A 53,951-nucleotide genomic window follows, 5' to 3' on the forward strand; every position below is an offset into this window, starting at 1 on the left:
CCATTGAAGTTCAGTACCTTTCAATTTCAGCTTTACAAATAACACCTTTTGATTTTCTGTCATGGGTTTTCATTCAAAGTAATTTTCCAAACTATCTTCACAATCCAAATATTCCTCCACATGAAATTTCTCATGAAAATCAGTTACTTTGATCTTGATTCCTCCACCATTTAAATCAAGAGCATGTAATAATTGGATTACCAATCCAACTCATGCTGCTTGATTTGCGGGTCTATCTTCATGAAAGGTGTTCTCGTTCTCAAATTCATCATCATCCTCAAGATCTTGAATCTCAAGGGGGTTGTGGTCACCTTTCGGATTCTCCATTCGGGCTTCCACTGGTTCCTGACGTTGCTAAGCTTGCACAACCCGAGTCAAGTCATTAATCATTCTCCACATCTCTGCGAACTCAGCTTGTTGGGGTTGATTGCTTCTAATTCGTCCTCTGCCTCGGCCAACCATAGTTTCCTAGCTAAGAAAATAGTAGGTTCGTTTGCTCTGATACCACTTAATGTAGTTAAAGGGTTTAGGGCAATTAGAACTCAACAATTAAGGCTAGAATAGGGTTGATTGTGTTGGAACAATAGAAAGATAATTGGGGTTTTAAAAGAAACCTCTTGAATAAATATTCAAAATAACAAAAGATGATAACAATAATCCTATATCCAGGATCACCTATTTATAGTAGCTAAGATAAATCCTAATCAAATAGTAATGCTAAGATAAATCTTAATAAAATAGTAATCCTAATCCTAAATAAAGACTTAAAGTACTAAAATTCTAATAAAGATAAAAAAAATCTCAAACTAAATAAAATAAAATAAAATCCTAAGCTAATAAAAATACTGAAAAAATAAATTTTCATATGCGCTTGCATCATCAAAGCAGTGTCAGCAACCATTGCTTCATCGGCAATTATCCATGCTATCTCCTTTTTTATTCCTTTTTATTTTTGAATTCTGGTGTAAATCCTCATTCCAAGCCCTGTCTAGATTACAAAATATATTATTTTTATTTTTTACTGTACTTAACAGCGATGGATATGTATTCTAGCATATCGGAGGCCTGTGCATGTCCAACAAGGTTACAACGCTAACATACACTGGGTTTTAGAATGTTTATGTTTCTTTTCTGCTGACGAAAAATTTTTTATTTTATTATAAGTCTCTAAAAATTTTTAATTTTACCTCATTAATGAAGTTACACATTTTGGTGGCTTGACAATGGATAGAAATTATACACTATCAGCTAATCGATATACATCTCAAAGCAATATATGTTTCTTATAGGTTGAGGTTAAGTTTCTGAAATACTACTGCATTAATCCATGTGCAATCTGATTTTCTAAGCCCCTTCTGCATAATGAGGAACTTTTGAAAATCTACATCGGTAAAATATGAGTCGGTTGTCTGTAACATCTCCCATAACTTCAGCTTCCTCTGTTAATTGTGGCAAAGGTGCAGCTTTTGTAGAGGTTGTTATGCCCTCCATACCTCCATGATAAGCATTAAGACTTCCACGTCAAAGTAGGGATAATCTCTTGATCTTGTGGCATCTCCAAAGCATAGGCTTTTGAATTGAGTCTCTTTAAAATTTTGCAAGGGCGGACTTCAAGGATATATATCCTTTTAATAAGAAATCTCTTGTCAAATATAGACCATAAACATTTAACCTTCTTGAAATCAGATCTCTTTTTGTAGATTTCATTGCTAACAATAATCTTTTGACAAACGTCATCATGAAGTTCCCGAACGTATAGAGCAAAATTATTCAGCTTTAGTGCTGGTCCTTGCGTTAGTGGGAAGCAAAATGAGATCACTAGGATTGCGTGGTTGAATTCCATTAGCAACTGTAGATCGATTGACTTAATGTTGTTATAGGCAAATCTGCAGCAGGTAGTATCAAATCCCGTTAAGAAAAATATTTACTAGCCAAACAACATAATAGATCACCTGGAGTTTCATTGACGACTTCACTCTTGCACTATCTGTTGGAGACTGGAAAGCCAAGGAATATGCCTTATTGGAACTGTAGATTCACAGAACTGGGGGCAAATTGAAGTGCTGGGAAATTTTATTGCCACATTTTAACCTGCAAATGCTGATTTTTCAAAAGCCAGTCAGAATTCCTAAGAATTTTCATGGGAAACTCTACAATGAACACCCCCTAAGAATAGGGATCTTTTATAGTGCTTGATTCTTAACATGTACACTTAGGCATTGTAATATTTTCAGGGCAAGGTTGGATGGCAATGCCAGACTGCTGGATTTTACTGAGAAACTGGAAGCGGCCTGTGTTGGAACAGTTGAATCAGGGAAGATGACTAAAGATCTTGCACTCCTTATTCATGGACCTAGGTGAGTGCTAGTAAATTTAAAAATTAATTTCATGTAACTGTAGGTAATAAATTTCATGTTTTGTGCAGGGTTGCTAGATCTCAGTATCTAAATACTGAAGAATTTATTGACGCTGTAGCGAAGGAGTTGAGTAAAAGACTCCATGTCAAAGCAAATTTATAAAACATGTGGCTTCTCACTCAGCTTTATAGTTGGCAATAATGTCTATACCTGCAGTTTGATTCAACTCGCATATGGTTTTGAATTTTAGTTACCTGGATAGTTTATTTATGAATGTTCTATCTTCATATATGTACTGCAAGGATGCTCCCACCAGCTATGCTGCTGAAGTGAGCAAGGAGTTGAATAAAAACTAAGCTCAATGCACTCTGCACTCTGCACTCTGCTTGCTACTTACATTAGGATATAATCAAATCAAAGATCTTTCGGATTGCAAAGAGGAATGACAAAACTTCTTTACATCACATAGCAACAAAAGTACAAAGAGAATCAAGGAGCGACCCTAGCCTAAAGCAATTGGATTGCCTATCTCACTCTATCAAAGATTTTTCGCCTATTTTAATATGAAGAATTTTAATTTTTTACTTTAACAATAACAATAACAATTATTATTTAAGATAAAAGTTAAGGACCTATTATAGCAAAATTATAGATCAAGAACAAAAGGTATCTTATAAGCCATTCAAACATGTCCTCTTCGAAGAGATCCATATTTTTTTTTTTCACATTTTAAAACTTTTTGCTAAATAATTTTGATGACTAATTAAGTAGCAATCTTTGTCTATATATATAGGATATATACTAAAACCCAAAAGAAAAATATGCTCTGGATTCTTTGTAATCTCTATAAATTTTTCTGAAAAAGACATAATCTCTACATAGTTGTGGGCCCAATTCATATCATCTAATAATTAAAATTTTACTTGGATTTCTTTAATTTGATATTATAATTTTATTCTCTTAAATTAATTAAGAAACTTTGTTCGCCCATTAATTATAATAATATCCATTAAGAGAAAACAATTATCAATGAGATTTTTTTCATTATAATATTTATTCGTCACTTTTTTTCACCATTCAAATTCATGTTCTTCATGGGTTTTATGGATAAATAATTGATCATGATCATATCCAACCCATATGATACTAATTCATAATTTTCATTTTTACAGGAGTTTGAAAAATATTTTATTCAAAAATATTTACATATATAATATTAATATAAGTAATATAATTCTAAAATAATTTTAGAAAATACATCTCTTAGATTTTTTGAGTCCACCAGTCTTATGAAAATCACTTGAAAATCTTGTTCTCAATAGAGGATAGTGAGCATCCAATATAATGTATTTAGAACTCAACATATCATTATATAATCTTTAAATTCACCATCACAAGTTGACAACATCAAAGTCATATAAATACCAAATAAAATATATTGACTTCTCAATTGTAAGAATAAATTAATAAATTTCAATAAATTTTAGTTATTGATAGTGATAAGTGTATATGGTTCTCTTTAATTTATCATGTTCAATGTATGTATATCATACACTATACCCAGTTGTTTGCTTTAAGGTTACTATCTCAAATAAAGTTAAAACATTTTATTTTTGACATCAAACAATGTCGTGACTACATAAATATTAAAAAAGTCAAAAAGGTTTAACTTAACTTTTCAATACTCAGTCTATCAAGGTAATTCAATCCCCTATTATCCAATATCCTCGATAAGATATTGAGTATGATGTAGTATCTACTTTATATCTATCTTTATCATTTTAAATTTTCAATCTTCTTAACTCATAATGAAATTCGAAATTGAGTTTTTGAATCTACATTCAACGTTGGTCAAGATTTGATTGAGCTAAGTCTTGCCAAGAATCAATGAGATATCTGTCCTGAGTTATTTAGGATAATGTATCTTTTATCAATCATTCATCTTTATGTGACTCATGCTATACCCAACATATACCTTATTGTCCATCTTTTGCTAGGACTACCCAAGTTAATATCAAAATAAGCAATCCTTATATAAGATAGCGTCATGATCTCAAATTTGAGTATCAGTTACACGATTAATACATGCGAATATTTTCATAAATACTTGAGTAGTAGACTAAATGAACTTTTCATAGTGGGTCATGTTTATGAATTTGTTCTTGTAAGAAATATACAATATGCTAGTCTCTCGACTTATATTAATGGCTTGTATTGATGAAGTATTGACTAGAAACTATTTAGAAGTAATACTTTGATACATTGAGGATTTCATTATTAAAAGGCATATTTATTGTAAGAAATTTATCTCGTAACTAGTAAACATATAAAATCATGTAAACTCATAGATAAAAGAACCTTATTAATACAATGCATTAAATCAATAACAATGTTTTCTACAAAACATGTCAATTGATTTGCAAGGCACATATTGACTCTATCAAAAGCTTAAGTCTACGGATCACTTACACAACTACTAAAGAATATTTTCATAAAACTTTTGAGTGAATTACCAAATAAAATTCTCATTATGGTTCAAGATCATTTCAGTTGTTCTTGTAACAGGCGTCCATGTCTTAGTTTCAAGTATCTGCATATTTATCAATGAAACCAATTGCTTACATCATAAGTAAGAAACATAACATGTGCTAATCTCTTAGCTTTTATCAATGTCCTATTTTGATAAAACATCGACTATAAACTATTTAGAAATGATACTTTGATGTAATAAGGATTTCATTATTAATCTTTTTATAATTCCTTTGACAAGACAAATCATAAAATGTATAAACTCACATATAAAGAAGATCTTTTATTAATTGCAAAATATAAAGTCAATTTTAATGTTTTTACAAAACATGTCAATTGGCTTGTAAGGCACACTTCAACTCCATCAATTTATACACAAGAGGGTTAAGCAAAATGCTATTTTGCATCTAAGAGAAGAAAATTGAAAAGCCCTTAGCTAGCACTAAAAACTACATTAAACTCTCCCCTCTCTCATAGAGATTTTCTCATTAATCACTTGTGTGGATTTCCAATAAAAGTTGGACACTCAAAAAGTTTGTGATTTGAAACAATCCTTGGTATTTGGTGCTCTATGGATTCAGCTTCGCATGGATTTAAGGTATAAATCTCCTTTCCTCTAGTTAGGGCAATTGACATTAAGTATTGAAACTTGATCTAGGTTTTGGAAGAAAATTTTAAATCACACTACATGTTGCTTGCTTGTTTTGCATGATTTCCCAAAAACAACGTTGGCAAAATTCACCTCACCATGCCTTGTCATGCAAGTTAATGGTGGATAACACTGTTATCAATTACTCTTAAATCGACTTTCAATGAAAGTGTAGATATTAAAATCATTGCAAATGGAATAAAGGGACTAAAACAATCAAATTGAGATAATGGTGCAATGCCTACTCTTATTGACCTCCACATTTGTTCTTGCAATTAGATCGTTAGTTTTATGGAGACTTATGAAACTCATTTCATAATCTCCTAATTACCTTGGTTAAGGATTTGATTAAGCTAATGTCAATCAAAAACTAATGAGATGTTTCCTCTTGAATCACTTGGATAGATAATTCTTATCTTGACCACTCATTTGCCATCATATGTTTCATATTATACCTAAAAATATCTTGTTTTGGCATTTTTGGTTAGGCATCCGTAGGGTTGAAATCAAAATATAGTACTTCACATACAAGACAATATGGTGTCTTAAGTTTAGGGAGTAGTTACACAACTAATACATGAGAAATATTGCATAGACACTTGAGTGAAGTGCAAATGCACTTTTCATGGTGGGTCATATTCAATGAACTTGCTGTCCCATGGCAAGCACCCATATGTTAGTTTCAAGTATCTCTATACTTCAACCTATGAGAGTGATTGCTTACTTCACAAGCAAGGAACATAACATGTGCCGATCTTTAAGCATTATTGATGCCCATCTCAATAATACAATAATCAAAAACTTTTAGGAACAATGCTTTGATGCATAAAGATCTCATAATTGTATCTCAATACAATTCTTTTGCAATGCATATATAGTTCCATGAGCTTTATCTATATAAGTACAAAAGGTAATTAAATCACAAACTTATAGATAAAAGAACTACCTCCTAATTATCATAAATTAATAAAATGTCATGCATGAATAACTCAAAATATAATTCTCATATGATCAAAGATTGGCTTGCAGGGATCATACTAATAACACACTCATAAGTTGATTATCAAGTCTAACTCCTTTAATGTTGTCATGTGGGTCAATAACCTTTCTTTTGTTCCTTAGCAAATGAGAAATACCATGAACTTTATTAACAACATGAAGAAAAAATCTTGAAATTGGTTTATTGTTTACATTCCAAGATTTGCCAATAATCTTGTTGATCGGTTAGCTACGACAAGTGTTAACCATTTAAATGATCTTCTTCGTGTCTACTGCTAATCTGTGCTTTATTGTTTGATCTCATTTACATATTCAAGGATTATGTCTCTCGGCATGTTGCGCATGCTTTTGTTCTGGTTCTATTGTCATCTAATTTCTAAATTCTTTTGCTTCTGTTTTGCTAATGCTATGTTGACCTGTTGATGGTGCATTTACTAGTCTATTTTGCTTCTGTATTTTTTTAGCCTAACTTTGTGTGTTTTTGCTATTGACTTTTTTTTTTGGTGGGAATCTATTGTGGTTCTCTTCTTGTTTTCTATGTTTAGATGATTGAGAAGTTTACTTGCTTGTAACTTGACTTATTAATACAGAATTTCTTGCCATTCAAAAAAAGGTCAAATACTCAAATAAGCCCCTAAACTATATCAAAAAAGTCAATTTAGCCTTTATCTTTTTATTATATTCAAATAAGTCTCTGAACTTTTATTTTGGACCAATAAACCCCTCTTACTAACTATTGCAAATAACCCCATCTCACTAACTATTGACTAACTTCCATTAGCCAATACAATTAGCAATTTTTAATGTCACGTTATCTACCATGTGGCATGTTGACGTGTCATCTTAATGATATCAATGCCATGTGGCACCAAAAATTAGTGACTAAGAATTGGGTTTTTTCCTTTCCAAATGTCCAAAAATTATTAGTTAGGGATTTGAAACATAAACTTAAAAAAAAATCTGTTTATTTCAAATTGATTATCATCGTTTCCTAACTGATTACGATCTTTTTAATCGAATCCATCCTAACAAAAAAAGAACCTAATCCAACTTTTCTAGTTTGATTGATGCCATTGTTGCCTGATTAAAAGTTGGTGTAGAGAAATTTGAGAATGCCTAGAAACGATTTTGAGAAAAGGAAAAGTAAAGGTAGGACACATAATGTTTATAATACTGAAACTAGCAAAGACACGCAATGTTGTTTCACAATAAAAGAAAGTCAAATCATTCTCTTTTTTTCTCTAGAATTTGTAAGGAAAATTTGATGCTCTTATCTTCTGTAGAATTTGTAAAACGAAGGTCAAATCCTTTTCTTTTCTTCCTTAGAATCTGTAAGGGAAATTCGATGCTATTTTTTTCCTTAAAATCTATAAGGGAAATTTGATGGTGTTGAATTTATTTACTAATAATAATAGATTTTCTTCTCACACCTTTCACAATTTTTGAAAATCCAAGACTACTCAAAGAATGAATTTTAGAATAGGAATAGGAATTTGCAAATAAGGAGAGGATATTATGATTATAAAGGTACATTGGGTTTAGGGAATGTTCAAGTAAGTGAAGTTTTCTTTTTCTTTTTTTATGGAAAGAGGACTTCAATTAAGAAAATGGTAATAAGTTAAGAAACAATGGTAATCAATTTGAAGTAATTAGCCTTTTTTTTTTAATTTTTTGTTTCAAATCCCTAATTAATAATTTTTGGACATTTGGATGGGTAATAAGGAAAATCCTAATTCCTAGTCAACAATTTTTGATACCACGTGACATTAATATCATTAAGATAACACGTCAACATGCCATGTGGAAGATGACATGGCATTGAATAACTTCTGTTAGTCAACGATTAGTGTGGGAGGGTTATTTAACCCAAAATAAAAGTTTATGGGTTTATTTGAACGCAATAAAAGGATAAAGGTTAAATTGACTTTCTTGATATAGTTTAGGGGTTTATTTGCATATTATGAAAAAAAAAAAAAGTGCTTGTATTTCCTTGCTCAAGGAGCGAATTCGCATATCCCTTCCTTGAATTTTTTTTTTAAAACAACAACATAGCATTAAATGAAAGCCACTTAAATGTCAAAATAAGTTTTGAGCAGATTAATCACATATTGGTCCAATACAAAAACCGATGCGATTCATAGGTCGAGTCGCTAAGCCCATTAATCTAGCTCGAGTTTGATGGATATGCAATGATACTACATAAAGGTCAACCTTTGCAATGCTTTGCTTCTTCTTTCTATGATAATCAAAGCATGGCATGTAGAATAGGATGGGTCAAGGTCAAGTTATTTTTGAGTTTGGGTTGTTTCGGATTCATATCACTTTTAGTTTGAATTATTTTAGCTTTACATCAGATTTAGGTCATCTTGAGCTTAATGTTCAAGTCATTCGGGTTTAGTGTTTTCCAATTCAAATTGATGACTTTTGATGTCAAATCGGGTTGAATTTGGATAGATGATTATGGTCGAGTGAAATTTATTAACTTTAATTAAGTTATTCAAATTCATAGTTTCCCATTGTAATATATCTCTAGATTTGATTGTTTTTTAAAAAAAGAAATAGAGATTTTACATTTTCGTTATCTTTCTTAAGTTATTCATTGACTAATAGTTTATATAATATAATATCTCTTCATTCTATATTAGATGTTTACATTTGACTTGAATGAAAATTTAAAAAATTTTTTTTATATTTTTATTATCTTCTTTAGTTACTCATAGACTAATAGTTTATATTAATAACATATCTCCATTCTATTTTAGATGTTTATGTTTGACTTGTATGAAAATTAAGTAAAATATCTAGACTGTTTTAAGTTTTTTTTAAAAAAAGTATGACATTTATAAACTACAATTTTTAAAATAAAAAAGTTAAAAAATTATGAAAAATTAATATGAAACATTAAAAGAAAGAGTTGTAGGTGTTCAAAGATGATAAGTGGACATAATTTTGGAACAGCTCGAAAAACATATATGGATATTCAATTTCGAACTAAGAGAGTATAGAGAGATTTAAAATTTTTATTGTCTCTTTAAATTATTAATAGAATAATAGTTTGTGTTATATTGATTAGTTGTAATCTAATTAATATTTAAAAGATAAACAAATTGTAATATTGAATTTAGACCATTTTGAGTTAGTTTTGGGTTGTTTGTGTTTGGATCAATTCAGGTTTAAATCATTTTGAATTCAATAAGAATGTAAGTTGATAAAGATTTTAATCGATTTGAATACGAATCAGTTTGGATCAAGTTGAACGGGTTCAAATTGTTAACATTTTCTAATCAAATTGGATTGAATTGGAATAGGTAAATCTAATAAATTTTTCGAGTTTGAATTGAGTCGAATTAAGGTTTAGACTGATCAACAAAATTTTTGATCAGCTGTACCCACTATAATGGCATGATCACGTTCAATGGCAAAGGGAATGGGGCTAGTAAGGGTCCATCTCCCTAAAAGTTTTAAAATTTTAAAATATATCTTTAACTTTTATAAAATTTCATAGTTTTACCCTATAATAATTTTTTTGTTTGGTGAAATGCCCCCACTATAATTAGTCAAAAACTAATTTTCTACTTATCTTGACTCTTCTAGTTACAACATCAGAGCGTGCATTTTCTATTATGAAACTTGTTAAGAATGTATTCCGTTGTGAAATGTTAAATGATTTTCTTAAAAATTCCTTGATCATTTTGATTGAAAAAAAAATTATTCAAGATTTCAACATTGATTTAATGATATTTTCAACTCTATGAAAGACAGTCAAGTTCAATTAAAGATGTCAAATCTTAACATAAAATAATTATTAAAAAAAAATCTTTATTTTGTACTTAACACGTGATTGAATATATTTGGGTAGTTTTTATATAAATTTTTTTCATCCAAGTTTAACTTTTTTTGGTCACTGATCATGTTTAATTTCTCTTTTACGTTGGCTTGCAAATACACACAAGTACCCATCATGTGTCATCCATCAGTAGCGACGAACAGAACGTTTTGAGAAATGGCTAAACAAGTTGGCTTGGGAAGGGAAAAAGAGAAGGACAAGCTTCTATTTAATTTGTATGCAGTTTCATCAAATGATAACTCATGTCTTGGACACAACTTTATATAGGTGATGTATCCCCACTCTTTTATGGCTAATTTGGAAAACCCAATTTGGCAATGAACTTGTTAAAAGAATAAAAAATAAGGTTCAATACATAATAAAAGATCACATTATCGAATACACTGCCAAGCTTACAAGGAAACCTAACAATGCCCCTGCTACAACTTCAACTTCTGTGTGTCCAATTGATTCTTTTAATGGGATTAATGGGTTACAGGCATTACTTTCTGAACCTTCATCATCTGCTGCTAACTCAGAAGATGCCACTGCCTCATTAGTTTGACTTACTTCTTCGTTTGATGTAATTACGAGAGAACCAAGTCTCTCAACATTTAAGGTGGCTGTGCTTTCGTCTCGAGAAACAATCAAATCATCTCTATTTTTGGAGACAACTGAGGTAACCTGTCTCTTGGGTAACACTGTATTTAGAGCTTTTGCATGATTTCCTACTTCTCTGCGCACCCCCTACAAAAGGAGCACCTATCTCTCTATCAGTACTTCACATTCGACCAAACTGTCAGGCTAACAAATAAAATCCAGAAAAATAAAGAACTCTAGAATCAAAGTGTCCTGCCATTTTCAATTGTCTGAGCACTCCTCAGCTGATAAGCTGGACCACCATGATGCAAACGCTAATCAATTGTAAAGACGTTAATAGATTGCTTTACTAAGAGAGAACGAAGTTATTTATAAACATAGAGCATGAACACTTACCTGAGACATATATGACAGTATTTTAGACTGATGTTTTAGCTAAAACAAGGATCATATTTTTGAAAATGCTGATTCTGTATATGTTAGGAAGAGGTGTACATAAAGCTTTCTGATAAACAATGTATGGAACAAGGCTTTTTGAGGTTTCCACCTGCTAAATCAATATGCTTTCTTCTATAAGCATTAAACTAAAATAAAGCAGGACCTGTCAATCATAAAGGAAATAAAAATATAGAATTGCAAAATGAATCTGCACAGAGGATTTATCAGTACACTTTCAATATATGTAGGTACACATACATAATATAGCCCTTTAGTGCTGCACAAAAATATAGTTTCCCAAGTAACACCAAAGACAGTGTCTCTATTATTACTGCCCACGATGTCCTTCTGATGCATCCTTCTTGCAAGATTTGATCTCTTTACTTTTTGTATCCTTCAAACATAGCTTGATGGAAAACAACTAAGTGTGGTTATGATTGTGTGATGCAATCAACCATGATAAGTGTGACTTCTAAGGAACCTTGTGCACTAGGATTCTGTCTCTTCCTTCTGTTTTATCCTATCTTTCCTATTTTCTCAAGAATTTCAGATGTACATTTAGATTAGCAGCAAATGCATCCTCATACTGGAAATAATGTCAGAGGATTAACAACCTAAATTGTCTTTCCATGCATGGCATGATTGTTGATATCACATTTGCCTCTCAACCAAAATTATTAGTCTTGTCTATGTTGTATTGGTTGCAATTCTACCTAGCTCTGGTCTGAGCATGGTAGTTTATTCTTTCAGAATCACAGTTTCCAACAATTGCTGAGAAGTATCCAGTTTCACACAAAATACACAACTGGAAACAAGGACAAGCAAGAAACAAAACGTATACCTTTCAACTTCTCTCTTCGTACCTCCTACCAAACCCCAAAATGTTGGGAAAATATGTTTCAAAAAAGCTATCGCCATAAAATGCTGGAGTACTAATTTCACCAGGAAAGGCTTCTTAAGTATACTTCAATGTCAAAGCAAAGGAAAATTGGGACAACTCCACTGAACACCAACATTCGTGTCCCTTAGAAGGATATATTTTGATCACCTTAAAAGAAATATGACTTAACAAGGCCGCACACGCACTTTCTTAATGAGACCAGAAATTTTAATGTATGACATTCATATCTGCAGCATTTCATATCATGAATGAGAACATGTCCAGATTTTTAGACGCTAGATCTGGGAAAAATTTGAAATACAATGACATATCAGTGCCCCTATATCTCTTAACCAAACCCATGATAATTTTCACCATGTCTATATATTAGATATGAGGAAAAACACATCTTCCATTGACAACAAGTCCAGAGAAATCATTGGAATTGTTTTAGGAAATTGATTGGACGAGGACACTATTGGTGTGTGATGTAAGTGCATCCAAAATTCTATTTATTTGGTATTTTAGTTGGTTTAAGATTTTTTTTTCTTTATTCTATTTAGTTTGGAATTCATTTCTTATCTTTATTAGGAATTTAGTATTTTAAGCCTTTATTTATCATTAGGATTACTATTTGATTAGGATTTATTTTAGCTAATATATATAGGTGATCCTTGATAGAGGACTTATCATTATTATTATTATTGTTATTTTGTTTATTTTGAATTTTTTTCAAGAGGTTTCTTTAAAACCTATTATCTTTTTGTTGTTCCAAGCATACTCAACCTAGTCAAGCCCTAATTGTTGAGTTCTAATCACCCTAAACCTTTCTGCTACACCAAAGTGGTATCACAGCAAACTATCCTACTATCCTACTATCCTACAAGGATTTTTAGCTAAGAGCCTATGGTTGGCCAAGATAGAGGTCGAGGTAGAGATAACCAGCCCCAACAAATTGAGTTGGCTGAAATGTGGAGAATTATTGATGACTTGACCTAGGTTGTGCAAACGTTGCAACGTTAGGAACTGGTGGAAGCCCAAATGGAGAATCCAGAAGGTGACCACAACCCTTTTGAGATTCAACATCTTGAGGATGACGATGAATTTGAGAACAAAAACCCCTTTCATGAAAATAGACCCACAAATCAAGTAGCAAGAGTTGGATTGGAAGGCCGATTACTACACGTCTTTGATTTAAATGATGGAAGTTACATGCGGAGGATTGTTTGTAGTGGGAAGAGTTAGAACCAGTTTATGATGAATATGATGAAAAGATGGGGGAAATTGATGAGCATCCTGCACAAGGAATTGGAGTAGTTCTTCGTCAAGATCAAAGGCTTGTAGAGTTTTTTTAGTGAGAAGTTGATGGACCCTAGACAACGTTATTCAACTTATGACCTAGAGTTCTACGCTTTGGTAAGGACTATTCGTCATTGGCAGCATTACTTGGCTTACGGTGAGTTTGCTGTTTAATAGCGTTTGGTACAAGGAAAGTGAGAGCACATTCCTTGCAATGTGCCCAATTAAATTACATTGCAATGTTTGTTTTGTAACAGACTACTACAATATAAGATTGCAATGCAATCACATTACATCCTCTAGCTGTAATGTGATTGCAATCTAAAACCAATGCAATCACATTACATTACACTCTGTAATGTTATTACAGACTTTTTTACCCTTAAACTTTTTTACTTTATTAAAAACATTTTGCAATGTTATAATTAAAATAAAAAACTTTAAAATAAAATATATAATATAAGAATAAAAAATTAAAGTAAATTAAAATATATGATATTAAAATATATTTAAGAGATGATATTATATAAAAATAAAAAATAAAAAATACAAGTATATTAAACTTGCATTTTAATAAATAGAGACAATTTTGAAAATTAACACTACATTTCCAACAAAATACTTGTAAATCAAACGTTACAATGTTATCTTTCTTATATTTTAATTATTATTTTACTTGTATACCAAACACTGTAATGCTATTTTTCTTGCAATTACATTACTTGTAATTTATAGAATAAGAATATATAAATATTCTTTTATTAATAAACGTAATTATAGAAATTAGAAATCACCATAATTATAGAGATTTTATTTTCTTTATTTTTTTATTCTTTTCCTATTTTAGAGATGTGTAGGCTGTATATATAAGTTATGTATTATGAATGAAAGATGTAGAGTTTTCTTTTCCTAAATAACAGAGTTTTCTTTTCCTAAATAACATGGTATCAGAGCTGTTTTGGTAGTAGATCTATTTCCTTTGAAACAAAGTTCTTAGTTTTTCTTTTACACCTAAACCTAAGTCACCCATATAGGGTAACAATCTGATCCCACAGTCAGCACTAGGAGGAGACTCACCTGCTAATCGGCTTCTTCCTAAAACCTTGCCACTAAAGTCTCCACGAGTGGCTGTCACATGCCGCTTTTGGTTTCTGGTCCTAGCCATCTGTCAGAGATTCACTCCGATCTTCTCTTCTAATCTTTATGTCAGAAGATTTCAACAAGATAGTTTGATATTCTTGTTGGGTTTTGCTATTGGGTTTTCAAGATGACAGAGTCTGTACCAGAGGAAAAATCAATGGTAGTGGCTGGTGTGATTCCTGTGATGACAAAGATCACAGAGTATAAACTTAATGGTTTCAATTATTTGGATTAGAGCAAGATAGTTCAGGTCTATTTAAGAAGCCTTGATAAGGATGACCATATTATTAATGATCCTCCTACTGATAATACAAGGCAAACTTGGATGAGGAAAGATGCACGGCTATTCCTGCAGATTCGAAATTTCATTAATGGTGAGATTATTAGCCTCATTAATCATTGTGAGTTTGTTAAAGAGTTGATAGATTATTTAGATTTTTTATATTCTGGTAAAAGAAATATTTCTCGTATTTATGAGGTATGTAAAGCATTTTATCGTGCAGAGATACAAGATAGGTCTCTCACAGCCTATTTTATGGATTTTAAAAGAATTTATGAAAAGCTTAATGTTCTGTTGCCTTTTAGTCCTAATGTGAAGGTTCAACAGGCTCAACGGGAGCAAATAGTGGTTATGAGTTTTCTTGCGGGTCTCCCTTTAGAGCTTGAGACTATCAAATCTCAGATTCTTTTTGGTTCTGAGATCTCCTCTCTACATGGCACCATTACAAAAGTACTACGTACAGAAAGCTCTAGCTTCACGTTGGCTCAGACTAATAACAGTGTTCTTGTAAGTTGTCAAAATAATAAAAATGGTAACAGAGGAAGGGGAACGAGCAATCGTAACCGAGATGTTGATAGTCGTAGTTAAGAGTTAGGAGGACTTGTGTGCCATTATTGTCATGAGTCGGGCCATACAAAGCATTTTGGTAAAAAACTCCAAAATAAGTCTTAGCGAGGCCAATCAACAAATGTTGCAACTTTTAATACTTCATCTTCTGATAAGACTATTTTAGTTTCTGCAGATGAATTTGCTCAATTCTCGTAGTACCAAGAATCATTAAATCCACTACTTCTCTTATCACGGCTATCGCTAAGTTAGGTAACTCCACTACATGTCTTATTTCCTCATCATCCAAATGGGTCATTAATAATGGTGCCTTAGATCATATGACAGGTAATTCGAAGCTATTTTCCACTTTCCAATCACATACAACCTCCTCTAGTATTACTTTAGCTGATGGATCAACCTCTTGTGTTCTTGGTTCTGGAACTATTAATCCAACTCCATCAATTTCATTGTTCAATGTCTTAAATCTACCTAAGTTTTCTTTTAATCTAATCTCTGTTAGTAAACTCACTCGTGCCTGGAATTGTTGTATCTCATTCTTTCTTGATTTTTATCTATTTTAGGATCTTACGACGAAACGGATTATTAGTAAAGGTCATGAATCTAGAGGTCTCTACTACCTTGACACACAAGTGCCGAGATCCATTACTTGTTCAAGTGTATTAACCCCCTTTGAGGTGCATTGTCGGTTAGTACATCCTTCTCTATCTTCCTTAAAAATATTATGTCCTCAATTTCAAAATGTATCTTCGTTGGATTGTGAGTCATGTCAATTTGCCAAACATCATCATCTCCCTTCAGTGTATAGAGTCAATAAACGGGCTATGTCCACTTTTGAGTTAGTCCATTCTGATGTTTGGGGTCCTTGTCCTATTGTGTCTAAATCAAGTTTTAAATGCTTTGTTACTTTTGTTGATGACTATTCTCGTGTCACTTGGCTATATTTAATGAAAAATCGTTATGAGTTATTCTTTATTTTTTATGCCTTTTGTGTTGAAACAAAAATACAATTTAATGTTTCTGTGCGCACATTGCGAAGTGATAATGCTAAAGAATATTTTTCTGATAAATTTTAATCCTATATGATTCAGAATGGTATTCTTCATCAATCTTCTTGTATTGAAACACCTTCTCAAAATGGAGTTGTCAAGAAATAAAAGAGACATCTCCTTGAGGTAGCCTGAGCACTTATTTTTCAGATGAAAGTTCTTAAAGAAGTTTGAGCTGATGCTGTCACCACAACTTGTTTTCTGATTAATCGGATGCCTTCCTCTATCTTTCATCGTAATATTCCCTATACTATCCTTTTTCTTTCCAAGTCTTTGTTTCCTATTGAACCTAGGATATTTGGTAGTACATGTTTTGTTCGTGATGTTCATCCTCAAGTCACCAAATTAGATCCAAAATCTCTCAAGTGTGTTTTTCTTGGGTATTCTCGTCTTCAGAAAGGTTACAGATGTTATTCTCTTACTCTTAACCGATATCTTGCCTCCATAGATGTCACTTTCCTTGAAAATACTCTTTTCTTTTCCTCATCTTCTAGTTATGATAGTCAAGGGGAGGAAGATGATCTACTAGTTTATATTGTAACCCATCTTGTCAGTGCCATAGATATTCTTGCACTTGATCCTACATCTGTTCAGTCACTTGTTGTCCATGTTTATTCCAAACGACCAGAAGCTCAGACCACATGCCCTTTACCAATCCCTTCGCCGTCAAATCCAGTTTCCAGAGATCATGATCTTAGTCTTCATCTCCCTTTTGCTCTTCGCAAAGGTAAACGTCAATGTACTTATCCTATTTCATCTTTTGTTCTTACGATCACTTGTCTTCTTCTTCAAGTTCGTTTGTTGCATCCTTGGATTCCGTTTCAATTCCTAAAATAGTTCATGAAGCCTTGTCCCATCCTAGCTAGCGTGCTGCTATGGTAGAGGAGATGGTGGCTTTAGATGGTAATGGTTGGATTTAGTAGATTTGCTTATTGGGAAGAAAGTTATTGGGTGCCAATGGGTGTTTGCTGTAAAGGTAAATCCTAATGGATCAGTGGCTCGCCTTAAAGCCCATCTTGTTACTAAAGGGTATACCCAGACTTATGGTGTTGATTATTCTGATACTTTGTCTCTTGTAGCTAAACTTACCTCTGTTTGTTTATTCATCTCTATGGCGGCTACCTATGATTGGCCTTTACATCAATTAGATATCAAGAATGCTTTTTTACATAGTGACCTCTAGGAGGAAGTGTATATGGAGCAACTACTTGAGTTTGTTGCTCAAGGGGAGTATAAGAAAGTTTGTCATCTTCGAAAATCCTTGTATGGCTCGAAACAAAGCCCTCATGCTTGGTTTGGCAAATTCAGTGAGGTAGTTCAGGATTTTAGGATGAAGAAGAGTAAGTGTGATCACTCAGTGTTTTATAAACAGTCTGAGGCAAGCATAATCTTACTAGTAGTGTATGTTGATGATATTGTCATTACTGGGAGTGACACTGTAGGTATTTCATCTCTCAAATCCTTTCTTCATACCCAATTTCAGACAAAAGATTTAAAGTTGTTGAAGTTTTTTTTGGGTATTAAGGTGACAAGGAGTAAGAAAGGTATATTCTTGCCTCAAAGAAAATATGATCTTGACTTGTTGACTAAGACAGGAAAATTAGTTGTGCATTCCAAAACAATCTTTAAAGGAGCATATTATTAGAGAGCTTCATAAGAATGGCTTGGGAGGACAATTTGGTAAAGACAAGACTTTGGCAATAGTGGCAAATTGTTGTTATTGGCCAAAAACGCATCGAGATGCAGAAAGGCTAGTGAAAAGATGTCCAGTTTGCTTATTTGGTAAAGGCAGTGCTCAAAACACAAGTTTATATGCTCTTTTACCTAAGTCAGATGCACTGTAGATTTGTTTCAGTATGGATTTTGTTCTGGAACTTCCAAAGAAAGCAAAAAGGTTTGATTCTATCTTTGTGGTGGTGGATCATTTTTCATAAATGGCACACTTTATTCCGTGTTTTAAGACTTCTGATGCGATTCATATTGCTAAATTTTCTTTCATGAGATTGTAAGGCTCCTTGGTATTCCAACTTCCATTGTTTATGATAGAGATGGAAGTTTATGGGACATTTTTGGAGAACTTTGTACAGGAAATTTAACACAGAATTGAAATATTCTAGTACTTGCCATTCATAGACAAATGGTCAAACGAAAGTTGTGAATCAAAAGTTAGGTAATAAGTTAAGATGTCTTATACGGAACAACCCAAAGACTTGGAATTTAGTCATACCCCAAGCTGAATTTGCCTACAACAATTCTGTCAATCGAAGCACAAAAAAGACACCATTTGAGGATGTGTATGGATTAAAACCTCAACATGTGCTTGATTTGGTGCCATTACCACAAGAAGCCAAAGTGAGTGATGAAAGGGAGTTATTTGCTGATCAAATTCAAAATATTCATGATGAGGTAAAAGCTGTCTTAAAAGCGAGCAATGCAGCATACTATTTTGCTGTAAATCAACATCATCGTAAGTAGGAATTTGAGGAAGGTGTTCAAGTATTTGTGCACTTGAGGCAAGAAAGATTGCCTAAGGGTACTTATCACAAGCTCAAGTTTAGAGAATTTGGACCTTGTAAGGTGCTAAAGAAAATCAGTTCAAATGCCTACTTAATTGAGCTGCCACCAAAGTTACAAATCAATCCTATTTTCCAATATTTAGGACTTGTATCAATTTGACGGATTTGATGGGACTCCATCTACTATAGACGATCAAGCTCAGCACCTTCCAATTGCTAAGGCTGAAGTTATTGAAGAAGTGTTAGATGTAAAAGAGGTTCAATCTGGACAAAAGGACCTGCATAGACGATTTTTGGTAAAGTGGCTTGGTAAACTTGCTAATGAAAGCACTTAGATTGCTAAAGAGGATATAGACATCTACAAGAAGTATGTCAAGGCCTACTCATCAAAGCCGAGTTTTTTTTCTGACCCGAGAGGAATGATATAGGCGCATCTAGAATTCTATTTTATTTAGTAGTTTAGTTGGTTTAGGATTTATTTTTCTTTATTCTATTTAGTTTAGGGTTCTTTTCTTATCTTTATTAGGAATTTAGTATTTTAAGTCTTTATTTACGATTAGGATTACTATTTGATTAAAATTTATCTTGGCTAGTACAAATAGGTGATCTTTGATAGAAGACTTATCATTTTTATTATTATTTTGTTTATTCTAAATTTTTATTCAAGAGGTTTCTTTAAAATCCTATCATCTTTCTATTTGTCCAAACACAATCAACCCAATCAAGCTCTAATTGCCTTAACCCTTTTTGCTACACCAGTGTGGTTTCATTTGGAATGTTTTTAGAGAAGCCAACCAGATTAAAGACTCCTGTGCAAAGATTGGAGTGGATAGGAAGGAAACATTTGTGCCTTGCTGGTTATTATTAATCTTAGTTGGGCTGTAATGCGCGCTAAAAGACCAATTACTGTTCATGTTAGTAAAGTTTTGTCAATATAAAGTTTAACATATGTTATTTTGAAGGGTTTTGACTCTGGGCTCTTGGAAAAATTAGATGCCATAATTGGGGTAATACAACAGTGTATAAGTTGCTGTAAAAGTGAGATAAAGTATCACTACAAAACAGACTTTACAAGGCTCCCCTGCATGTTTATGTTCTGTTTTTAGACTGAAATGGCAGCAATGTTTTGCTTCATGAAACCATATATGTTCAAGTGTTTTTCATGTCAACAAGTGTCTTTTAACCAGCCAAAATACCGGTGTCAGAGCTGCAATCTGAAGAAAAGGGAGTTAAAAAACATGAAAGGAAAGGAGATTTGATAGTTGAAGTCACAGCTAGTTCAAATAATTCATAAACCACTCAATATTTAATAATTCTAATGTTCTCTATTTGAGGGTGAAAATTATGATTTATGTGGTGTAAAAAAGGAAACTTCTTTTCTCACTTTGGATGTTCTTAAGTTTCTTGAAAACAGATATGAAGAATTCGATTAATGATGCCGTTGACTACTGCTTAAAAGGAGGACTGAAGAGGAAGAAACCAACAAATGCTGGTGTTCCTGGCATGACACAAAGAGGTGTCTCAGCTGCTTCTTATTTGAGAATCATGAAAGCAAGGTGAACAAAGGAGGCAGGGGACGTTCACATCAAGAGTTCAAAGGTGACGAGGAGGTAAAAGCTATCAACCTATAATCTTTGAGAAGAAGTTCAGGAAATATGAAAATGAAGGAGAATTAAGAATTTGAATGATTATTTTAGTAGACTTATGGATTTGATTGATCAAATGGAAAGTTATGGTAATTCCATAGAAGATGATCATATTGCAAGGAAATTATTTACTAGAATAAAGAGAAATTTGATCCTACAGAGGCTGCAATAGAAAATAAAAAACACCTCTCCACATTAACTGTTCAGGAGTTTATGAGCACGTTGAAATCCAATGAGCAAAGGTTGGCATGATATTCCAACAAACCAATTGAGAGTGCTCTCCAATCCAAGCTCACTTTTGACTCCAAAAATGCCAAAAAGAGACCATCAGCACATACTCAATACAAACGTTGATCTTTTAGAGGGGGTAGGCATGGAAGAGGTACAGGAAAAAGTGTAAGAGGAAGAGGTACAAGAAACTGATGTAGGGTGGACATATGCTAGTTGAGGGATTAAATTATCTAGGATTTTATTGTCCATTTATTTTACAGCTTTTGGTCTAAATTTCATGTTTCCTTCAAGTTAAGGCTCCAGGTTTTTATTTTATTTTACGTTTTCTTGAGTTTTAAGACTCAAGGTTATTTCAATAATCGTCCAATTTGGCTGGACTTTACAGATTATGAGTCTAGAATCTTGCTTTCGATTTTCCTGATGTAATTGGCTTTTATGTCTAATCTAGAAGTTGTTTAAGTCAAGTTTGCCAGTTTCCTAATCCGATAGTTTCAAATTAGAGTCTCATTATTTGTTACAATCCTTAATGGACTAGGAATGCTAGGAATCTGTATATATATATAATATGAGGAGGGATTCACTAACACCAGTGTACAACTAATTTAGTTTTACACCCTTTCATATCTTTTCATACAATTTATATTTGATCAATCTAACTGTTGAATTTTATACAGTATACACGTAAATCATGCATGCCAAATTTCAAGTGAATTAAAGATATCTAACTATTTGTTTGATACAATATATTTTTTACTGTTTAAATATATATTAGAAAAATAGAATTCTGATTGGATAGCACACATAGGTTGCTAAATCCAACCATCAATGTTAAATTATTAATTGTAGAAAGGTGTAAAACTAATTAATTTCACACCGGTATATCTTGATCCCTCCTTATACATAGATACACTGTCAGTGTTAAATTATTAATAGTAGAAAGGTGTAAAACTAATTAATTTCACACCGGTATATCTTGATCCCTCCTATAAATATATATATATATATATTCATTCCAATAAGACGTTGAGTAATTAGCAGAGAATTATCAATATTATTTCTCTTGTGATCGTCTAGTAACTTCTAAAGATCCCACAGTCAGATTAGGGAATTTTGTAAAGAATTTTGACCTAAAACCTGCAATGAACTTTAATCACCTAGGTATTATGGATGTATTATGTATAGATAAAGATATAGATATATTGATGTAATCATTCTACTGACGCATTAAATGATTATCAGAGAATTATCAGTATTATTTCTCATGTGATAATGTGGTGCAATCAACATTAGGTGTAACTTGTAAAGATCCCTCAGTCAGAAGCTTAGGGATTTTTTTAAGAATTTTGACCTAAAATCTGCGATAAACTCTAATCACCTTGGTATCATGAATGAAGCAAAAAATGTAGAGCCGATGAAAGACTCAAACATTGTATACTGTCAGTTCAATCAACTCTGCTCAATATTCACTAGCCAAACCATGCAACACCAGACCTGGTAGAGTTTGCTCATCAAGATTGACTTAGTTATCTTGCAGATCGGATAGGTAGACCAACAGTATGGGAAACTAGGGAATTGAATCAGCATCGTATTTACAAAGTGAAAGGCTTCAACTTCTTGAAAATTGAACTTTAAGGGGTTATGCTGCTACCTTAAAAATCAACATTCTGGCATATTATGGATCCCATAAAACTAGAATTTATAGTAATAGTTTCTAGTGCTACTGCCAAGAATTTGCATTCTAGTTCACATTCGCATTTCACATAATACAGGACAAATTCTTCATTAAAATCAACATCACTGAAAGAGGTAAAAAAAAATAACAATGAATGTCAAGTATGACTGAACAAAACTTTGCAAAGCATAACCGGCCACAAAGATTGCAATATCCAACAAATAGAGTCATGGTCTGGGACTTGGAGCGGTAGCATATAAACAAAAATAGTAAGGAAGCACTGTTCAAACTATATTACACAGGCAAAAACCACACAGAGCATGTGCATACCTGAGCATCATACATGACAAGGCCAGCATAGACCAAGGAGAGGCCGAAAATCGAATCAGAGAAACCCCTGCAATATATTAATAAAGGAATTTGAAAGAAAGAAATTGGCATAAACTACAATTAGTTTGGGTTGAGATGACAGCAACAACCTTTCAAGAGCAAGAGAAGTTGCGGTAGCCACGACAGACTGTCCATACAGAGATGAGGGTAAAATCTTAATGGTAAAAAAGGGCGAGAAAGAAATTCAAGGAATGAATTGTTAGTGTTACCAAAGAGAAAGAAAGGCAAAAGGTGCATTACGGAGGAATGGGTAGAAGGGAAGCCCCCAGCCTGGAAAGCAGTCCTGAAATTGAAATCTTTGCCGTAGAGAATGACAGAAGTGAATGGCTTTGAGAGCTGCCCAATTGCCGCTGCCACAGCGGCGGCCACCAGTACCTTCGACAGCATTAGCAAAGATGAAAAATTAAAAAAGTTGAGCACCCAGCAAATGAGTAATAGGAAAAACACCTTGTTATGGGCGACTTGAGCAATATCGTCAAGGCCAATGTTCACCAGGCAAGTGAATTTTGGTGGTTTTCTTGGAATTCTGATAACATTGTGTATTCTTCCATGGTTTTTGGGCCGTGTAAAGGTTAAAAACAAGGCACGAGATGTCCAACACTGCAATGCCATGTGTTTTTGCACGCCAGCCTCCTTCTGTTATCTTATCTTCCCCAAAACGCCTGTTTTCTTCTCTTTCTACTGCTTCTCGCTATCTAAGGATTTAGTTGGCGCGGTTACACCTTTGTTATGCTACTGTTGCTCACATTAATTGAAAAAATGTCTTGACAATTTTTTTCATTTATTTTTTATATTTTATTTGATATGTTATTTCATACACCAACTACAACATAATTTGCCTTCATAGATGTAGACACATGCATTTTGTCCTCTAAAAATATTTTATATTATGCGTAAAGTTTTCTAAATAATTTTTTTAATTTTTATATTCCAATGCTCTTTTTTTATTTAATAAGAGGTAATTATAAAAGCTTCAACCCAATATTAGTGATCATGGGATGAGCCCAATCAAGCTCGAGTGACACCTTGAAAATATAAGTTTAAATTCATCTATTTAACTAATAGTTAGGGATGAGCAAATAAGTAGATTGGATGGTTTGGTCTATCATATTTAAAGATTAAATAGATTAAATATTATTAAAAAATTAATCAAATTGATCAAATATAGAATTGGTTCACTAAGTTTGATTTTGGACTAATAAATCAAAATTTTATCACTTTTTTTTTACAAATTACAATATTAAAATTTATAAATTTCATCCATAATTATAAAATATACAAACAATTTACATATAAAAAATATATACATTTGTTTCTTCACTCACATAATTATGTATTTTTATATAAACTATCAAATTAACTTTCAAGATTCAACATAGCAAAAAGTCAAAAATAATAAAATTAACATCTACAAAGTAAAACTATAATGTTATAATGCTTTATATCAAAGTCTATATAAATAATAACTAATTATAAACAATATGTTATAAAAACTAAGATGATAAATAATTAAGTTATTAAGTGTAATTATATAAATAAAGTTTATTATAAATTATAATAATACTTATGTATAAATTAATATTTGTATATATAAATATATTATTTTATTATATATATTAAATTAATGATACAACTTATATGTTATAATGTTTTAGTTGTTATAACAAAGCTTGTATAAATAATAACTAATTCTAAACAATATATGTTTAAAAACTAAGATAATAACTAATAAAGTTATTAAGTGTAATCATATAAATAAAATTTATTATAAGTTATAGTAATGCTTATGCATAAATTAAATATATGTGTATATATAATATTATTTTATTATATATATATGAAATTAATGACACAATTTATATGTTATAATATTTTATATCAAAGTTTGTATTGATAATAACTAATTACAAGCAATATGTTATAAAAACTAATGTGATAACTAATAAAGCTATTAAGTATAATTATATAAAGAAAGTTTAATATAAATTATAGTAATACTTATGTAAATATTAAATATATGTATATAATATATTTATACAATTATATATATTCATAACATTTTGTATTACGAAACATTACTAAGGTGCAATAATCATAATATATTAATATGTAGGAATTTACTATCATATATTGTAATATTAACATATAAGTTATATCATTTCAAATATATAACTTGTAATTTCATACTAGTCTAAAATTATAAATAAATAAATATAACTAATATTAAATTGTTATGATTATGATTTGTATACGTATATATAATAAACTAATGCATTTTAAGTATATTATTAATTAAGTTTACTATCAATTTTTTTAATATATATAAAATATTATATATATTAATATATAGAGGAAATTGTAAGGAATCACCCCTTTGATAAGGGCATTTCACAAATAACCATTAAAATAAATTTAACTGGTTTTAGCTATTTTTAGTCAGGATTTGACAAAAATACCTTTGAAACTATTTTTAAAAAAATTAAACTATTCATCACAATTTCTCTCAATCTGTATTTCTAATTTCTCTCTCTCACCATTCAACTCTCTCTAATTTTACATATTGGGGTCAAGGTTCATGGTAAAGATGGATAATGTGGCCAACTGTTTTTTCAAGATGTAAAAGAAGTTGACCCCCAAGCAAGCACAGTTGCAGGTGTACTTAGTTGAGTTCAACTTTAACATGGAGTACAAGCCAGGCATATCCAATATAGTTGTGGATGCCTTGAGCTGTAAGGCAACACTAGCCACAATCAACCAAGCACAATATGATATTCTGCCTAAGATCTGTAAGGGACTAAAGTGATACCCAACAACATAAAACTTGATGCAATGTGTGCATGAGGGTAAGATGCGCAAGTTTTAGGTCGAAGGTGACCTACTGATGGTGATAAGTCATCGAATCTATTTGCCACATGTCGATGACTTATGTAAAAAGATCATCTGCAAGTGCCACTATTCAAAATGGGTAAGGCATCCAAGGGGCCTAAGGCACAACAACATTAATTGGAGCACGATATCATTAGCCCAAGATGTGGATGAACTTTGAAGCATACCTACGAACATGCCTAGTTTGCCAACAAGACAAGGGTGAGCAGCAACAATTGAGAGGCTTACTCAACCACTAAATTTACCATGTAGGCCATAACAGTTTATATCCTCGAGACTTTTTCACTAGTTTGCCTAACTCCAATGGTTTTATTGCCATTATGGTTATGGTTGATAGGTTCAACAAGTGTGCTACCTTTATGCCGGTGACAAGGGAATGCCTAGCCGAGGAGGTAGCTTATGTGTTCATGAAGAACATGGTGAAGTTATGGGGAATCCCTAAAAGCCTAGTGAGTGACAGAGATAAACATTTCATTAGACAATTTTGAGTCAATTTGTTCAAGCTACTAGGGTCCTAATTGCAGTTTTTCACTAGCTTTTGTTGGTAGACAGATAAGTAGACCAAGTGTGTGAATTGCCTATTGGCAGTGTATCTATAGCATTACATCCGCAACACATAGTTAAACTGGTTGAAAATGCTTGATGTTTCCCAGTTCAACTATAACTTGTAGTAACGTGAGTCCACTAGCAAGAGCCTATTCGAGGTGGTTATGGGACAACAGTTGGTGACTATTGGCATGCTAACTAGTTGATATGATGCACTGACACTAACAACATTTCAATATACCTTGGTATTTCATGTGAGCATGCTCAAGCCCTACCATGGCGACCTTCAAGATCCTAGCCAAGGAGAAAATTGGAGACATTCGATGGGTAAGTGAGCATTCTATGATAAGGAAATTAGAAGATCCTTGCCAAACGTGTGCTGCAAAAGAAGAAGTACCACCCACAACACCAGTATCTGGTTTGATGGAAGGGATAGTTGAAAAGTGAGGCTAGTTAGGAAACAACTCAGGCACTTTGGCAGTTCGAAGAGTTGGTAGATTATTTCCATAACCAAGCAACAAGGATGTTGTTGGAATAGCTAGGTGATAGTGTTATGGACCTGAAGCCCTATGTGCAGATTAGCTCAACGATAGGCAAGCTAGCATGATAGGCATGCAAGATTCTTGCCAAACCGAAGTAGATGGCATGTAATGAGCCCAAATAGCCTATGCAAGATTGGCACATAGGGCACTTAGGCAACAAAAGCAAGTAGAGCATGCATGTCATGCTCATTTTGTGCATAGGGGCAAGCCAGCTTAATGGTAAGGGACTATAGCTCAAGAGTAGGTGAGCTAGCTCGATGGTGGACGAGCAATATGGGTTGAGACTTAGATTTTCTAACAAGGTAGCATTGTCGTGCATAGTTAGTGCATGATAAGCCAGGACGTGAAACAGGTGCACAGACAATGCATGACACACGGGAGCAAATTGGTGCACAATTTGCAGCACAAAAGAACGGACTGACATGTAGTTAGGGCACGTAAAGAGGTAGTCAACCCACAAAGTGCACTAGAATCACTAGCTAGCCTATGGCCTACGTGGTAACCATTGCTAGCCATTAGAAAAGAGTTTTAGGGCACGTTAAACTGGCCCACTTAGGTACAAAATGCTACCTAGTTGTTAGACATTGCCTTGTAACTACTCTAAGTGGTCTTTAGCCTATATAAACCCTTGAGCCCCTTGATTTGCAACTAATGACTCTTATACTAAGTTCTTATACAATCAAACTCTCTCTTTGTTCCCAAAGCTCACTTTACTCTTGTTGTGCTTGCCATAAACAATCCTAACTAAGGCTCTTTGAGAAGGTTGTTAGTCTTTCTAAGGGTCCTTGGGTAACGCAAAAGGTAGGTCACACAAGTTAAGAAAAAACTCCTATGACACTTGATATCAGAGTGACAATGGCAAACACAAGAAATAGAGTGGGAACCGAGGGTGTTGCTTTCACCCTTGATGAGAGAGAGGCATGTTTGGATAGAATGTAAAGGAAGTCTTTGTTGAGAGAATGGGGATTGAGGTTGTTGCTTCCACAATTGAGGGAGGGCTATTAGCCATGCAGCTAGCTAACAAGGTGGACATCCCCAAACTGAAAGAGTTTAAGGGCCAGCGAAGTGCCCAAGATATTGAGAACTTTCTATGAAGGATGAAGTAATACTTTTGAGCCATCAACATTGTCGATGATGGTAAGAAAATTAATACAACTTCAATGTATCTTACTAATTTGGTATGTTTATGCTGGTGCAGAAGGTGAAACGAGATGCACAATAGGCTTGCCATCTCTACACAGGTTGATTTTATACAAGTGCTAAGGGCTTAGTTATACATTGAGTATGCCCAAGATGAAACGTGTGGGAAATTAAGGCATTTGACTCTGCATATAGGAGTTCTGGAATATGTTAGGAAGTTCATCGAGCTTATGCTGAATATTAATGACCTAAGCAAGTGGGAAGCTTTGTTCTACTTCCTCGATGGGCTGAGGCCATGGGTAAAGCAGGAACTTTAACATAGCGGGGTCTAAGACATTACTATGACAATGGTTGCTACAAAGTCCTTGATTGAGTGCCATAGACCTATGATTGAGAAGGACATTAGCAAAGAGAAAACCAAGGCTCAATATATTGCCAAACATATGTCGAGGAGTAGCACCAGCGAGGAGACTAGCTTGTAGGGTACGAACTAAAGCAACAAGGTCAAGAAGGATAAGGGAAAAAAGCCCTTGAAGTGTTTTTTGTGTGACAAGCCACACTTGGTCCTAAACTATCTTAAAAAGAGCAAACTTTCTACCATCACATGGGAGGACAACGATGAGCAACCAAGGGGCGGGACCTTGAGGCTAGGAACCATGATGCTGGCAACACTAAAATAGCACAAGCTGAACCACACCAAGGGCTTAGTTTTCGCAAAGCCGGACAAAAAATCGAATGCTTTAGTCTACACTGATGCAAGTGATCTATTTGCTTCTATTTAATAATCTACCTATTTAATAGTATTACTTCAGATTTTCAATTTAACATAATTACTTTTAATCTTTTGCAATTTTGTTGCTATTATTTTTTATTTTTCTTCAAAAGGATTTTGCTTTTGCAAAACAAAAAAACGTTCGTCCTCGTATGCACATTTCATCGACCATACCCCATTTTTAGATTCGCAAATGCAACTATCTCATTTTTGCACCCAAGACCTAACTTTTCATCTTCGTACACCTTTCTACACCCAAATTCAGCTCTCGAATTCCATAGGGAAAACCTTAAAAGGTTTCTAAAAGGTCAAAACATTTGAAAACACTTTCAGGCTCCAGCCATCCATTCAACAACCAAACCACTTGGATGATGGAACACTCTCAACACCTCAATCAAGTCTAATACTTGATAGTTACAACCTGGAACAGCATAAATACTTCCTAAAATCTAACAGTCCAAATATAAATACAAACAACAATTGAACTACTAATATAGCAAAGCTTTTCGAAAACGTAACCAACCAAATTTTGCATTATATTCACATTGTTGATCCTAAGGTGATTGATGGAGCATCACGCTATCAAAGGTCACATGAAAAGCCCCATAAAACCACCTAACTCACATTCTTAACAGCTTCTCATTGCTATGTTTGTTCCCACAGTTTCAGCCTCTTCCATCTCCCCTTTCTCTTCCCCACCAACTGCTGTGGATGGTCCTTGTGCTGCAGCAATTGCCATGACCTCCCCAGGGGGTGGGTGATCAAATTTGCATGTTGCACCATACTTGCACGTTCCAGTCTTCATGTAGTATGGACAATGAACATTTCCCTTCATTGTAATCCCATGAGTCAATTGCCTTGGTAGCACAGACGGATATACATATGCGTAATTGTACCCAGCCAAAAAAATTTACCATCTAACACTACAATTTTTATGCTTGAAGAAGAAATCCTAGACAAATGCTGATGCACCACCAATAAAAAAAAAAAAGCATAAATTATATTCAAGCACAAAAGCCATCTGGAGAAAAGATATTACCTCTCTCCTAGGTAATCCTGCAAGAGTGAGCTTAATAGCCTGCTGAGATGTTTGCTTGGTTTTTGACGCTGATCGATCAATGGGGTGATGAAACTTGCATCTATCCCCAAACCTACAATCCCCTGTCTTCATATAGTACTGCAATGTAAATAAATAAAAGGGGGGAAAAAAGTCACCAAGAGCATTGCTTCCCAAGTTGCAAGTATCATCACAAAGTAAGCCAACAGTTTGTCTAAGGTAACTTGGATGTTTTATAGCATGAAAGAATTGTGCAGCATCTTCTAAAGTAAAATGATATCAACTGTATGACAACCATCATGATGGCAATAAGAACATTAACAACAATGCATTTCAAAATTTTTTTTTTAAAAAAAAACAGCATATACCACAGCTAGAAATTCAAAACACAAAATATGCACCTCACATTCAGTCTGTCCAGGTCTCTGAGGATACACAGTTGGAGCCACTCCCAGCTGCAACAGGTAAACAGACAACATGCATCAGCATTTAAGCAAACAATAAAAATTCTTAAACATCAAGTAAAATGCACTTCCAATGAGCAAAAGATTTTGTGTTTTAACGTACAAAGATATTTTGTAAAACCTAGGAGGAAATATTGAGCTAAAGATTACTCCAAATTTAGCAAAACGGTATCCACAAACAGCCCAAGGCAGTCAACAAGCTTACTTGGAACTACAGAAGACCGTGAGAGAAACTTGAGACACCTTCACCTACACAAACCCATCCATAAACTTATACACCCAACCCAATTAAATGGGTATTGAGCAGCACACCCCTTTAACCGATTTAAAAGCAAGTGATAAATGGGCTGCAATGGGAACCTAATAAGTAGAAATTCTTCAAGTGCAATTTGCAATAACTTTTCCAGAATTAAAAATTTATTTAAACATCAAATTTTTTTTTTTGCAAAAAAAAATCACTTTTACTATATCCTTTTTCTTTTTTTTTTCTAGTCTTTTTTTCCTTTTTCTTATCTCCTTTTCTCTTCTTCTCTTTTCTTTTCTTTTCTTCTTTCATCCTACCAGCTATACAATTTGGCACCACGGGGCAGAACTTGCCTCAACTATGCCAAAAAGAACCAAAATTGGTACAACACCACAAGGGCCAAAACTAGCCCACAGTTGGCGCAACCAGATCCGAGGCTTGCCATGGCTTAATCTAGCCCTGGAAAGCCAAATTATCATCAAGTAAGGCCAAATCTAGGCTTATCAAGCCAGATTCAGTAGATTGGCTTGTGGTCAGGAGGGAGGACAAGAAAAGAAAAAGAACGTAGAAAACTGATCATTTTTATTCGTTTTGAATATGGTAAAATTTTTTAGATCAAAACATTTAAACAAATTTCTCAAACAACAATTTTTGTTTATTAAATTACAATTTCATAAAGAAATAGAAATTTAATGGGCAGGTTGGGCATCTCCCATTCAAATGGGTAATGAGTGGGTTGGACATATTAATATAAATTAAATGGGCCATAAATTAGTAAATGGGTATTTGTAACCTTAACCATTTAAACTCCCAAACCCTCCTAATCATCCTTTGGCAACATATATATATATGTATATATATATATATATATATAGAGAGAGAGAGAGAGAGAGGTAAAAGGCAATCAAATATATCTGATGAAATTCACTTCATGAAACAGAAAAAGTTACATGCAGAAACCATAAAAAATCTCCATTTACCGTTGGAAACGTTGGCTGAGCAAGTAGCGTTGACTGACCTAATCTGGGGTCAATAGTTTGATATATAGAGGCAGCTGGAGTAACAACTCCAATGTTCAGATTACTTGCAGAGGCTACAAGGGAATGGCCTACCACTGCAGCAGGTGGATTAAATGCTGCACAAGAACTCAGCAATGAAGTGTTAGGCACAGGCACTGAATGAAACATTTGGATATTTAAGATCCTGTTTATTTTATCTTTTATATAACAAACACTGTATTAAACATACCATTCCTGTCAGGATGATTGTATCGGCAACTAGAACCATACTTGCAACTAAAATGCAAAAGGTAAGTTAGAAACTTTTGGAAGTTTGGATAATACTCCATAATTCTTCAATAATAATTTGCCACAAGGCTAAGTACCTGCCAGTTTTAAGGTAGAATGGACAATCTACTTCATCCTGTCAGAAGCAAGCATAGTTTATCCATTAAGCCAGATTCACAATGTCATCAAATTAATAATAAAAGATCAGAGAAAAAGTGACATTAGATAAAAAATTCTGAAAACAACCCTCAAAATATCCTGGAAATCTCAAATGTATTAACTAAAATATTAGGTTCAAATACTCAAATCCAAATATCTAAATGTCAATAATCAAAACCTAAACTCCAAGTTAAACATAACTTGGAGCTTCATCAACCTAGCTTTTAAGCCCATGGAAATAAAAGTTCATCTAATACCAAGCAAAGTCCTATCAAAAGAAACTAAACAAGCAACCCATAAAATTGATTGAATCTGGTTTTCTTAATCTAGGTGTGGAGCTGAACTTCTTCCAGAACCTGAAAGAATGCCCTCCATCAAAAAGATCTATTTCTTATTTCTATAATTTTCATATCTCATCAAAAGAAATTTGACATAAAATGAATCCAACCAAACATCAAACTACATAGAAAAAATTGATACCAAAGAACTCAAGAAAAGCTTCAAATTAGGGACTTTCTAGCCCAAATTTTTATTTTCCAGTCATAAACAAAAGAAAAAGCTGCCACCAGCCCATAACAAGTCCCACATTCGCTTTCTAGATTTTGTAGAACATGTTTTTTAGTCATGGAACTTAGCCCTTCTTTTCTTCAAAAATTGAGTTTTGCTTTCAAAAATTTCAATTCCCACTCTACATGGACGGCATCTCCCAGCAGCCCTAAGTTACATAAGGTCAGCGGCATCTTTGTTGTTTCCCTTTGTTGCATTAGCATGTCACTCTTCAAAGACTTCTTGCTTTCTATTACCATTTGGTTAGCTTGAAGAATGTCACGAAAGTAAGAAGAAATTGAGATTATCATATATGATTGATTACGAAGAAATGGGATTAATCCCCATTTGGCACACTAAGGCAGTGCCCTTAACTACGCCTTGCGACATTTCTGCTGATGGCCCTTGAATCATAGCAAAAGCAACCTCAACCGCCGTACCCAGGCACCAGTCTCTGGAAGCTTCTGAAATGTTCAATCTGTATGGCCTCAGTAATAAGAATATTTTGGCCCTGGTTGCCCCCAATAATTAATTGGATCCTTAATGCTCCAGTGAGGCAACCACAGCCTCAGTGCAATGGAAAGGCCCCCCACGCCGGTGTGACAAAAGGCGCCTAAAATAAAAAGAACAGGGCCTCAGTTTCTGCTGTTGGGACTAGGAATGGTTGCCTTAAAAGCTCCGTGAATGGAAGCCAGCTTTTAAGAACTTGTGCATTTTATTAGAGAAAAGGATAGTTGTTCAAGTGGGGAAAGGTGCATTATAATATACAAGGGTCATGAGAATTATAACAGATGTTGACCTCTTTGTCGACTTCTGTGAACTGTCTCATCAAACCAATTGAACCGATAATCTACTCCAGTTATCTTGCCAATCCATTTATGAAAGCTTTGATATAAGGGTCATGAGAATTATAATGGATGTTGACCTCTTTGTCGACTTCTGTGAACTGCCCGGTCAAACCGATTAAACTGATAATCTACTCCTCCAGTTCTCTTGCCAATCCATTTATGACAGCATTGATATAAAGTAGTGATTAGTGTTTTCATCTAAACTCACAGTACTTAACTGCCCCAAAGAGAACACACATCATAAAAAAGGACAAGAGGCAAAACAAAGGGCGGAACATGTTCATACACATAATACTACAGAGAGATTAACTAAACAAACTGAACTGTGAATTATTCAATCATTTCATGTATTATATAATGCACATGGAACACTGCAAGTCCATCCACCATCTATTTATTTAAAAAAAAAAAGACACACACACCACACACATTACCAGTCTTATAGGAAGTCCTTTGGAGTTATGAAATAGTGCAGGCTTAACATCTGCAGTTGCACCCCCAGTCTTACTGACTATTTCAGGCTGCTCACCTCTGGCATTGTCTTGCCCAGATGATGCTATTTGGATATCTTTTGGGTGGTGGAATTTGCAGGTTGCACCAAATTTACATTTTCCGGTCTTCACATAGAACTGACAAAATATAAGATGAAGGATGACAAATTTAATATCTCAAGTTGGTACTAGTGATACAAGAAGAAATAAATGGGTGGTAGATATATATCTTACAGCACATGAGGGCTCAGATGGCCTCTCTGGTAAGACAGCTACCTGTATATTTTCAAAAGCACCCTGACAAATGAATCATGACATTGTCATAAAGGGTAAAAAAAACAAAAACAACAACTGCAAAGTAGGGAAACCCTGGATGACTAGCACATACAGAAATAGCCAATTTATCTTTTGGATGATTGAACTTGCACTTTGAACCAAACTTGCACCTTTGGGTTTTCAGAAAATACTGCAAAATCAAATAGGCAAAAAAACAGAATATGTTGCTCAAATTTAACTTAACAAATAAATTAAAAACATAAAAAATGGTACAAATCACTGCTTACAGGACAATCTGGCTCTCCCGCTCTCTCAGGGAGGGATTCACCAGTGGTAGCGAGTGGAACCTAAACAAACAAGCAGCAACTCAAACTGTATCATAACAATGCAGACTGACTTTCCTTTTTGCCATATCAAGATAGAATTTCTAATAAAAGGAAACCAACATGAGTTCTAAGCTCATTGATACATCCAAATAACAGAGAAACAACTAAATAAAAGGTAAACAAACAACAAAAGATCCATGTCTCTTTAATTGGAACAACTATGCAACACTTGTCCAAAACGGTATGCAAGTAAAACAAAAATAATTCAACCAACCATATATTTAAATGTACACATAGGAAACAAATAACGAGGTGACATAGTTGTAGATATTAATGGAATCCACTCAGAAATTTAGAACCAGAAGCTACTATCAGATAGCCCATCAAACTTAGACAAACAACTGGAAAAGCATATCAATAATCGCTGGATGTGTCAATCTCTCCATCCAGTACATTGAACCCATCTAGCAAGACAGACTGACAGCCGTGGACACATTCATATGCAAGCACAGATGCGCACCAATCAGTAGAATATACGAGATTTATGCCTTTTTACCACAATGTTTTCATTAGGCTGAGGTCTGAAAATGTCTCAACTTCCATTAAAAAAAGACTGCCAGAGGTTCTTGAGTCAGGGCCCTAAGGAGAAGCCTGCTTTCTGCAAATCATCATTCTAGATTGTTCTTAATACAAGCCCCCAAAACAGTGACTCCTCTGATCATGCCCAAGAAGAGCTGCCAAACGTAACTTGCTGTCTTCTATACCCTCATTTAAGCGAAGTTGGAGGGAAAGAAAAACAAACACTCAAGCATATTTGTGCTTAAATATATTTTGATCAGACATGGGTGAAATACATTAGTCACATAGTTGATGTTGTAGGAGGATGAAAATTTAGCTATATTTCAATTTTGTAAACTTTCAGTAGATAACAAAATTCCCAATTTGTTGCCATTGAAAAACATTATAATAGATGTATCATCCATACTGCTTTTTTATAGATAAATGTATAAGCATCTAATCTCTATCTTACAAAACCAGCCCATTATGTAATTTATATCGTGCCATAGAGGCAAATCTATTAGACCCCATTTAATCTCCCGAGTTATATTCCATCCAAAAATTTTTATTTTAAATTTTCATGTAGAGCTATTCTAATGGGCAAGCCAAGCCAGAATCCTCCTAAAACACTTAGAACCATGCCCACAAATGATGACATGAATACAAGAACATTAAGTGCATATTCACACAAAACCTTGTCATTTAATTACACTAAAACCCAAGTTAAAAAAATTAAGCCTCAGTATCAACTTGCCCATATCGAAAGGATCATAACATCATACTATGAAAATGTTCAAATAAATGGGTAAAGGAGGTTGACTATTTCAGATGCTTTCCTCTTAAACGCCCAAGGATGTGTTAAGAGTTCCCAATAAGGAACATGAAATCAGATTACTATGATATTAATAAATGACATCTCTATATAATAAGTATCCAACTATAACAATAACAAGAATGTACAAATTCAAGGAGAGAATGAATTTTCAAACAGCTAATTTTGGAACCATCTCTGGAAAAGTGGACCACTTCTGTAATGCTTGGTTACTTACAGTTATTTAACTTTATAAAACATGCAACCATCAAACTATAGTAGTGTGAAATCTTTTAAAAACATAGATAAAAATAAATATATACCCAGACTACCTTCATACCTATGTTTATCTATGCATAAAGGCAGCAATCATATGTTTTAAAGGTGATAAATAGCAGGAATGTAATAGTACTTCGCTTATGACTATAAAAAAATGCATAATATATGAAAGTCAAGGATTAATTTCATCAAATAATAATGCTTATACTGTACCAAAACAAAAGAAATTTCTATAGGCAGAGTCTAATAAGTTTCATTATCATTGGTGTAAAAGATGGCAATAAACGGTCACCTCTTTCCAATCTGGGATTCCACCTTCAGGAACCCAAATAGGATGGTCAAACTTGCAGCTATCTCCAAATTTACAGGTTCTTGTGAGCATATAATGAGCACAATCCTTCTCTCCTGGCCTCTGTGGATATATAGGTAAATTGCTTGCACTCTCCAATCTAGGTCGCTTGACTAAAGAGCTAGTAGAATACCAAGCTTCAGTTTGCCCAATTGTGTTATGGGCATCCAAAATATTCTGATGGTAGAGCACTATAATACATAGTAGTTATATACACGAAAACAGAAAATATATACATTACTAATATAAGTTTGACATAAAAAGTGCTTTTATACAAAGGAGATATGGTAGTTTGGGAATTATATACCAAATAACAGTATGAAAAAAATTATAAATACTTATAATCTTGTGATTCAAAAAGATTACTAAACACTAGATAGGTAGTTAGACTACATACAAAGACAATTGGAATCATTTGGAGATACTCTACGTTCTTAACAGTTAGATTAAGATCAAGATGACTTACAATATTTTTATAGAAGAAGAAAATAAAATCAGGACAACTTTTGAACAAGCTGATGCAATCTAATAGCCTATAGGTTACCCAGTTAAGCAAGTATATGCACTCACCCATGTGAAGTGTAGTGACATGTTGCTTAGAATATATAAAGTAGTAACAGGTTGAATGATATACAGCCGAAAGTACAAATGCTATAAGCATAAGGTCAATTAAAGTCATCATTGCTCCCATCTCCGACGGTCGAGCAACTCAAACATGTAGACTGACATTATAGTTAAGTGGTTGGTTTGAGTATGATGGCTCCGTGTACTGGGGTGAATCTAGAGAGAAGAAGAGTCACTCTAAAGTTTGAAAGTGAAGTGAAGGCTATTGCAAAGATCGTCCTTAGAAATGGAATAGCATCAATATCAATATTTGAAAGAATTACGGCAAAGAAGGTAGTTTCATTACAAGTAAGACATTCAAACACACTATAAGACAATTGAAACCGAGGATCAGATTTACGCATGTGAATCTAAAGGAAGCAGTAGCTATAATCTGAAGGAAGTTTGGTTACCTTCGGAGGGGCGTTTGATAGGCGCCGCGGAGGAAGGGACGTCGACACCTGGAGGCCAGGGCTGGAGGTGGTGAAGCAAATGCGAATGAGCCGTGGTCTCGGAGTCCAGATAACGCTGGAGCGCGGAGGAGAGAGAGGCCGTAGGTGATGGGCTCGAGTATCTAGGCGTGTATCCATACAATTGGTTAGCCATTTGGCGAGAGAGACGAACCCTGATTCACAAATTCCAACTTGCTCTGCTCCCTCTCACTGATAAATTAGAGAGAGATAGTTATCCAACGGGAAACAGCAGTGGCGTCGGAGGGCAGCCAATGAGCCCTCTTTTATTTTTATTTTGGGTGGATTTTTACACTTTTATTAAAAAAAAAAACCAGTTAAGGACAACCCATATCGTGTTAGAATTTTTTATCCTCAATTTGAATTACATAACATTTTGGTTACTACATGGCAAGACCAGATCAATTTCTTTTGAGGCTTGATGTTTAAATTGGGCTAAACATTTGGTCACTTTTTTAATTAAGAACCAAACATCTCAATTGTAACAATCAAGATCCAAATATTTTTTATTTTTTATAATAAAAATTAAAGTTAGAGGTGTTTGGAACGTATTTGATACGCACATGGCATGGACATTAACTTAAATTTTTGCGTTTAAGCAAAAACAACTCTACTTTTTCTTATTTAATTATTCCCATGGGTTGAAATTTTTCACCATTTTATTTTCTCACCATTTTAGTTTTCCCATCATTGACCCAATTCACCCATACTCCGCTTCCTCTCTTCTACAATCCACCTTCCATCTCTAGTCGTTTTTGTTCTCCATTGTCTTACCATCCAGTTGGGTATCCATCGTTGTTAGCTTATCAAGCGTTGTCTGTTTGTGGGTTTTCATCGCCACCATCTTGTCATCGTTGGCTAAACCAGAAATAGGTAGGTATGCCCTACATTTTCATTTTCATTTTCTATCTTTAATATTTGCCACAAGTGAGGTTACGATTGAATAATTTATCCACATAACGTGTAATAAATTTTGTAAATGGCATATAGCATGTTGTTGTTACATGCTAAGTCAATAATATGATGTTACAAACCATGGTAAAAAAATTATGTTGTTACATGTCATATTTGACCAATGTGAAAGAAAGAAAATCGGTGCATGAAAACTTATTGGCTGGCAAAGTGACTAAATGAAATAAAAAGGTAAAGGTGTGCATGTATTGTGATTGGTCCAAGAAGGTGGCTAAATAAATAACCAATAGAAAGGAAAAGGAAAAGAGAAATGGCTTGGGAACTTAGGCAAAACCGTGCCTTCAAGGGTGAAGAAGAGAAAGAACTTAGTTCTTGCAAACTCCACCTAAAAGAGAGAAAGGAAATAGTGGAAAAGAGAAATCAAATAAGGGTTTGATTCTGAATAAAATATAAGGAAAACTGTGAGCTCTTTTTTTTTCCTTTCTTGTAGAGTTTCGATATTTTACCACCCAAATAGTTTTCAACATTCAAGAAAAAAACCGTGGAGTGTTGATGGAGGTTTAAAGTTTGGTTTCAAGATTCAATAGAAACAAGGTAAGGATTGTGGTTTTAGCTTGAATATTCTTTGAAAATGGGTTAGTAAAAATGAAAAATGTTGTGGCAGCAAAGATTAGTTTGATTGGAAGGGATATAGTTACATGCATGTAACTAAGCTATTGTGAATGGTGGATTTGAAGTATAAGGAAAGAGGCAAGTATAATCTTTCATTTTTAATCCTATGGTTGATAAGAAATCTTGGAAGTTTGTTTATGAGTTATTGTGGCAACTTGATAATTAAACCTTTGGAGAAATATTGAGGTTGCATGCAAAGATCTAAGCCATCACAAAGGTAAGGTATACAATGTGAAATGATTGTGTAATGCCTTAAGTATAGTTAAAAAACAATTGTGCTAGTTGAAATCTTGAAAAAGATATTGTGGACATATATTGTTTTGAAAGATTAAAAAAGGTTAAGAATGTTGGTGCAATATGAATAATATTCATGCAACGTGAATGGAAATTGATATTGTGCTTAGTGTTAGCATGCCAAATGTGAATAATGGTGTATATAAGCTTAGAAATTATTTGGTGAAATCGGATTTATAGTTGATGCCCTATATGTGATTAATAGTATGAAAACAATAGTTTGAACATGATGAATGTTATTAGAAGATTGACATGGGCATTTAAAGTCATAAACAAGATGTCGGGTTTATGTAATTCAAAACTAACACTAAGAATTTAGTGCAAACAGTTATCTTTTAAGGATCAAATATGAAAGTATAGAACTAAATATGAACAACAAGTGTAGAATATAATGGCAGCAAAGCTTATTAAATATATTGGATTGAATTAATGTCAAGAAGTTGATAAGGCAAGGATTATTAATGCAAGCATAAGCTAAGCATTTGAGGAAGTATTATTGAGGAAGTAACATCCCTCCAAGAAAGGTGAGTAAGTGGTGTTTATTTCAAAAGGTTCCACATTATATACTATTATAAGTATGGTAATTTGTCAATGCGTTATGCAATGCTATTGCAGAAAGCATGAGTTGCTACCAAACGATAGGTGATTTGAATACCTATTTGAGAATAAATTATACTCTACCATTGAGGAAGGCATGGGTTGGTAGAAAAGTATATGTGATTGCAAATGCAAATGAAGTTTGAATTTGCTTTGCACATACTACATATGTTATTTATATAAAATGTTTTAGAAATCGAGAAACAAGCCTTTTGCAATGCATTTGTAGCAAAACGTGCCTTGCATATTTGGGTGGTGTGCATATTTGATTATGCTTGATTATTGGCCAAACTTTATGTTCACCATGCTTTGACTTAATTTGAATCGTCATGCAAAGGTTTCACATCATGTGTTCTTGTAAACAAGGTTCTAAATGTTGCTATAACTTGTTTTCAAAATAATTTTAAGATAAACCTTTGGAAACCTTGAGTTGATTATAAAAAAATGGTTTTGGCAAACTGAGAGAATCGAAAGTAAGTTCGAATGTCACATCAGGATAGTGTGACCTTTGTGCATAAGTAAACTCTAGCTAGCGATATTTATTGGGTCTCTGATAAACTGTGATTATACATGGCAAGGCCACGGGTTATGATTATACGTGGCAAAGCCACAGGTTGTTGCATAGTTGTGACCACATGATTACTCCGATGTCACCCAAAAGGCATTATAGTCCAATTCAACTAACAAGTGACATGCTTTTCCAAAAATTGGATAATAAGAAGATGTACCATTAGAAGTTTTGTATGCTATCCTATATGCCATAGTGCATCATCAAGTTTCTTGGCCCAATATTTCATTGATGGAGCTACGACTTTTTCCAAGATTCGCTTGATTTCCTAATTAGATACTTCAGCTTGTCCGCTTTGTTTGGGGATGATATGTACATATCACCTTGTGAGTCACTCTGTACTTTGCAAGTAAAGCTGTGAAGAACTTATTACAGAAGTGGTTGCCTTCATCACTTATTATTGCTCTTGGTATGCTGAATCTTAGGAAAATATTCTGCTTTAAAAATTTATGGACAACCTTTGCATCATTTGTAGGCAATGGTGAAGCATCCACCATAGTCCACAACTACCAAGATATAGCAATTGATGAACAATGAGATGAAGGGTCCCATGAAATTGATCAGCCAAACATCAAATATCTCCTTTTCCAAAATATTATTGAGAGGCATCTCATGGCATCTTGAGATATTCCCCACATGTTGACACCTATCACAATGCAAAACAAAATTGTGAGCGTCTTTAAAAAGCATTGGCTAGAACAAACTTGATTGAAGGACTTTTGTTGTTGTTCTCTTTCCTCCAAAATATCCCCCATATGCCGAAGAATGATAGTGTTTTCAAACAATTTCAACCTCTTCCTCTTGAATGTACGTTCTCATCATTTTATTTGCACATCGCTTAAACAAAAATGGTTCATCCCATACAAAAAATCTAACATCATGGAAAAACTTCTTCTTTTGATAAACATTTAAGTTAGGAGGAAGAAATTTGGTTACAATGTAATTGACGTAATCAGCATACCAAGATACTCTCTTTTGACCAATAAATCATAACTACTTATTAGGAAAATTCTCATTAATCAAAATCAAGTCTTTACCTTGATTGTCATTCTCTAACCTTAACAAATGTTCTACTACTTGATTCTCCGTGCCTTTTCTATCTTTAATTTCCTAGTTGAATTCTTATAGTAGCAATTGTTGTCAATTTTGCATACGCAAGTATATATATTGAACAAGTAATATAGACAGTAAGTTCAGAATCGTATCCCATAGAGATTTGTTCATACTTTTTCACTAAGTACTAAAATTATGACAAATTAATCTTTTTCAAATAACTCAATTTTGCTAGAAAAGTAATTGCAACTAAATTTAATTAAACACTAAACTAATTAGTAAAAGCTAAAAATTTTCTAAAGAAAGACAATATATTAAAACCTAGGATTATGCGTTCATTCAACAATTCATTTGACAACATCTTCTCCTATTATTTACATTCATGGGTGGTTTTAATAACCTAGAATCCAAAGCTACGTACAAGTTTCTATCAAGATGATCACATAAATACCTAACTTAATTGGGTCACTATTTATCAATAGTAATCAATTAAATAAAGTTCCTTAAGTTAGTGTTCTAATTTGACTATGTATGGCAATTAGTGTATGTCTACCTCAATCGCGAACTAGATCACCTAAGTGACGTGAACATACATTATTCAAACCTTAGTCCAATCTAAAATTCCTCTGTCGAGTGTCAATTAGATTCGCAAATCTGTTAATTGTTGGCCAAACAATTGAAAGCATTAAGAGTATATTTGAATAAGCAAAACTATACCCATTCATAGTAAATAAAAGAGAAACAAATATTCAAATTACATGTTGAAATCCACCACAATTCTAGAAAAATTGTTTAGCTTGTAATATCTAATAAAAACTTCATCCAAAGAAAATTAGCCATTAATCTAAGTTAAAGAAAATAAGAAAAACACAAAAGTAGAGAAAAAACTCATAGTTGAAGCTTTATGATCTTGATTCTCCATTATATTCTCTTGCTTTCTTTCTTTGTTTTTGGCTATTTTTCTCTAAAGAAATTGCTTGCTGCCCCTTAAATAGCCTCCAATAACCCTAGCTTCCAAAATCTCATAAGCTTTTTATTTTGGAAAATTCCTCAAGAGCCATGACTCACAAAATAGGAGGCTCAACCCTCACAGCTTATATTTTGAAATTTGCTTAAAAGTTTTTTCAGCATCAAAGCGTTGGCTTCTTGATAATGTTTCTCTATGATTTTGTTCAAACTGGGCAAAGTGGTAAATAAGAAAGTTATATCTCTATATTTTATCTTTACAATGGCTTAAGAATCACTTCAATTAGACTTCTGGAGTGAAACATATGCTTGAAAAAATGCATTATGTTCAGTTCATGCAGACTACCATAGCACTCTAACTTCGACAAGGATTTTGACCATGATTAAATCAGAAATGGGAGAAGTGACAAACACCAATGTTGTATCCCTTCCTCTTAGATTTCTAGTTGTCCAAGAATATCCTCATTTGAAGTTTTGTAGAGAGAGTTATGGTCAAAATACCACAACATGTTTAGAAAATTCTACACTTAATCATCTTTGCTTGGTTAATCTCCATGAAGTTTCATACACTTGCACACCTTCAAAATAAGGATTAAATCAATGATGGCTTAAATTAGGACTTTTGACATAACATGAGATAAAATTACTAAAATTAAAATATTCCAACATGTATTATCTTAATAACGAAAAGCATAAAATTTACCTAAATTACTTAAAAACACAAGGACTTGACTATTTTTAACAATGAAAATGTGACAAAATAACTCTATATTATAGAGTTATCAGCAATATCCACCTTATTAACATTGGCTTAGCATCTTTCTTAGCAATTAAATACTTAATCGCAGAATGATCAATGTAAACAATAACTCTCGTGCCAATCAAGTAAGAACAAAATTTATCAAATGCATACACAACAGCTAATAGTTTTTTTCAGTGATGATGTAGTGCATTTGAGTTTCTGCCAAGGTCATGCTAGCATAATATATAAAATGAAAATTTTATCATTTCTTTGTCCTAGCACTGCACCTACCACATTGTCACTAGCTGAACACATAAGCTCAAATGGAAGTGACCAATTAGGAATTACAATAATGGGTATAGATATCAACCTCTTTTTCAATTCTACAAACGAAGCACGACATGCATCGTCAAACTTAAAAGGAACATCCTTCTCCAACATGTTACCTAAAGGTTTAGAGATTTTGAAAAAAATTTTAATGAATTGCCGATAAAATCCAACGTGTTCAAGGAAACTTTTAATACCTTTTCCTGAATTTAGTGGTGGGAGCTTCTCGATTGTCTTTATTTTTGCTTTATCCACCTTTAATCTTTTTCTTGAAACTTTATTACTAAGAACTATGCCTTATTGTACCATGAAATAACACTTCTCCCAATTCAATGCCAAGTTTCTTTTTTCACATTATCTTAAGACTCTATCAAGATTCAATAAATAGTTATCAAAATTATTACCAAAAATAAATAAGTCATCCACAAATACCTCAAGTGATTACTCCAACATATCAAAAAATATAGCCATCATGCATTGTTGGAAAGTGGCTAGAGTAGTACAAAGTCCAAATGACATCCTCTTAAATGCAAAAGTGCCATAAGGGTAGGTAAATGTTGTCTTCTCTTCATCCTTCGAGGCTATCGTTATCTGGTCGTAACTTAAATATCCAGCTAGGAAATAATATAATTTCTTTCCTACTAGCTATCTAAAATTTGATTAAATAAATGGTAGTGGAAAGTGATTTTTCCTCATGGCCTTGTCGAGCTTTTAATAATCCATGCATACCATCATTCCAGTTATGGTTCTTATAGGGATGAGCTCATTTTTATCGTTGGCTGCCATTATCATCCCACCTTTCTTTGGTACACATTACACCAAATTTAGCCATGCACTATTCAATATGGGATAAATAATACCAACATCTAACCATTTGATGATCTCTTTTTTTACCACTTACTTCATGATCGAGTTGAGTCTTTGTTGATGCTCTATGGTGGCTTTGTGGTCTTCTTCTAATAGGATCTTATGCATACATATGGAAGGACTAATCCTTTTTATGTCTGTAATCATCCATCCTAATGCTTTTTTGTGTTTTTGGAAAACTCTCAATAGCTTATCTTTCTGCATGTTTGTAAGATTAGTTGAAATAATAATAGGAAGTGTGGATGATTTATCAAGACACACATACCTCAAGTGATTGGGTAGAGGTTTAAGTTCTAACTTTAGATGTTCTTCTATGGATGGCTTTGTTGATGTAAATGAAGAAGAAGCATCCAACATCTCAAACCATGTCCTCATGATACAAGAAAGAACATCTAACAAATTTAAACATTCAATAAAATCTTTGTCATCTCTCTCTGAATCAACTACTAAGGAAGCTTTAAGTGGGTTAATAGGGTGACTCCCTTTAAACATTTCTCTTGTGACTCTATCAACTATACTCATTGCATAACACTCATCATGAGCATTAGCAAATTTTAAAGATTTAAAGATATTGAAGGTTACCTTTTGTTCTTGGACTCTCAAGGTAAGCTCTTTGGCATACGTAAGAAAGGTTTTCCTAGGATCATTAGAACCTTTCTATCTTCCTCCATATCGAGTACAATGGAATTTGTTGAAAATATAAATTTGTCAACTTTCACTAGCACATCTTTGACAATGCCTCTTAGATATGTGATGGTGTGGTCTCTAGTTGTAAAGTCATTAGGGTGGGCTTAATCTCCCCTAAACCCAATTTTTTATAAATAGATATCGGTATCAGGTTGATACTAGCTCCTAAATCACTTAAAGCCTTGTAGAAATATAACACACCAATAGTGCATGAAATTGTAAAATTGTCAAGATCTTTTTGTTTTGTATGATTGCACTGCACTTTTTTGTGAATGCCATTATCTCAAACTCACCCAATCGTCTTTTTTTCGATAGTATATTCTTCAAAAACTTAACATATAAAGGCATTTGCTTTAAAGCTTTTACAAATGGGATGTTTATACGAAGCATCTTGAACACTTCCACAAACTTCTAAAATTTACTTTCTTGCTGTTGCTTTTTGAATTGCTAAGGAAAAAAGGGTGGTGGTGTGACTTTAGCTTCCTTCTCATCATTTTGATTGTCTGGACTTATTATCTATTTTTCATTCTAGGCTCTTTTGTCAACTAGTTAAGTTTGTCGAGTGTTGCCTTTAATCTTTTTACCACTTCTCAAGGTAATGGCCTTAACTTGCTCTTCGTTATCCCTCATCGAATTTCCCTTTGTGTGACTAGCAAAGTCCTTTGAGTTTTGTTGTTTATTGAGCTTGCCAATTGTACAATTGGTGTCTCAAGGTTTCTCAATGAGGTTACTTGACTTTGAATGAGGAAGTTTATCTTGGCCATGTACTACATCAGTATTTCCTCCAGTGATGGTCTTTTATTTGGAATAGAGGCTTTTGATTTCTATTGAAAACCAGGGGGAATGTTTGACCTTGAAGCTGATGGTCTTTGATGTTTTCCTCATGAGAATTTTGGATGATTACTCTATTTGGTATAATAAGTGTTGGAGAAGAGGTTGTTTTGCTATCTGTTCCTCATAAACAGAACAGTTTCTATGTTGTTAATTAGACATTGATCACTAGCGTGTCCATCTCCACAATATTCACAAATTACTAAAGGACTTTGAATGAGACTAGCGCCAAAAGAATCAAAATTTTTAGTTAAAGTAACCACCTGTGCGATTAATGTTGGTTTGGCTATGGACGACATGTTCAAAATATGCAACGGAAGAAATTAAAACATTAGAACCAAACATACCTCCACCCACGAATCACCATGGTGATATTTTATACATAGAATGACATGTAAAATTGTAAAATTAGAAGCTAGCCTTATCAACATTCTTTTGATTGGAATAGCAATCTCTACAATGCAACCGGTGAACACCATAAGAAGCTAGATAGCCAATTAAGCTCTTGGCCTCTAATGGTAGTACACACGATTTCACCTAAACCTTTAAGTAAAAGAGGAAAATTTTAACTATGCTTTTGTTCTAACAAAAGGGACAATGTTTGTCTTTTTCTACTTCTCACAGAGATGGCTAAATCACACACTTGAAAAATTGCTTCAAAAATAATTTTTTTTCTTCACAAAGTAGGTGACGGCAAACAAAGAGAGAACCTTTTTTCTTTTCTTTTGTAACAACTTACAATCTTTTAAGAAAAATGTGAAACAAGCATATCTTTTTCATCTGTGGAAAAATAGTTAAATGTGATTTATGTTGTTAAGTTAAAATTAACTTTAATTCTGCAACAAAGCCCTCCATATTGTTACACATTACAATATGGGCCCATGACTTAATTTAACTATTTTAGTTAAGCCTAATGGAAATTAAATTGAAATAATTTACTTTATATTATTGCAATTTCGACATTATAGTTTAGTTATTTTTGGTTATTTTTATAATTAGTTTATTTTAAGAAGTTATTTTAATTTTAGGTTTATTTCTTTTAATTTGGTTATTATTTATTAGTTTTTATATTTTTGTAGGAACTAAAAGAATTTGGTTTAATTTTGGAAAGTAGATTTTTGGACCATTGGAAAGCTAAAAGACAGAGCTAAAACTTTCATGAAGATCACTTTGCCAATTCTGCTTTGAAAATAAAGAAAATCACATAAAAAAATGATTGGTCGTATTGTTATTGGAATGGTAATTTTAAGACAGACAATTGATGTTTGGGCCTAATTACACTATTAAGCCCAATACTTAGAATTAGTAGGTTAATTTAGGGACTTGTAGGTTAAGATTGTTAGTATAAATAGGATACTTTAAGAGAAAGTAAAAACTAACTTTTGGAGATTAAAGAAGCTAGAAGTTAAGGTTGAAACTTGGAGAGCAAGGCTACAAATATTTGTTTCGTTTTCTTCCTTAACTTTTATTTTTCTTGTTACACTTAATGGTTGAAATTTATATAATGTTATTTGTCTTTGCAATTATGACTAGCTAATTTTCTTTTTATAGGATTGCAATTGAACTCACATATAATTTGATTTTTTAATTTCTTTCTTGATTATCTTTAATGGGATTTGAATCATTTATTTTAATTTGTTCTTAATGCTTTTAATTGCTTGATCACTAATTAAATTGATTTAGAAACCCAAATAAACTTGGAAAAGAGAGTTTAGTGTAGAATAAAATAGGGATAGCATACGATCATATTAATTGATTTGCGTATAGGATAGGGATATACCTATAGATCATATGTAGCTAGATTAAAGCCTGAACTTAATGAGTTTGTTTTAATTTCAATTCACATAGGGATATAATGTTTTAGGTTAAAATGATATTTTTATGAGATGAGTCGAGAGACCCTTATAAATAATTGAGGACTCTAGGTTAGCAATTCAACCCGTTGAAATAAGTTAAGGAAGAGCGTTAAGATTTAGATGAAGTGTAAGGGATATTGTAATCTTAGGCTTGTTTGATTTGATCTTTACTCAAGTTATTATTACTTTGATTTTTCTTTTTAGTTTAAATTTTGGTTAATTAGTTTTAGTTAATTAATTAAATGTGATTGTTTGGATAAGATTAAATTGTTATAAGTTTAGTACCTAGTAAAATTTTAGATCAATTCTTTGTGGAATTAATACTCTGCTTGTTTATATACTATCTTTTCGATAGGTATACTTGCGTAGGTAGAAATTTAATTGACAACAGACAATAAAAAGTGTCAATAATTCTTTTGAAGGTCCAATCTAAGTTTCATGTTTAAAACATGTAATCTACATGCTCACTTAAGGATTTCCTAACTTATCATCTTACTCAAGGTAGGATTTCACATCTAACTCCTTTCCTACATGTAGATCGCTCTGACGACCATTGATAATTGTTTGATGCCATCGCTTCTAATAGGTCATATGCTTCATCAATAGTTTTTCCCATTAGTGCTCTTCCTGCAGCTGTATCAATTGTCTCAAACTTGGCTACACAAGTCATTGTAAAACGTCTATACTTGAAGCCACTTTGGGAGACCATTATGTGCGCAACACCTAAGTAAGTCCTTACATTTATCCCAAGCTTTATATAGTGACTCATCATCAAGTTGTATTCGTTGGAGGGAAGTATTTTGCAAGGAACTTTTAAGCAAGGTCATCCCATGTTGTGATTAAGCCTGTGGGTAATGAATTCAACAACACCTTTGCTTTATCCTCAATGAAATGGAAATAATCTCTGTCAAATAGCATTATCTGTGACCCTTTTGTGCTTAAATGTATCACATATTTGCAGGATATTAGATACATGAGCATTTGGGTCATCATTTGGAAGACCCCCATACTAGATTGATGTTTGAATCATAGCGATGATGGCAAGCTTGATCTCGAAATTATTTGCTTGTATGGTTGGCCTTCTAATGCTTTATGGGATACCTTGTACTAAGGGAACAACATAGCCCCTTAATAAACGATTCTCTTTAACTACTTTATTTTCGACTTGCTGCTCTCTTTGTTGCTTATCCATTGTATTTGAAAAACCAAAACCTTTTTGACTTTCTCTTCTCAATCTTTGAAATGTCTGCTCGATCTCTGGGTCCCAGGAGATAATCTCTATGTTTCATGCTCTACGTATACAATGTCAAAACACACTTGTAAAAACCCAAAAGAAAAACAAAAGTTTAGTCTAAGACAATTTGTTTAATTTAATATCAGTAAGGATAAATACAAAAACAAATCCTCAGCAATAGCACCAAAAACTTGTTGTCAGTTTAATACAAGTAAGTTTACGTGGCTGTACAAGAATTATAAAAGTAAGTCGAGTATCGTTTCCTATAAAGATTTGTACCTATTCTTACTAAGTACTAAATTTCTAACAAAATCTATCTTATCCAAGAGCTCAGTTTTGAATAATTAATTAAACCAAAAACGATTTCAAAATTAAGTAAATAAAATAGAATTATGATATCTTTTAATGTTTTATCTAAACTAAATCATTCTCCTTAACTTAGATTAGTGGAATATATGGCTAACCTAGAATCCATATGATGTACACGGCTTTGTTGAGATTATGCACACATACCTTTCCAAATTAATCCCATATGTCTATGTAAACGAATGAGAAAGTGTTTATTACATTCTTAATCTAATTTGGCTGCCTAAGGTATTTAGGTATATGTCTATTCTAAACACAAAACTACTACCTAGTGAATTGAACAAAGGGTATTCAAAACTATGGTCTATTCTAAACTCTTTCTATCGAGTTGCATTTAGAAACCCAAAACATTTCAACAAGTGATCAAGTTGTGAGCAGCACTTAGTATAGAATTGAATAAACCATACATCATCCATTAATACCAAGTATGGAAAGTTCAAATATTCAAACTACATAATGAAATAACTCATAATCCTAGAAAACAAAATTAGTTCATTATCGTTTTTATAGCAAACATAATTAATTCAAGAGAAAAGATCATTTCTATAGCAAACTAACAAGAAAGAATTGAAGAGTAAGAAATATCAAAGCCTCTTTTTATTCTTGATCTTCGATTTCTTCTTGTTTCTTTTGTTGGAAAGCTTTTTTTTTTCTCCCAAAAACTGTCGTTCATTACCTCTATAAGCCTCCTTGAGCGTCTTCTCTCAACTGCTGAAAATCCTTTATTTATATCCTCTAAAAACCCTAAAAACTCATTTCCTGATTGACTACATTTTTATAACCCATGTTAGAGCATCGTGGCCTTGGTACAGGGGCATCGCGACACTCCTGACTTATATATATATATATATATATATATTGTCCATTTTTCAACTGGCACGACAATGCTCCTCCATGGGCACTATAGTGTTGGACTCTTAGGAATTAGTATGGGAACCATGATGCCCCCTTGGGCACTACGGCCTTGAGCTTTGCATGCCCATGGCGCTACCACTTATATTGCTTGGGTGCAAAACTACTACAGTGCCTAATATTAAAACGCAATTTTCTCCTACTTTTTGGATGGTCTGAGTGAAAGGCTAAACATGAATGTTGTAGATGTGCCTCTCAACTTTGCAACGGTCCAAGAATTACATTGATTGGATCTCTATAGCTCGAGTTATGTCTTAATTACCACAACATATTTAGTGAAACTCTGCACTTAGTCTCCATTGCATAGTTCATCATCATTGAACTTTATGCATTTGAAAACTTACAAACACAAGGACTACATCAGTATTGGCTTAAAATAGGACTTTCAACATGAAAATTAACTAGAATTACTTGAATTAAACTAAGTTAATATGCTTTAACTAATAAACTAAAAACATATAAACTATCTAAAAACTACTTAAAACATAAGAACTTAGCTACATTAACACCCCAAAATGTGGCTAAATAACTCTATATAATAAATTTATCATTCGAAAAATTGAAAGGTTGAAAACCAAAGTTGGTAGGTGGGAAATTGATCATTTTCTAAAATTTGAAAATGGAATTGCTGATATGTTAGCCAAAGAAGGAGTTGGAAGGGTTGACACCTTGTTGGTTATTATGCATTAGTGTTTTTACATGAGTTTTGGAAATTTTTTAATGAACTATCAATACCCTATGAAAGAGGTATCGATACTTGACCAGTAGAATGTTTTAAGAAGCATTTTGTGTGGTAAGTATTGATACCTTAAGGATAGGTATCAACACCTAAAAGTCAATAAACATTATTTGTAAAAAGTATCGATACTTATGGCATAAGCACCAATATCCACCAACCAGAATGCCTTTAAAGGCATTTTGCATGGAAAGTATAGATACCCAAGAATAAGTATCGATACCTAAGGCATACTTATGAACAATTAACACTTTTAAATGGGTTTTTTGATACTTTAGGCTTTGCCACTTTAGCCTAAACTCCTAAGAGGATTTGTATGCATTTGAAACTATCTTAATGATGTTCAAATCACTTTCATTATATGATTTGGATTAGAATTTGAACTTTAAAGCGAGATTGCATACTTGATGAAAATGCCCTTTTGTGCAAACACTCATGCTTTGGCTTGTTCCCCCTCCACATGTCTACTCATTGTGTTTTATAACTCATACCTTGTTAGGTCACCATCTGTGGAGAGGTCTCTATCTGCTATATTGAGAAGTCTTAGTACATGGCATCCTAGTAGCCTTTGTTTATTTTCGAGTCCACTCCATTATTTGAGTCAAGTTATATTTTGTACTTGTTAATGTTGGAACATATTTATATTTGGCCAATGTTTATCATATATTATCTAGTTATGTAATGAATACTTATTATGTTAATGCTTGAGGACACATTAGTGCATCTAACTATTTTGCAAGACATGAACTCTATTGAGATGTGTTCTCATATTGTCATGTTCCGATTTCTATTTCTGTCTATTTATATCTAACACTTGCTTGAGTCGAGTTGGCCTTGCCTACTAGGCCCTTACGCTAATCATGGCATGAATTTGAGTTGTGACACACATAGAGTGTGCCTAACATACCAGCCTGTGACATGTATTAAGCTCAAAAGTTGTACATGCGCTACAACAAATTTTATCATTAGTAACATAACTTTTTTGAGTAAATTTATTTTTTTTTTGAAAATTATCAGCTTTCTTAAGAAGAAAAGAATGAAAGAGTTCTTTCCAATATTGGGAACCTTTACATCCAAACCCTAATTGAACCTTTACATCCAAACCCTAATTGAACCTTTACATCCAAACCCTAACCATTAGCGCTAGCATGATGTAGTATACACCTACTTTTTACACCAAAAAAATATCACCCTCGCTTCCCCAAAAAACAAAGAACAAAACAAAAGCTGTCGCAACTTAAAGACAATTGACAACAAGGCAACAACAAAGTCTCCCACAAAACCCAACATCCTAGCTAGCTGGAAAAGAAAGAAAAAAAAAACTTGTACGTAGCTATGCACCAAAACATATACAAAATTCCCAATAACAGCATGAACACATAGAAAGACAATCTTTCTAGTCACCAACAAAAATATACATCATAAAGTCACCCATGCCATCATCAAGAAACCATGCCTAGACAAAATAGATACAAAAAAAAAAAAAACTGAGGCAGCTTACCAAAACACTCTAATATCCTCACCATGTAACTAAATCCCACCTTTTGCAAGATCATCTACACTTTGATTAGCCTCTCTTTTAATATGCCTAATGCTCCAAGAGTTAATTTTTTTCCTTAAACTTTTCGATTTGAATCAACCAATTCCTCATTCTTTAAAGGCCTTGTTAAGACTCTTAATCCATTTAACCGTATTACTAGAATCTTTTTCGAAAATCAAAGTCAATTCATCTTTCCATCTAAATGAAAAGGAAATAAAAAATGTTTCTTTTATCGCTAACACTTCAACTAAAGTATAGTCCACAATAACAACTAGTTTAGAAAAAGTAATCAACACTTCCCTTTTAAAATTTTGCAAGATTTTTCTAATCCCAGCAGCACCCGGACAGCCCTTGGTTGCATCGTCCAGATTGAACTTAACTCACCCTCATTTGGCTTTTCTCATTTTGTTCAATTTTCTACCCACGCAAGTATACGTATTGCAAAGATAATATAGTGGTGAGTAGAGTGTTAATCTCGTAGAGAATTGAGTTACTTTTTATTGTTAACTACTAAAATTAACACACCTTAATGTTATCTAAACAATTAAATTTAAAATTATTGAAAGGAAAAATTAAACTAATAAACTAAAACTAAAATTAAATAGTAAGTTGATTTTATAAAACTCACTTAACTACTAGACCTAAGATTATGATGTCCCTCAATACTTAATCTGATTATTGTGTCTCTCTCTCTTAACTTAGTTTAATGGATTAAGTTGTTAATCTAGAGTCTTAATTTATTTACAAGTCTCTGTCAAGTTTCTCATAAAAATACCTCTATCAATTAATTTACTATATGTCTATGCAAATTAAATTGAAGAAAGATTCATTAAATTTGTGCTCTAATCTTGGCTATATATGGCTTATAGGTATATGTCTACCCTATATGAAAATCAAACCACCTAATCAACTAAGTGCATTCGATCATACGCTATTTTATTCAAGGTCTAACTTAATCTCCTTCGTTAAGGTTTAACCTAGGTTTCCAATTCAATCAATTGGAGATCAGGCAATTAGAAGCATTAAGAATAGAATAAAATAAATAACTTAAATCCATCAAATATAAGTAA

At 33.2% G+C, this 53,951-nt stretch overlaps 4 protein-coding genes and 1 pseudogene across 8 annotated transcripts in view; 2 read left to right on the forward strand and 3 right to left on the reverse strand.

Annotated features, from left to right (window-relative positions):
- The window catches only part of LOC110428090 (isocitrate dehydrogenase [NADP]-like), a 13,216-nt gene extending 10,486 nt beyond the window's left edge, over positions 1-2,730 (forward strand). Inside the window, exons 14-15 of the mRNA XM_021443772.1 lie at positions 2,235-2,357; positions 2,426-2,730. Coding sequence (XP_021299447.1) covers positions 2,235-2,357; positions 2,426-2,519 — 217 coding nt within the window. The 3' untranslated portion in view covers positions 2,520-2,730. The remainder of the gene's footprint in view (positions 1-2,234; positions 2,358-2,425) is intronic.
- Positions 2,731-10,713: 7,983 nt separating this feature from the next.
- On the reverse strand, positions 10,714-23,734 carry LOC110428098 (Acid phosphatase/vanadium-dependent haloperoxidase-related protein). 2 transcript variants are annotated; one of them, XM_021443792.2, is made up of 5 exons: positions 23,516-23,734; positions 23,309-23,443; positions 23,158-23,195; positions 23,009-23,075; positions 10,714-11,107 (listed from the first exon to the last, which is right to left on the reverse strand). In XM_021443792.2, the coding sequence occupies exons 1-5, from the start codon at positions 23,678-23,680 to the stop codon at positions 10,748-10,750; spliced, it is 765 nt and encodes a 254-aa protein (XP_021299467.1). In that variant the 5' UTR covers positions 23,681-23,734; the 3' UTR covers positions 10,714-10,747. The 2 variants fall into 2 exon arrangements, with proteins under 2 accessions (XP_021299467.1, XP_021299466.1); XM_021443791.2 differs by having other exon boundaries at positions 23,309-23,734.
- On the forward strand, positions 14,098-15,783 carry LOC149526288 (uncharacterized; annotated as a pseudogene).
- Positions 23,735-29,297: 5,563 nt separating the features above from the next.
- Positions 29,298-38,021, reverse strand: HUA1 (floral homeotic protein (HUA1)). Of its 4 annotated transcripts, none has more exons than XM_021443816.2 (12): positions 37,665-38,019; positions 36,592-36,839; positions 34,613-34,672; positions 34,438-34,515; positions 34,284-34,325; positions 33,993-34,187; positions 32,104-32,141; positions 31,968-32,014; positions 31,700-31,854; positions 30,413-30,466; positions 29,994-30,131; positions 29,298-29,783 (listed from the first exon to the last, which is right to left on the reverse strand). In XM_021443816.2, exons 1-12 carry the CDS (start codon positions 37,855-37,857, stop codon positions 29,583-29,585), a joined length of 1,449 nt encoding a protein of 482 aa, XP_021299491.1. In that variant the 5' UTR covers positions 37,858-38,019; the 3' UTR covers positions 29,298-29,582. The 4 variants fall into 4 exon arrangements, with proteins under 4 accessions (XP_021299491.1, XP_021299490.1, XP_021299492.1 ...); XM_021443815.1 differs by having other exon boundaries at positions 34,284-34,346; positions 37,665-38,017; XM_021443817.2 differs by lacking the exon at positions 36,592-36,839 and having other exon boundaries at positions 34,284-34,346; positions 37,665-38,008.
- Positions 38,022-44,749: 6,728 nt separating this feature from the next.
- Positions 44,750-48,802, reverse strand: LOC149526289 (uncharacterized). Its single transcript, XM_089785593.1, is given in 4 exon segments — positions 44,750-45,231; positions 45,342-45,485; positions 45,488-45,662; positions 48,614-48,802. Coding segments are annotated over 4 exon segments (990 nt in total).
- Between the last annotated feature and the right edge of the window lie 5,149 nt (positions 48,803-53,951).

This window comes from Theobroma umbraticum, unplaced genomic scaffold, assembly GCF_002168275.2.
Source record: "Theobroma umbraticum cultivar Fairchild unplaced genomic scaffold, ASM216827v3 scaffold_25.0, whole genome shotgun sequence".
Taxonomy (NCBI): domain Eukaryota; kingdom Viridiplantae; phylum Streptophyta; class Magnoliopsida; order Malvales; family Malvaceae; genus Theobroma; species Theobroma umbraticum.

Coding starts and splice junctions, on each gene's coding strand:
- HUA1 (XM_021443815.1), bottom strand. CDS start 37,857: ATGGCTAACCAATTGTATGGATACACGCCTAGATACTCGAGCCCATCA. Junction 32,015..32,103: donor TTCTACCTTAAAACTGGCAG/GTACTTAGCCTT, acceptor TTTGCATTTTAG/TTGCAAGTATGGTTCTAGTT. Junction 30,132..30,412: donor CTGGACAGACTGAATGTGAG/GTGCATATTTTG, acceptor TTTACATTGCAG/TACTATATGAAGACAGGGGA.
- LOC110428098 (XM_021443791.2), bottom strand. CDS start 23,680: ATGGCATTGCAGTGTTGGACATCTCGTGCCTTGTTTTTAACCTTTACA. Junction 23,076..23,157: donor ACTTCTCTTGCTCTTGAAAG/GTTGTTGCTGTC, acceptor AATATATTGCAG/GGGTTTCTCTGATTCGATTT. Junction 11,108..23,008: donor TTGTCATGTATGATGCTCAG/GTATGCACATGC, acceptor CTCCTTTTGTAG/GGGGTGCGCAGAGAAGTAGG.